The following is a 70,319-nucleotide window of genomic DNA, read 5'->3' as shown; positions in this document are numbered from 1 at the left end:
TTGCCAGGCAGACGGCGGGCTAACACTGAAGTGACAATGGAAGTGCAGCAGGGAGGCTGAGCAACAGAAAGGAGGGGGCGAGATGGAAAAATAAAGAGAGAAGAATCAAAGCCAACACAGAGGGGGGAGCAGAGGAGTCTGTCACTTTGTCTTAGGAGAAATTAAGAAGCCAGACAAATTATAAGTGTACTTTCATTTGGAAACATGATCAGACAGTCTGAGGTGGGTGCTCCTGGGTGGGGTGATCATGGCTGTAGGGGCCTGTGAGTGGCTGGCTCTGACCTGGCCTGGGAAGGGCCAGGACTTGCCAATATTTGCAGGTGGCAATGAAGTGCAAGACTGAGGGGACGTGAGGCGACTCGTTGGATCGCTTTGATTCTTCTGTTCAGAAAGAGAAGAACAGAGAAAGAAGGCTTACATTCTTTTATTTTTTTGAGACAGAGTCTCACTCCGTCACTAGGCATCAGGCTGCAGTGCAATGGCACGATCTCGGCTCACTGCAACCTCCGCCTCCCAGGTTCAAGCAATTCTCCTGCCTCAACCTCCTGAGTAGCTGGGACTACAGGCATGCGCCACCACGCCCAGCTAATTTTTGTATTTTTAGTAGAGATGGGGTTTCACCATGTTGGTCAGGATGGTCTCGATCTCTTGACCTCGTGATCCACCTGCCTCGGCCTCCCAAAGAAGGCTTACATTCTTAAGGGCCCTGGACCAATGTGGGTGTTCTCACTGAATTCTTGCCAGGGCCCTATGCAATAGGTACTGGTCTTATCCCTCTAGTTCAGATGAGAAAACTGAGGCCTGCAGCTTGCTCAAGATCACATGAGGAATAGGGAGGTCGGAAGCGAGAGTCCTCTCTCGCTTCCGACCTCCCTGCTCCCTGCCTGTTCAGCCTGCCTCCTGAAGCCACTGTATCACGGTGAATATACATCTCCCATGAGGGCTGGTGTGTGGTTTACAGCCACGGTGGCGGCGGGGGAGGTTCAGGGCCCACCTGGGGTTGGACGACATCGCTCTCCTTTGTCCTGACACCAAAAAGGAAACTGGTGTGGCCACGCTGAACATTTTGTCTTTGTTGGCATTTGGTTGCCTTTTTTCCCTCCTCCATTGGCAATGGTTCGATCAGGTTCTCAGCCAAAATAGCGCATTGCCCAAGCACAAACGTGACCCTTGGTGTATCGTGGGAGCACGTTGCACAGAGAACTCCAGCACACTCAAACACTGGCAGTGCCTCCTCGCCAGCCCTGGCAGACTTGAGGTTTGGATGAGCTTTAAGTTGATGAAGCCACTTAGCTCTGGGGTCATGATAAGAGTGGGGTCTAGAGAGACGGGAGTTCCTTCTACAAACATGCTCTTGAGTCTATCCCGAGTCCAGTAACCATGCTTGGCTACAGTGGCCTTGCAGGTTGAGGAAGGATTTACTGTCCTTCTAGAAATTTCTCTCTAATTTCAAATGTCATATCCAAATGAAGAAAGGAATACTTCCTTTGAAATTGATGCCATCCTCAGAGGCACCACACTGAGCTTGGGCCTCTTGCCCCCCAACCCCCCACCGCTCCATGCAGGGTCTCGCTTTGCTCTTCCTGTCTGCCCTACACCAAGACCTCAGGGGATTGCCTGAGGTCCGGGCACTTCCTGAACAGGTTTTCACTAAAAGTAAAAAAAAAAAAAAAAAAAAAAAAACAGCAAAACAAAGAAAGCTCCTAGCATGTCCAAGCCTAGCTAATGTTTCATGAGGACAATAGAAGGCATAATTTGTTTTCAAAGCATAATTTTATTATATCTTAATGCAAGAAAAGGTAAGATAAATTTCCTATTATTTAAAATTAACCATGTCATTTTTATAATACCATACTACGATAATAAGCATTTTACTGCAAGTGATGAATATGTAATTGCCTTTCTTATATATTAGGATATTATGATTTACCACCACAAATGTTGTTTTTCTTTTCTTAATTGATTTTTATATTTTCAATATTGAAAAACTTTTCAGCATCTTCTAAACTGGCTCATTCAGGCTTACACTATAGATGTTTTGCACCAAGCCTATAGTTCTGCCATCGTCTCTCTTTTCAGATGGTAAATTGCCCTGAAAGGTTTAGTGAATAAATGAATACATTAATTAGCAATGCCCAGAGAAGGGTCTCATTAAAACAGCATGTGTTTGGTAGTCTCGGCTGGCATTGGGTGGATGGGGCTGACTATCATCTGATGAAAGATGAACCTAAGCCTGCACTGTCTCCTTTCTGACTCATAGAGTTTTTACTGATATGGTTATGTAAACGAGCAGAGCATGAGGGAAATTATTGTTTAATTTCAAAAACACAAATGAATCACGAATACACAGTGTGCTCTTGCTTCACATGTTGATGTCTAAGGTGACTCACCGCGTGGTACTGCACTTGAAAGGAGATGGAGCTTGGAGCAAGTTTGCCTGCCCAAGGGAGGTTGACCTGGGTGCCAGGAGGATGCAAAGTGCTTCTTCCTGTGGGCAGAATTCACCTTCAGTGCCCTCCACCGAGACTAAAGGTGCAGAGACGCCCCGCAGGGTGCTGTGGTATTCAGGGAAGGACTGTGACATGGCCTGTCCAGGATTCTGCACTACGTGGGTAGCGTTCCCCTAACTCTGTGACAACCCCCCAATCTCCCACATGTCTCCAAAGGCAGCCCCTTGGCAGGTGGTGGTGAGGGTTCTGCCTCAGGCTGAGAACGTGTTCAGAAAGTAAGGTTCTGCCAAGTTCTAAAGATGCCATGTGCACAGGCAGCGAAGTGCCCATTTGTCTCTCTTGGATTAACTTGTAATCAATCTAATTTAGTGCTGTTTTTAAATCTGGCAAGACACATTTGTTTATGCTATTTTGTTTTCTAAATAAAGAATGACTTCAGAAAGAGGCTTGAGGGGGGTCTCAGGGAAACGGAGAGGTAAAGTGATGCATGCAAATAAAACCCAGAATCTTCTCAATGATGTGTTTAGAGGGTTAAACAAGGTGGAGTAGTGCACAGAGGCTGAGCCTTGGCCACGGTCTCCGGGGTGCGTTGGGGGAACACTCATGCCTGCCTGAGCTTTCCAAGTCCCAGAGTTACCACCTCCAGCTTTGCACATCCTGGGAGGAGATCGCTCTCAAAGGTAGGCTCATCTTAACCAAACTCAAGAAAGCAATGTCTAGAACAAGAAAACCGACATGCTGATGTGCTGAAACCAGAGCTGAGCTGGTTCCAAGAGCTTCTGGTCTCCAGGATCTGCATGGCCTTTGGAAACCAACGCTCAATCCCAGGGGCTCAAGGCCAGAGAATCAAGCAAACACGCTGGTTAGAGAAACTGAAATTACTCATTTATTCGACAAATATTATTCAACACCTACGCTGGTCTAGCGACTGTTCTCAGGGCTGGGAGCATAGTTGCGATCAAGACAGACAAGACCTTTTTCCACAATGGAGATTTGTTCTAGTTAGTCATGGATTCTGGGATTGAACCCCTAGACAAGTGAAGAAGGCAATGTCAAACAGTAACTGTCAGGAAGGAAACATAATGGGGGGTGTGTTGCAGGAGCTGGGAAATTTGGAGACCCGGATGACACAAAGGCCCCTCCATGCACAGGCCAGGAAGGGTGCTCCATGCAGAAACAGCAGGTGCGAAGGCCTTGAAGTGGGGATGAGGGTGGCTCAAAGATGCGATCTAGTTCAACTCCCAAAAGGGAAGCTGAGTGTGAAGCTCAAAGGAGACCTTGCAGCTCCCAAGGCCTGACCACAGTCTGAGACAGAGAAGAGAATCAGCAGATGGAGCAGGCTGATAAAGCAATGGACTGGAATGTTCAGTATTCCTCTGGTTGTTCTATGTGAGTTCCCACGGCTGTCTCACCCCTCAAAGCTGTTGGCACAGTGCCCAGCCTGTGAGCTGTACTTAGATACGTGTTAACACATGGTCATAGCAGTGCAGAGAGCAGAATGAAGTGGAGTAGACAGGCCTGCTATGGCTAAATGCTTTTGTTAGAATGCAAGCTCCTGTAGCCAGAGATGATCAGCTTTCTCCGTTCACCAAGATGGCCAGTGCAGGGCTTGCTTCTCAAGGAGAGTTAGATTTCATCTCCGACTTGAGACTTTTTTTTGTTAAAAAACAACACGTCACATGAAACTTTTTTCTTGACATGACAATACCTGGAGTAATTAGATACATAACAATGAAGGAGCTGCACTTTTCCGGGTGTATTTTGAGCAGTTTTCACCCACCATCAGTGCCTTTCAAATGTCACTTGTGGAGTGTTCTGTTTGTCGCGAAGCACAAAACTTTTTCTCTATTCTTTCCCAAAGTAGCTGAGAGCATTTTAAATCTCTGTGTTGAACTATGGCAAGTCACTCCAAAATTAAAGTGCTCAAAACCTTTATTTTGAGAAGCCCGAACGGTGTCCATCAAAGCAGCGCAGAGAACACTGTCTTCTCAGCATTCACCCAGCACATTCCTCTGGAAATGTCAGATATGCTCTCATTTAAATAATCTGACAGCTCACAAGAAGCCATCTGATGAGTATTGCATTCAATTGTTAAAAGTACAACAAAAAAGTCAAGAAGTTTTTCTTCCAAAGAATTTATCATTAAAAACTCACATGAGCTATTTTATATATGGTCTGTTACTAAATGCAATTATTTAATTTCTCTCTCTTTCACTTCCTCTCTTTCTCTGCAAGTGGAGGCTGTAAAGACCCATTTTAACATACAGGACACTTGGGATTTTCACCTGAAATGAAAAACCAATGCATTAAGACTGCTTAAGAAGGCTTCGCACCTTCAATACGTATGCAGGAATGTCTAAACACAGAAGTGCTGGACACATAGAGAAAAATACGTGTATTTTTAAAACATGCTTGACTCAAACCACCTGAGCATTTTATTTGCTACCATGAGGCAGCTCACTGAAAATCCAGCCTGCCCGGTTTTGTGCCTGCGCACGTCGCATTTGTTTGAAGAAGTACTCAGAGTGCGGAGGTGGGTGTGCACCTCCTCAAACTTGGGTCCTGGACGTTGTATTTGGCTGAACAGAAATGAACATGGGCCCCTGAAAGATTAGTTCGTTGCCACCCATCTTGTTCCCAGGGTGTTCCAGACCTGGGGGGACAAATGCTGGGCTTTTTGTGGTTTGCAGTGTGTCTCAGGTTGAATGGATGCTTTAGGTCGAGGGGATGGATACTCAGGGGCAAGAGCGAGTCAGGGGCTCCCTTACAGCTGTTCCTGTACCTGTCATTCAGTCAGCTCTTCAGCCTCGACTAGGTCTTTCTCTCCTATCACTCTCTATCTTCGGTTAAAATGTGGAGACCTGACTTGAGTGAGTGGCCCACTCTCACGCTCGGGCCAGCCCTCTCCATCACAAGTGGGTTGCAGCTACCCCGTGCTTCTGGGGAACGAGGTGGGGAGGGAAGCAATTAAGAAATTGCTTTGCTGACACAGCCCCTTGCACAGGGCACCTTGTCTCTGAAGGAACAGCTGTCCTCTGTTGGGGAATATCGGGTCCAGCCAGCCTGAATTGCTGTGCACATTGGTGATGTGGCCGGAGCCTCAGAATCCACCGGGGAGGGGGTGTACCAGCTGTCACGTTTCCTCTTGGCAGGCTTAAATTAATTTCTTCAAATGTTCCTGTTAGTTAACAGTGATTGATAGAGTGAAGATATTATTAATAAAAATTAGGTACCCAGCTAGGGAATGGACTTTTGTTCATGCCTCAGCACTCAGCAAAGGGCAAATGAAAAAAGGTGTTTTCAGCAGCTTGGGATGGGAATGAGTGGGGCCAGGTGGAAAACGAGTGCGGTCATTCATCAAGGCTGTCAGGACGAGTCTCTCACCAGCAGTGTTTACCAATATTTACCATCAGCTTCCAAGTTCTGCTAATGGGAGCTCATTCGACTGTGACTCAGAGGACTTGGAAAACGATTTGTGTGACTTAGCGTTCCTGTTTTATTGAATTCGCATAAGTCTTGCGACTCTTGATGCTGACACTTATGAGAATGCACGGTGGGACTTCCAGAAAAGTTAACAATGCGGTTCAAGAAAATGCCTCCATGGGGGTGGGGGTGGGGGCTCTGAGTAAGTCCAGGTGGCACGTGCCCTGGGGAGGGGAAGAAGTGAGGGGCATGGCAGCCTCAGGAGTGAAAAATGAGCTGCTTATTCCACACACATAATAACATAAATCTGATTCAAGGAAATGAGAGAGAAGGAGAGTCGACATGGAAGCATACGGAAAAAGTTAAATAAAAACCCGAGCTGCTCTCACCGTGACTCCATGTTTAGAGATTTATTGGAGAGTGGGTGTGTTTACTGCCCATACAGCACACAGCTTCGTCATTCATAGCCTTGTGCAGCTCAGCTCCCATGGGTGTGGAGTTGGTCTTCCCTGCTGGGCCTGGGCGGCAGGCATTTGCTGAGCACCTGCTATGTGCCAGGTGTGGTTTGGGGCAATGGGGATGCTAAGAGGAATGAGAACACAGACTCCTAGGAGTTGGTGACTCTGCTTGGATGATCTTGTCCCCTCCATTCTTAGCACTCCATAAAAGCCAATTGTCAAATATATAAAAAAATTTGCACCCCAAAAGAACTGTGGTTTTTATTTCCCCCTTCTAGAATTTGGGAGTGTCTGCTCAGATGTGCCTGGTACTATGTTAAGTGTGTTTATTTGGGTTCCCAAATCTAATCCTTGTAAGTAACTAACCTATGAAACAGGTACGATAATCATCCTCATTTTGCAGATGAGGAAACTGAGGAAGCATAGAGAGGGTAGGCCTTGGCCTTGGGCTACAGGATCACGATTTAAAAGGAAAGGCCTGCCTCCAGAACCCACACTGTTGGCCTCTACAGGACATTGCCTCCCCAAACCACCCCATGGGCCCTACAGATGAAAAATATCTAGCCAATCTGTCCTTCTTCAAAAAAAATTTCTTTTAAATGTAGAAATGGGGTCTCGCTCTGTTGCCCAGGCTAGTCTTGAACTCCTAGACTCAAGCTACCGTCCCAGTTCAGCCTATCAGAGTGTTGGCATTACAGACTGCACTTGGCCCAGTCCTTACTTTTGATGTTATCACTGGCCAAGTGGGATCGACTGCTCAGTGAGGTTGATTAGACTGCATAGAAGTTATTGTCTAAAGGCCCAGGGACCCCATTGCCTTCCAACATATGAGCACTTGACTCTGGTACTTATAGAGAGAGCCCCAAAGGTTTGGCATCTGAGGTCAACCCCTGCAACAGATAGCCATGTCCTCACCCTGCTGGCCCTGCCAGTCAGCTCCCGACCAGCAAGGGATTTGGAAAGAGGCCTCTTGCATAATCACTTCCTTGGGCCAAGACAGGTAAAGAAAACTTGTATAAAATTTTCTGGGCCAGCATTTGGCAGAAAATTGGAGGATGGAATCCCATCGAATTGAAAGTTTAAGAATTACAGATCTTACCATATATGAGAACGTGCAGGTGCCCCGACCCCTGCTTCCCAGGTTTCTGTTTGAAACACCAACGTGCTGAGGAGTCCTCTCTCTCTCTCTGTGTTGGCTTGCAATTCTGTTATCCCATAGCAGATTTTTCATCTGCTTAACGATTTTGCGTTTTAAAAATTCAAAACACTGAAATGAACATTTGTTTCCCCATTATCTTGCTAGGTTGCTACTTCAAAGCAATGTAGGCTAGTTTTGGGAGGGAGACTTCTTAGCTGGCACCTTTTTTCATCAGTCTCTGTGGTCGTTTTTCAGACAAATTGTGCTTTCTGTGTGCAGCAGGATGGACTTTACTTCTGCACCAGGCTATAAGAACAGCAGTCCTGGGGGTGCTTAATTTCCACTATATTTCAGCTTGGAAATAGTTCAGGTTTCTATAACTAAGATAGAGGTCCCTGACCCTGATAAGACATGCTGAGGCCAGACCCCAGCCCTGGGTGGTGTGTCCCGCAAGTCTTGACAAGTGTGAATTCTGCCCTCCTTGGTAGGGGAGCTGAAAGGGTGACTCAGATTTACTGAGTTTTTGGAATTGTCCCCAGCATGGATCAGAAAAGACATTTTTGTTCTGCATCACGCTATTACAGGCAAGCGGAACGATTTGCATAGTTACCAGGGAGCTCCGGGGAAGGGTAGTGTTCAGTTCTCAAGCAATTATCTTTATTTCCAATAGAGTTAACTGCTCCGCAAAGTGTATCCATTTTCTCACTGCAAAGTAAGCGCATTGGATTGTTTTTGCGGTAACTATGCAATTAGTTCTTTTGGCTCATGCCTTGCCTGGTGCTGCTGTCTTTTCTCTGTGAGTGTGTTTGAAACAGTATTCAGTGGTAAATTTGTTCTCACTCAGAAAATGGACTTGCTTGCTCTGTAATGCCTGAAATTAAGGGCACTGTGGATCCCCAGGGCCGTCTTGTTTTAGGGAGGAGGAAACTGACATCAGAGTCTAGTGAGCTGCCCCGGGGACACCTCGTTCCAGGCAGCGTCCTGATGGAGCCATCTGCGTGTGTGCTAGATCTCCTGTTGGTCCTTCAAGAGTCTAACACAGATGGCACACACATTTTTTTTCCCATTTATTTATTTTATTGCATTTTAGGTTTTGGGGTACATGTGAAGAACATGCAAAATTGTTGCATAGGTACACACGTGTCAGTGTGATTTGCTGCCTTCCTCCCCATCACCTACATCTGGCATTTCTCCCCTTGCTATCTCTCCCCAGCTCCCCACCCCCCACCGTCCCTCCCCTATTTCCCCCAACTGACCCCAGTGTGTAGCGCTCCCCTCCCTGTGTCCATGTGTTCTCATTGTTCAACACTGCCTGTGAGTGAGAACATGCGGTGTTTGATCTTCTGCTCTTCTGTCAGTTTGCTGAGAATGATGGTTTCCAGGTTCATCCATGTCCCTACAAAGGACCCAAACTCATCGTTTTTGATGGCTGCATAATATTCCATGGTATATATGTGCCACATTTTCCCTATCCAGTCTATCGTCGATGGGCATTTGGGTTGGTTCCAGGTCTTTGCTATTGTAAACGGCACACACATTTTAAAAGGCCACATGTAGCCACCTAGTGCCCTCAGCACTAAAAGTCATATGCAAATAAAGCTTAGGAAAAAATAGGAATTGGGAAATATTTTTTATTTATTTATTTATTTTTGAGAACAATTTTCACTCTTGATGCCCAGGCTGGAGTGCACTGGTGCCACCTGGGCTCACTACAACCTCCGCCTCCCAGGTTCAAGCGATTCTCCCGCCTCAGCCTTCTGAGTAGCTGGGATTACAGGCACCCACCACCATGCCTGGCTAATTTTTTTGTATTTTTAATAGAGACCAGGTTTTACCATGTTTGCCAGGCTGGTTGTGAACTCCTGACCTCAGCGGTGATCCACCCATCTCAGCCTCCCAAAGTGCTGGGATTACAGGCGTGAGCCACTGAACCGGGTCAGAATGGGGAAAGATTTTAATAAAAATCTGGGTATGCTCGATGATATGCAAACTGAAGGAGAGAACTAAGGCCAGCCTACAGAAAATGGGGGCAAGCCTGAGTTTTACATTGCGTTTCGTCTTTTCCTCATTAGCCATCCCTTTCCACCTAAGGCAGCTGTGCACTTAAACGACCTGGGAGGTATCTCCAGCAGCCCGTTTTCACATGCACATGCTGCACGGGAACAAAGACCTCCTGAGCTTCCAACAAGAGGGGCAGCTGGGCAGACACGGGGTCGCCAGTCATCCAGCGCAGGTGAGAGGGGAGTAAGGCAGACACCAAACCCACCGTGGGCTTCAGGATCTAGGGCAGGGAACGTGTACAGTGTGATAAAGGGACAGGACTTCTTCACTGGCAATGACCTTAGAGCCCATCTCATCCACGTCTGTACCATGCAGATGAGAAGACCGAGGCGTGGACAAGTTTCTGGGGGAGCTGGGGCCGGAGCTAACCCAGGTCTCCTGAGTCTTGTTCTGTGTTAACTGACTATGGGATCTCATCTTCTCTAGGATGCTTTTAGCTGCAAACAACAAGGCCACCCAACTCCAAACAGCTCAAATGGCAAGGGATGCTTCTGTCTCACGTTCTAAGGAGGCTGGAGAAGACTAGTGCCAGACACAGGAGAGCAGCTCCAGATTCTGCTTGTCCTGACTTTGAGGGTGATTTCTTATTATTGCCCTGAGCTGCAGCCTTCATATAAGCAAATGGTCAGCGTCACAGAGAAGTGGCATTGCTCTCTGAAGGGCAAGATCCTTCCTGGGATGGAGGTGGTGTGTGATGTTGGGGTCTGGCAGGTGCATGGTTTCTCACGGCTGGGGCGCCATTAGGCCTCCCCATAAACTTGACAGAGAAAGTGCCAGAGAAAATAAACCAGCTTTTACAGAGTCATTTTGCCATGGGTCAGTGGTGACGGAAACAGGACGTACCTACCCCTCCCAAAGGTTCTAATGCCTGGCTTCTGGGCACATCTTTGCAGCGAGAATCATGCTTTAATAACACCCACCAGGCAGAGTTGTGTAAGTCCAGATTCCTTTTTATTTCCTTATTGTGGGAAAGAAATACATGAACAAAACAAGAATACAATACAAAGAGTTTTGAGGATATGAATTTCTCTTATCCTCAAAGACTCTTTCCCCAGAAGTGGTTTCTGCCGGGTATATTTAGCCCAGAGATCCCTGTCTTACAACAGGACAAGGCCGTGTAGTGAAGCGGGAAGGTTCTTATGTTGAAGGCTGGGCAGGTGGTGATGGGTGTGTGTTAGGGACCTGCCTATACCCTAAGTGGGTTTTAGATACCATCCCCCCAACACTTGTTCCCACATCTTCAAAATAAAAGACTGGATGATATAATCCTTTTTTAAAAAATTAAGGTGAAATTCACACAACATAAAATTCGCCATTTTCAGATGCATAATTTAGTGGCATTTATGCATTCACAATGTGCTGTAATCAGCCCCTCTGTCTAGATCCAAAACATTTCGTCATCCCCAGAGGAGACCACCTTACCCACTGAGCTGGAGTAATGTCATCTTTTAAGGACCTTTTCAATTATATGATTATGGCGTCAGAATAGGCACTTGACTCATTCAACTATGTAAAGATACCCTCCAGACTGCAAAGACATTGAGATAACCCCACAAATGTGAAACTTCTAAATATTTGTCCCTAACAAACACAATTGAGGTGGGGTGGATGACCTGAATCGCCCTGGTGGCTGACTCTGTGGCTGATCATTACAGGGCTGGCTGGGTTTTCCTGCTGTCAGAAACTTCATGATGGGGCCAGTCAGGTGCCCAGTGAGTAGCATCCCTGGCAACGGAGACCCAGGCGGATTTGCGCAAATACCTTTCAGCCCAGGACATGGGATTTACACTGTGTGTTTCTTGTCACCTTCAGGAAAACCACTGTCCCTTTTTCTCTTTGCCAGATAAGAGTCAGGCTTTCCTACGAATTCAGTTTCCTGAACCAAGGGGCATTTTTGTGGTCATCGCTTGGATGTCCCTGTCACTGTCATCGGTGGCTGGGGTGAAGTGGGGAGGTGATGGCTGTACACTTGAGAGCCTTAGCTTAGGAAAATGTTATAGTTGCTGTCTCTGGGTCTCAACTTTTCAGCACAACTTGGTTGTGCTGTGTGGAATTTCAACATGTTACAGCTGTAAAATTCCGTGTACTACAAACAAACATCCAATATGGAAGCCGGAAATGTACCACAGGTGGAACTGGAGATGCCATGAGCGAGGAGGGCTCACAGCCCGTCTCCCACAGCCTTTCTCTCTCCTCCGTGAGGGAGAATCCCACAAAGCCCAGTTGGGAAAACATGGACCTTGACTTTACATGACCTCCAAGCACTGCTGTTGAGAGTCTTTGGAATTTCTATTCTTTCCTTGACCTCTGGGTCAAGGAAAGCCATTACCTACCCAGGTAATGGCTTTGCTTTCTACTGCTCACCTGGAACACAGATATTCCCCACACCCACCTCCCTTGGCCACCCCTGCTGCATCTTAGCTGTCCCTGTCCACGTTTTCTGCTGTCTTGCATGGTATTCTACAGGCTCTTCAAAGTCTAGTTCACCCACTTTTCCAGAACCCTTAATGGTAGCCTGGTAGGAGAAATTAGGTTACAGTCCCTCACAGGTGCAAAATGATACCTAAGAGGTCGTCCTGCCAACAGCCACTTCTTCCTTAACACATACTTGGTAGGCCAAGCACGGTGGCAGGCACACCCTGGCCTGGAGGACCCAGAGGACCGGTATTTGGAACTCCCTTGCATCCTTAGGTTGGCCATGACTGTCTGGGCCCCTCCTGCAGAGGCCATGTGAGAGCACCTCAAGGAAGGTTCTCACTAACTGCAGAGCTCTGAGCCAATGTCTGCTGTCGGTATTGCTCATGATTTAGACAGCAAACGGTAGCCCTGGCTCTCCCACCAGAGCTGTCCATGTGGTGCGTGGTCATGCACAACTTCTTTCATTGGACCATCATGTGGGTCTGATGATAAAACAAATATTCCAGCATCAGGGTTGGGGGGGGTTCCCCAACTCCATCTTATGTCTTTGAGGAAATTGTTTCTTATGCAGGACAGCTCCATAACTTGTGGGATCACGTGCAAAATAAAAATGTGGTGCCCCTTATCCAAAAAGGACAAAAACCCACGTCCCTCTCTTCCATGATCTATCTGTTGTGGCATTTTGCCTTGGCTGTTTGATGTTGCACTCCCTCGAGCAGGGGGATACTCCTGGGAACCAGGACAAACCCTCATGAGCGCAGAACCTTGACCTGACCTTCCTGCGCTTGTGCCCAGACCCTTGTCAGGGTGAAGGGCAGCAGTGGTCACTGAGCAGGAAGGGACAGGGGAGTGGACAGCTGAGGCTCCATCCCAAGGAAGCAGAAAGGCTGAGGGAGGCAGAACTGCAGAAGAGCCACACCACACGCCCCATCATCCCTTCAAATATAGACGCAACACACATTTAGAATCACTACGAATTTCAACACAGTAACCACAGAGCATGAAACCCCAAGAGAAGGGCCCCCTTCTAAGAGTGAGACATGCTCATGAGTCTATGAAGTGGACCCTGGAATCAGTACACAGTAGGTGCTCAGCACGTGCATGATGACTAGGCTCTGGGGGTATAGAGAAGGAAAGGGCTCTCAGTTTGAGGACATATCTGTCAATAGTAGCTGCCCATTCACTGTTGAAGGAATTTGAGTATGATTCCTTTCTCGATCCTCAGTTTCCTCACCTACAAAATGGGAACGACAATAAAGGTACATACATCAGAGAAAACTGTGGAATGCATCCCATTTCTGGCATGCAGAGAACGCCCGGTATTATCAAGATTCTTATTCCCAGTGCTGGAGACATAGCAGCCATTTAATAAACGCCTGAGCTGAGGCTTCTTAGAGAATATGAGATTTCAGCAAATTGGATGCAAAACTTCTCTTTACCTTTTAAAATCCGTCTGATTATCTTGTATCAGGATACAGCTTGTGTGGGGAAAGCGATCGCAATCCCCGAGCAACAACAAAGCATGGAGTGGCCCCAGGAAGGCTCGGGGAGGAAGGAAGGCGTGGGGAGGAAGGAGGGCGCGGGGAGGAAGGAGGGCGCGGGGAGGAAGGAGGGCGCTGGGAGGAAGGAGGGCGCGGGGAGGAGGTCCCTTTTAGTGTGAAACTTTTTTAGTGTCTGATCTTTCTTTCTCCTCCTTTCCCCAGAGCAGTTTTGCATCTGGGCTCAACTTTTTATATGTTTTTCCAAAGAAGAGCAGCCTTGGACCTAAGAAAATCTGAGCCTAAGGAGCCCCCCAAAACCTAGGAGGTCTCCAAGGCGTCTGCCCCAGAAACAACTAACGAAACTCACAGGCAGTGTGAGTCACCTCCACGCCCCACCCACCGAGTACACACTGCAAAGTCCACTCGGGGGGTTCACTGGGGGTCCTCAGAGATCCCACCAGCAGGGTGGCTGTTCAAATGCTTCTTTAGGACCCTGTTGAAACCAACAGAGAGTACTTAGTTCTGAGGCTTACTTACAAATAAGCTGATGGTCAGATGGGGAAGACCCATACCTCCGGCCAGCCCCTTGAAACTGTAGTCAATGAGGCCCCGTTGGGGCAGGGAGTCTCTAAGGACAGGGAAAGATGGGGGCCCTAGGTCATCATCCACCAAAGCCTAAGGCAACTGCACCCAGACTTTTGCCTGTGTATCCTCAAAACCCTCTACTTTATCATGTTTTTCTTCCAGAGAACTCTGTCCTTTGAGGCAAGTGTGTAACCCAATGTTTGCTTTTTAACATTTTGACAAGGGACAGTTGCAGGGCAATCATACGGTCCTTCCACCCCATAAATGTGAGTAATGAAAGGATCAGATGAAGGTTGGTGGTAACGCACTGACATGATGTTTTAATTGAGCTAGTGTTTCTCTCCCAGAAGACTCAGAACATCAGCACCTTGAATGGATGGGTAGCATTTCAAACTCCAAATACGTTCTGTTTTCTCATTTTTGTTTTCAATCTACATGCTCTTCCAGGGACTCAAACCTGTTACAGTTTTATCAGCAAAATGGGACTTTCTGCCAATTTGGTGGGATGAGCCTCACTGGGAGTGATGAGTGTGTCACGGAGCTGTGGTTGTGAGTCGGAATGGCTAATTCACTGATGTCAATCAGATGCCAAGGAAGTGCCGTCAGCTACTGAGCGTCATGTGACTGCTAGGTTTAGACACAACACAAACTTACGTATGGATGACAGCACCGCTAATAATGAATGCCAGTGACCTAAAGGGAAAATAACTTCAAATGAAACAAAAAGCACCTCATGTTATATTTACCCTGAAAGACCCAACTGGTTGAATAAAATCTGAATAAAGGAAGCATAGCAATGGGTGGATAATTTTGGTGGAACTTGGTGATGTGTACATGCACAACACAGTGAGACTGAAGCCCCCGTGGGGGGGTCCTCTAAGTGAGTTTGGTTGGAAGCTGCCATTCACAGTGCCTTGCATTTGCCAAGGCGGCTCCTCCTAAGCCCAGGCCTGGGAGTTTCTCAGGGATCATCCCACACCCCATTGGAGAGATGGGCCAAGTCTCTACCTGACCTCATCTTAGGTAGGGAGGTTCCCATGGAAGTGTGGGCTGGCTGTGGGGAGTCGAGGCACAGCCTTTTTCTTTTGACTTTTTTTTTTTTTTTTTTTTTTTTTTGAGAAGGGGGTTTCCCCTTTTTCCCCGGCTGGGGTGCAATGGCACGATCTCGGCTCACCGCAACCTCCGCCTCCTGGGTTCAGGCAATTCTCCTGCCTCAGCCTCCTGAGTCGCTGGGATTACAGGCACACACCACCATGCCCAGCTAATTTTTTTGTAATTTTAGTAGAGACGGGGTTTCACCATGTTGACCAGGATGGTCTCGATCTCCTGACCTCGTGATCCACCCGCCTCGGCCTCCCAAAGTGCCGGGATTACAGGCTTGAGCCACCGCGCCCGGCTCTTTTGACTTTTTACCCCATTTTCTCTAAACTCCAGCAAGCAGCTTCCATAGTTCATTAAATTGGACTCAAGGTCTGATGGCTTGCAAAGCAAATTCTTTATAACTGTTATAAAGGTTTCATTGCTTAAGCATATAATCTAGTAAAATTGCCAAGCCCCCTCCACTCCCAAAACTGTAAGACTTGCCAGGGAAGTGAACAGTGTCTAGTGGACTCCAGGAGTAACTGCACTCAGTCCAGAACTCCCTGGAGGACACAGGGAAGGTTCCGGAAAGGTGGTGGTACCTCACTGGGGTGGGGGGGGGGGGACGTGGTGCTCCAGGGCCCAACCTGCTTATGTTCAGATCCTCACTCTGCCACTCACAAGCCAGCTGGGAGTAGCTACACAATCTCTGCCTCAGTTTCCCCATCTGTACAGGGGTTGTTTATAGCAATGATGCCAAGCTCTTAGAACAGTGCTCGGCATGTGCGCATTCCGTGCCTACTCTGTGACAAGCACTGTAGATAGAAAAATAAACAAAACAGGGAGAAATCCCTGCCCTCGTGGGGTTTACATCTGGGGCGGTGGGGGCACACAGCAGAGACGCAATGCAGTGATGAGCCCCCGATAGCTTAGGTGTTTCCAATCGTTGCCAATAAGCCACATATACACCCAAGTCAGGGTGCATCCTTCCCATGAACTTTGACTGTGAACTTTCACTGTGGGGCGACTTCGTATAGCTATGGTGTTTTGCCAACCAGCAGCTCTTGGCACACAAAATGTGCTGCCAGTCACCCTTGAAGTCCAGTAGATGCCCTGACCAGCCTTGTCCTTGACTCCACCTGCCTACTAAGAAAAGGGTGGTATGTTTTGCATCAGCAGTAAAATGGGTCAAAGTTTAGTCCATTGGAAGTTGTATCAAAACTCACTATGGTTGGTTGAGGGCCCAAGGTCTGCCAGCATTCATTAACAACTATCTGTTCAATGATTATCTCTCTGGGGTGTGTTGCAGTGAGTTGGCTCAAAGCATAACTGACCCTGGCCATGATCCAGAGACCTGCTCCCTGACATCAGTGGCGAGCCTCCCTGGGTGTAGCCAAGGGGCAGGGCTGGTCTTATCCATAGTATTTAAAGCTGGAAGGTTCTGCCACCAAGCACCGCCTTCCCACGGGGAACACAAACCTGCTGGCGGGAAGAACCCGGAAAGAAACCTGTGGATCTCCCTTCGAGATTGTCCAAAGAGAAGAAAGGTAAGTAGATCTTTGCATTTACATTTCTAAAAATTCCAAAGATGAGCTAATTTATTTCCTGAGAGTAATAACTATCTGGCAATGACCAGCCCCGGCGAAAGGCCGTCGAGTGTGTCTGAAGTGTCTGTTGCTTTTGTCCAGGACGCCTGTGTTTTCTATTTCAGGTGACTTTGACATTGGCGCCCCTTAGCAGCACTCTGCAGAAATGCCTCCTCAGCTGCAAAACGGCCTGGACATCGCGGCCAAAGTTGTCCAGGGCACCCTGGACAGCCTGCCCCAGGCGGTGAGGGAATTTATCGAGAACAACGCTGAGCTGTGTCAGCCTGATCGCATCCACATCTGCGATGGCTCCGAGGAGGAGAATGCGCAGCTTCTGCGCTACATGGAGGAGCAGGGCACCCTCAGGCAGCTGAAGAAGTACGACAACTGGTAAGCTTGGCCCCGGCCGCCTGCCCAGCCCCCCGCAGGCAGGGCTCCCCTGCGTCTCCTGGGAGTTGGTGGAGAAAGGTGAATGAAGGCCTCTTGGGAGTTTCCGGCTCTTGAAATGTGAAGGCAGGCAATGGTCAGAACCATACAGACTTGAATTTTGTGACATTGGTAGAGCAGCCCAGGCCTTAAATGAGGTGGTGTGCACAGAAGCTCCACCAACTAGATTCCTGATAAAAACAAAAGACAGCCCCTCTCCTACAGACCAGCTGCTAGTTGAGTTCATGTCCACCTGGCCATGTCTTAGCTGGTCTGTGTGTTCACATTGATGCACCGTTGTCAGCCCGCTCAGCACCCTGCTATGCATGGAAAACAGCGGTACTGAAGGGGATGGTCCGTTGCCAGTGGTGCTGGGCTGAAAGGAAGCCTGTGATTTTTGCAGCTGGTTAGCTCTCACTGACCCCAGGGATGTGGCCAGGATCGAAAGCAAGACGGTTATCATCACCCAAGAGCAAAGAGACACAGTGCCCATCCCCAAAACTGGCCTCAGCCAACTCGGTCGCTGGATGTCAGAGGAGGATTTTGAAAAAGCATTCAATGCCAGATTCCCAGGGTGCATGAAAGGTGAGTGGAACATTTATTTGATTGGGCAAAATAGCAGAGAACCTTTTCTTATTTCCTCTATCCTAATGGTAATTCAAACAGCAACGGAAGCTCCCACCACCTCAGATGTCTTTGAGTTCCATACATGAAATTGGCAATGTATTGAAAATGCACATCCCTGTTCTGCTTTTACAGACTGTCTTATATGAACATGAAAACTATTTCCATGCACGTGGGTTTAAAACAGCTTGGTGGGACCCAATTGCACATTTATGAAAACTCTTTAATTTCAACAGGCTGTTCACTTTCCAGTGGCCTCTTCTAACCCAGGGGGGCTGGTGACCAGCAGGGCGTGGTGGCGTTGGTGGGAGACCCAGCAAATGGGTCTACGTGGGAAAAGAATGCTGGTTGTGTTTGTAGTCCAAAGTCATTTGTCACCAGTTCCCACCCACGCACCCTGTAGGTCGCACCATGTACGTCATCCCATTCAGCATGGGGCCGCTGGGCTCGCCTCTGTCAAAGATCGGTATTGAGCTGACGGATTCACCCTACGTGGTGGCCAGCATGCGGATCATGACGCGGATGGGCACGCCTGTCCTGGAAGCACTGGGCGATGGGGAGTTTGTTAAATGCCTCCATTCTGTGGGGTGCCCTCTGCCTTTAAAAAGTAAGTGTATTATTTCAGAATCGAAAGTCAAAATAAAAGAGAAAGCTGAACCCCCCCCCCCAGCCGCGGGTGCCTCGGGGACCCCCAAGCAGGGCCCTGGCGCACTGATGTGGGAGGGGTCCTTGTTCACAGAGCCTTTGGTCAATAACTGGGCCTGCAACCCGGAGCTGACGCTCATCGCGCACCTGCCCGATCGCAGAGAGATCATCTCCTTCGGAAGTGGGTACGGCGGGAACTCGCTGCTCGGGAAGAAGTGCTTTGCTCTCAGGATGGCCAGCCGGCTAGCCAAAGAGGAAGGCTGGCTGGCAGAGCACATGCTGGTGAGTCTGCAGGAAGCCCTGATGTGCACATGAGAGGCTTGGGAGGTGGGCAGGGGGGTGGGAGGGTGGCAGAAACAAATAGCATCACAGTTCCTGTCCAGCAGGACCCAGCACACCTCTCTGAGCATGCAGGTTCCCGGACAGATCGGGAAACCCCACCAGTAAAGACCACTGCACCTGCATAAGTCACTTTTGAAGGGCCCCAAGCACCAGGGGACTATAGAGATCCTTTGGGCTTCATGATTTTGGAAATGTTTGTTTGCACTGATACCTGAAGAAATAGATCTTGAGGACCTACATTCCCACCTGTGAGCTGAAGTACCAACCTCAGGGAGAAGCAAACAAAGATCTTAATAAAGAATCTTGTCCCCAACAGATCCTGGGTATAACCAACCCGGAGGGCAAGAAGAAATACCTGGCAGCTGCATTTCCCAGCGCCTGCGGGAAGACCAACCTGGCCATGATGAACCCCAGCCTCCCCGGGTGGAAGGTTGAGTGCGTGGGGGACGACATTGCGTGGATGAAGTTTGACGCGCAAGGTGAGTCAGTTGGACTCAAGTGAATTGTTGGCCTTCAAAACATGCCACAGTCTCCTCAATCCAGTGTTTGGATTTTTAAATTCTGTTAGTTCAGAGCTGGCAAAGCCTTAGTATTCTGTATTCTGTAAGAATTCTTCAATTTAATATTCAATCTGGATTGAAATAGGGCCATATGTTGCTGTTTGTTTACATACATAAATTTGTTTAGATGGTATTGGTGGAAAATTGTGGAGGAAGCAAGAGTTGTAAATGTCTCAAAGTTGCATATGATGCTAAGATGAAAAGAGATAAATGTATATTCTAGGGAGGGAAAAAAAGATCTGAGAAGCTGGCATAGAAATTAGTCCGGCAGGATTGAAGAGTGTTTGCCGTTCACCACTGCTTCTCTGGTTTGAAACTCTCCAGGTAATTTAAGGGCTATCAACCCAGAAAATGGCTTTTTTGGTGTCGCTCCTGGGACCTCTGTGAAGACCAACCCCAATGCCATCAAGACCATCCAGAAGAACACCATCTTCACTAATGTGGCTGAGACCAGCGACGGGGGCGTTTACTGGGAAGGTATTGATGAGCAGCTAGCTCCAGGCGTCACCATCACTTCCTGGAAGAATAAGGAGTGGAACCCAAAGGATGGTGAGTCCCCGCCAGAGGCCTCGGTGTGCTGGGCCAGCGGGGATCGCCTGTTTGAGCCAGGCACTCATGGGACTTTCTCTGTCTTATAGGGGAACCTTGTGCCCACCCTAACTCGAGGTTCTGCACCCCTGCCAGCCAGTGCCCCATCATTGATGCTGCCTGGGAGTCTCCGGAAGGCGTTCCCATTGAAGGCATCATCTTTGGAGGCCGCAGACCTGCTGGTGAGGCTCTCCTTCATTTAAGCTGGGAACACGGATGTGCTGGGTACAGAAGGGCATCTGTGAAATCTTTCTTTTTCCATGACCTTGTCAGAGGGTGCTCAGGGGCTTCCTTTCTTGAGCTTCCTTTCCAAAAAGCCAGAATAATTGGCAAGCTCAAATGCAGAACCAACCCTTCTGGTCACCTAGAACCTTTCTGAATCCTTGATCTACTGTAGCTTGATCAAATTTTACTTTTGACTTTGTGGCCTCAGTCCTGTAACTTTGACTTAGCAGTTTTCTGCACTTTAGCTTGGTGAATGCAAAACTAGCTCTATTCCGATGTTGTTGTCTTGCTGTGTCTTTCCATGTTGTGAAATAACACCGCTGCTTGTGGAGGCTGAATATCAAAGCCTCTAGGGAACTTTTCTATTTTTTTCTTGCTAAAGGTGTCCCTCTAGTCTATGAAGCTCTCAGCTGGCAGCATGGAGTCTTTGTGGGGGCAGCCATGAGATCAGAGGCCACAGCAGCTGCAGAGCATAAAGGTAAATTGAAGTCCTAATTTGAAACCACAGATTACAGGTAGTGGGATTAGAGCTCTCTTCATCACTCTTATATCTCTCTCCTTCTCTGTGACTGTATGTGGGGAGAGAGAGAGAGAGAGAGAGAGAAAGAGAGAGAGAGGAGAACAAAGCATGCTGGTGTCAAGAATAAATGGGGTCCGTCCGTCTTGCCTAGGAGAGCATCATTTACCAATGGACCCTCCCTCTCTGTTTTACAGGCAAAATCATCATGCACGACCCCTTTGCCATGCGGCCCTTCTTTGGCTATAACTTTGGTAAATATCTGGCCCACTGGCTTAGCATGGCCCAGCACCCAGCAGCCAAGCTGCCCAAGATCTTCCATGTCAACTGGTTCCGGAAGGACAAGGAAGGCAAATTCCTCTGGCCAGGCTTTGGAGAGAACGCCAGGGTGCTGGAGTGGATGTTCAACCGAGTGGACGGGAAAGCCGGCGCCAAGCTCACGCCCATAGGCTACATCCCCAAGGAGGACGCCCTGAACCTGAAAGGCCTGGGGCACGTCAACACGATGGAGCTCTTCAGCATCTCCAAGGAGTTCTGGGAGAAGGAGGTGGAAGACATCGAGAAGTATCTGGAGGAGCAAGTCAACGCGGATCTCCCCTGTGAAATCGAGAGAGAGATTCTAGCCTTGAAGCAAAGAATAAGCCAGATGTAATCAGAACCTGAGCACTTTACCTTTAAAATCATCCCCTTTCCCATCTACAAAGTGCAGTAGGAGCAAGAGAGGGCAAGTTTGTGAAATTGACACCACCATAATAATCATCACCACACCATGAGCAGATCTGAAAGGCACACTTTGATTTTTTTCAGGGATAAGAACCACAGAACACAGGCTAGTCGCTAATGAAATTGGGAAGGGAAATCTTAGCACACCTCCAGAAATTCTCATCCAATGCATAGTTTGTTGAAATTGAAGGTTACCCAGGAATTTTATCTTTTTAGTGTTTTTTCACCTTAGCTATGTGGATTAGCGAGAATGCACACCAAAAAAAAAAATACTTGAGCTGTGTACATATATGAGAGTTTGTATGTGTGTGCACATGTGTCTGTGTGGTATATTTGTGTATGTGTATTTGTATGTACTGTTATCGAAAATATATTTAATAACTTTGGAAAAATCTTGGGCAAGATGACATACTAGTTTTGCTTGAAAGAAATGTTGCTTTGTTATTAATATGTGTGTTTAAATTATTTTTATACACCGTTGTTCCTTACCTTTACATAATTGCAATATTTCCCCCTTACTACTTCTTGGGAAAAAATTACAAAATAAAGTTTTATAGAAAAGATGGATTTGCTTTGCTTGGGTTTTCTTACCTGAGTTACCAAGAAGAGAGAACTCTGATTAAATATCTTGTGATCTAAATCCTACCTCCTCTCCAAGAAGTGGGGACATTCAGAATCACACGGGTCCCAGGGGGAAGGAAGCAGCGGACGGGGAGTATGAGGTAGGGGATCGTGGTTAGGGTTTTCTGAATTCGCTGAAGTCACTAGTTGGCATCCTTTAACAATTCTACAAACCCTTAGGTGGTGAGGCTTCTGAGCCTGGACTGGGGAGGTTTAATGCTTTTTGACAATTTGGGTCTGGAGGGGTTCCACAAAAATTACACCGTGGACAGTTTTCTCAACTGTCATCCCTGTGGGAGAGAAAGGGAAGACAAGAGTTCTTGAGAAGGAAAAGCCAGCAGGATCTGGGCCGAGCAAGCATTAATTGAGCGCCTTCTGTATCCTGGGCATCAATGCCAACACCATGGGCTACCCAAGAAGAGAGGCGGGTGGTTCGGCCCCTAGCTCTGCCTTGAGCTCTCACCTGCTCCCCTCTGCTCCCAGTGCTTATTGGGTATTCCAGAACAGTCCAAACAAACCATAAACTTTATATCACAGATTCATTCTGTATAAACACCATTATTTTCAAGTCACAGTTTCCTTCCTGGGCCTAGGCTGTGACATTGGCTTCATCCTCCCACACCCCAGTGGGCAGGCTTGCTTTCATGCCACGCTCCGCCCCTCCAGTCTCCTCACCTGGAAAACATGCATCTTTTCCTCACTTCCTTTGCTCCTTACAATGGCTCCACATGGAAGGTAAAGCCGAGATCACCCCAATTTTACAGGTGAGGAAACGGAGGCCAGGAGCATCCATCGGGGCTGAGAAATTGCCAGGATTTCCTTCCCCTTTAAGGAGCTGAGAGTCTTACCTGGCTCCAGACACACTGGCTTGTTCTAATATCAAAACCACTGATGGGGAAAAACCACTTACTGAATTAAATGCTATCTGCTGTACTCGTTTAAATCAGCAGCATTCAAACGTGTTTCTCCTTTTCACCGCAGAACATGTTCCTGACATGCACTTGACTCAGAGTCCCTCGTCTAAAGGATACAGAGCCCAAGGCAGTCCACCCGAGGCTGGGGAGGCAGTCCAGAGTGCAGGCCACCTGGCCTCCATTTCCCTACCCCTTGGGGGCCTTTGGGCAGCTCCTCGGACTCCTGAGAGGGGCCACCAGGATACAGTTTGTTAAAATGCGCGTCTTGCCCACTGTCCCATTATGGGCCATCAGTAGTCTCTACTCCCTTGGCAGGCAAAGAAACTGGCCCTCTCCGAATTCCTTCCCCTCCTGCACAGCATCACCCACCTGCCAAGCAGCCTCATGTCGGACCATTTTCCAGCAGCCACTGCAAGCCTGGGGGACAACCTAGGGGAGGTGACTTATGTACACAGCATAAGAGTTTTCAGGGGACAAAAAGGACTCAACACGTGTCATTGGCTCCTGACTCAGTTTCCCCAAACCATGCCTCCTGAGTGCGCCATCTGTCTCCAAATTCTGGTTTCTGTGCTGGGACCCCTGTCTATAATAAACAGGACACTGTGACCTTATTCTTCAATGTTCTCTTGTTGTGCCTTCAGATGATGCAGGGTATATAAGCTAAGGCCATTTGCAGGAAGCTCACAGAGGATGAGTGGCTCATTTCATCATTGAAAATACGGTTGGAGTGAGATGGAAAGACCAGTCTCCTGATTCCTGACCTGCCGCCAGACCACGTGACTCCAAAACCAACAGTGGGACTGACGTCCTCTATTGGAACCCAGTGTAAGAGCTGCCCCCTGACCTCCAGGAAGCTGTGTTGGAGTCTGGGTTAAAGGCCAGAAAACAATAGTTACACAACAAATATTGAAGCAGGACAACAAACCTGCCCTCACTCCCAGTCGAGGCATTTAGGGGGCGCTGGCAGGTAGGCAGGTGGGGTGGGGTGGCTGGGTGGGGCTGGGAACACTTGGGAGTCAGGAGTTACAGGGTTCTCTCCCTTCTCTTCTTCTCCCCTGGGGCCCACCCTAGCCTCGAGCCCCCTGGGCTGCACACTCGGCCCTCTGGGTGCCAACAGCATGCACCTTCCGGAGTGCACGGTTTGGCTTTAAGAACCTACCGAGCTCTCTTGACCTGCAGCCCTTCCAGAGGGCATCAAGCCAGTGCACCAGCCTCTGCTTTGCCCTCTCCGTCAGCAGTTGCTGCAACAGCCCCAGTGAGTTCATCTTTGGGAAAGAGTTGGCTGCCTGCTTCCTACCTTCTGTCCTTTTTCCTTCCCTGGGGGCAGCAAACACTGGTAACCTGGAACATATCACAGCTCTGCTGCTGGCCAGCGGGGCCTTCTAGCTCCTCTGTGCCACTGGGGTAATAATGCCTCTGGTGGACCCCGATAAGGGTGAAATAAACTAGCCCAGCACAGTGCTGAATCTGCAGTCGGAGGGTCTGTGTGTGAGTCACAGCCCTGCATCTCCCTGGAAGTGTGCCCTTAGGCAACTGCCCGAAACACTGAGCCTCAGTTTCCTCAACTGTAAAATGGGCCAGATGACTACTGTCTCCAGGGGGTTGTTGAGAAGCTCCAATGAGGTGATGCCAGCCAGGGACTTGGCACACAGTGGGGCCTGGCAGGGGCCGATTGTTCTGGTTTTCCCTTCACTCCACCTTTTCAGGGTTGGAGCCACATCAGGTATGGGAGTTTGCTCCCTCCCACGACAGCTGTCCCACCGATGACCGGCTGTAGCTCAGGAGTGGAAATCTGCCCTCTGTAGAGCCTCCACAGCTCTTACTTCCACTGTGTATTTCAGAAAAAGGAGCTGGAGAGCAAAGCCCATCAGGAATATCAGAAGCATTTCTTCTCCTGTGTGGCGAGCCCATCCATGTAGGGAGTCACCTTCACCCTCTGAGCTCCAGAACAAAGCTCAGAGGTTTTTCTGATGCTCAGAGGTTTTTCAAACATTTTAGTAACAGGCTCAGTTTGGTCCAGGAGAAGTTCTACCTTTAAGAAATGTGTCGTAAGGGGAAAATCATGAAAGTCTGCACAGATTGAGTTGCAAGGATGCTCACCATGGAGTCGTTTACCACGGCCAAAAATTAAGAACCAACCTAAATGCCCAACAATGGAAATTGTAGTCACTTCGAGAACAGACAACCAGGCAGCCATTTAAAATGATTCTGTAAAAGATAGGATATTGACAGGCAATATTTGCTACTGCTTCCTCTGCAAAGGTAGATAATGAAAGTGTATCGAGTATTTGTACATCTGTGCTTAGAAAAAAAACTGTTAAGAATACCATGGTAACAGTAGCAGCTGGGTCCTAGGTTGGATGGTTGGGGACTGCACCAGCCTCATTCCTGTTTTCACCATGTCATTCAGGCTACACGAACTGCCTAGAACTTTGCTGCAAAAAAGGGAGCTTGGCAGAGGCAGGGGGTGCCCCCAAATTGAGAAAACCCTGAATGAACTGACTTTACCCCAATGATCTAAGATCAAGTTTCTTCCAGGGGATGAAATGGGGGCTTGAGACAGAGAAGAATTTCAGATGGGGTGTCAAGCAGGTGATTTGTTTCTGCTTTCCTGAAGTTTTGCTGGAGTTTTTCTGCTCTTCCTCACACAGGAAGCTCAGCACAGCGGGGGCCCCCTTGAGAGGGGTTCAAAACACAGGCGCTTGTGAGGGCCCCGCTCCCAGGACCCCTGGGCAGATTACAGGAAGAGTGGCCGGCGCCGGATGGGTGCAGGTCACATTGTTACGGAACCGTTTCCACGCACCATGTTCTCTCCACCATCTGGGCCCTCTCTTAGCTCCAGAACAAAACTCAGAGGTTTTTCTGATGCCGCAGAGCTGGGATTTGGGGCTGCCGCAGAGGCGCAGCGGACGTCATTGGGCCCACAGTAGCACTGTAGCGGGACCAAGAATACATTTGCCTTGTTGACACCTGCTTGCGTCTTTGCATTGAACTCTTATTCCTGGGGGCGCTGGGCCCACGCAGCCTGGGCCACCTCAGAGCCTGTCGGCGGAGCCCCCTGGTAATGTGATATGTAAATGTGCGAATGTTCACCAGCCTGAATGGCAGAACTCCTCTCCAGGCGAGGCAATTTGCAGCAAAATATGCTGTAAATATTTGTTCAGCCCGGGAAAATGACTCTAATTGCATAATTAAACTCGTTGTTGATGCTGCTTCCTGGACATAACCACGGCAGAGGAGGCCCCAGGGTCCAGCTGCCCCTCAGAGCTCGCTAGAGCACTGACTGTTTGCAGAGGCTTTTCCTGTCTCTTCACAGGGAGAACGAAGAAAGGAACTTGGGGAGAGGTTGCCTATGGAGACAGAGGGTGCTGAAAGGTCCCAGAATCAGAGGATCACCTGCGTGGGGCCTCACAGATCCTCTCAGAGGAGTGAGGCTGCCTTCCAAATGTCCAATGCACATTCCACCTTCCATGGACGGCTGGTAACTTGAGCCAACGACTCATTTGCTCAAGTGGAGAAATATTAGTAGATTGAAAGAAATTTGCTTAAAAAGACTTTTGATCCCAAGGGGATCCCAAAGCAGCGTTCCTTGCTAAGGTAACTACGGAAACACAATGCTAAGGGAAAGAGGCTGCCACACCAGACAACTGTGTCGCACGAGTCCATTGATACGAAATGTCTGGAGCAGGGACGCCTGTAGGGACAGAGAGTAGATGAGGGTTGCTGGGGGTCAGGGGAGGAGGCAATGGGAAGGGACAGCTGACCCCTGACAGTTGCAGGCTGTTTTGGGGGTGACGAAAATATTCCAGAGTTAGACTGTACTAGAGTTTCTGAAATCCTGTGAATATATAAGAAACCATTGAAGTGTGCATTTGAAATGGGCAAGTTTTATGATATGTAAATTATAGCTCCATAAAGTTGTAAGTAAAAGAATAAATATAACTAAAACGAAATATACCAAAGGCTCTGCATTAGAGGCCTGCATTCACCTTGTTGAAGAGGGAGCTGAGGAAGGAAGAGGTATGTGCCCCCACTGAGACCCTCTCCTTTGAATCTGGAGAATTTAACAAATGGAAAAGGGATGGACTTTCTCGTTATGGATGTGATGTCATTTAATGCCAGGCCAGTGATCCTCCTGAAAGTACCACGAGCACCGTAAAAGTCATGTCAGCAGCAACTGGATGAGACACTGAGGCCACGGGGGCAAAGAACCCCTCCCCTCCCAGCCCTGCCGGCCTGTCAGAAAACCCACACCAACTGCTCAGGGAAATGCAGGGAGGGTTTGGCTCGTGTCCCTGCATAGGGGAGGGTCTAGGCACAGGGCAGGGGCCCTGCACCCAGAGGCTCCAATATGGCGGGAAGGTCCCATTCCTTGTGCCCTCTCCCTAGCAGCAGGAATCTCTGGAATGGAAGTATTCATTACAGCCACTAAGCTTGTGGTGTGGCCTGCGGAGAGTTCCTTCCTCTCTGAGCCTAGCTCCCCAGCTGTACACTGAGCACTCTGCCTTGGTCCCTGGAAGCCTTCTCTTCCGTGAGGTTGGAGTCACACGGTTCTTTGGTGGGACCTTTAGAACTGGGATTTAGTGAGCCCAGGTCCACGCGTGGGGACAGTGACGAGGCAATGGGTGTGGCTGACTTCAGGAAGTCATGATGGGAACGATTCCACCCCAAGGAGTTCATTGTAGCGTAGCAGCAGGCCTGAAAACTGGGGACACCTCCCACTCCCCTGTTTGCCCCACTTGATGACACCATTTATCCCCTCCTACTGCTGAGTTTTTCCAGTCCCGAGACCTGGGAAAGGGCAGTGGGGAACAGGAGGTGTAGACTCAGAGGTGTACCCCGAGGGCCACTCCATTCAGGCCCAAAGCCTGTCTCGTCCGCAGGCCACAAAGGTCAGCTGGAATCCCCTGATCTGCAGCTGGAATCCCCCGATCTGCAGCTGGAATCCCCCGATCTGCAGCTGCTTGTTGTGTCTTCAGGGGCATGTGGGAACTTTTTAGCACAGACCTCAAGATATGATCTGTCTTGATGAGAAGCCCCTGGCTTCGAGGGAGATGAGAGGGGACCCGTTCTATGGCCCAGAGGGCAGCATGAGGACCCTCCTCCCAGGGAAGCCAGCATCTGGAAGACCAGCTGCCATGCCAGCTGCCAACTCTTGGAGGATTCAAGGCTACTTTTCAGGGATGGGCAAAGACAGCTCCCTGCACTCAGAGGAAGCTGGAAGAGCTTGTGAAATTCTTTGCTAAGGCCAAGGCTCCCAAATCTAGGTGAGCGGACACACCAGCCTGGGCTGCCCAAGACTGGCCCTGGGAGACTGGTCTAGCCCAGTCAGAGCCTTCTGGGCTGAGCACAGCTCCTGGGGTTGGCATTAGCCCGCTGCTCCCGACCTCCTCTGGTTAATAGAACACTCTGCCCACAGAGGTGAACTCAGGTCTGGCCTCTATGGGTGCAGAGGCTGTGGCTGTCTGTTTGAAGCCTCAGCAAGGGCTCATCACCATTAAGGACAGAGACAAGGGAGCTGGGGGGGCTGGTGACTCACTCAGTAGCTGCTCCCCTGTTATGTAAAGTGGAGCTCAGAGCCATTAGCCGATAGGAGATGAAATTTACATTTTGAATTAACTCGGATCATCAGAATGCTTCTTCTCGACCCAGGGAAATTAAACATCAAGTTGGAGGGAACTGTGGGCAGGAGGGGTGGGGGCTCAGCCAAGCATGCCGGATTGGGTTTTTCTTTTTATTTTTTTCAACAGGCTGCAAGCAAAGGGGACAGGAGGACGCTGCCGCAAAGTCAGCCTTAAAGAGAGAGGGAGAGAGAAAGTTGAAGTTACTCTTTTCCTCTTTTATCCTTGGGCAGAAGCACAATGAATCAGCATGGCAGAATTAAATTCTGATCTGTCCGATTTCCCCCATCTCACCCTCTCCTAATAATGGTTATTTATTGAACACATATTATGTGCCCAACACTTAGCTAAACACTTTACAGCTAAGGCAGAAGTGAATTTGTCTTTGGTGGGTCTTTTAGATGCAGCGTTTGGGAACCTGAATCCCTAAAACCACCTGTGATAACAATGCACAGTGAAACCTGCTGCTCCGTCCTGGGGCCATGTGGATGGCATCCCTGCTCTCAGAGCCCAGATAACAGACCACACAGCTGTTCTGATTCAAGCCTTGCAGGCTGGGATGGGGACGCAGGAAGAAAGGTGAAGGTGTTTCCATCTTCCTTCAGCCTTGGAGTTTTTCTGTGATCGGCTCCTAGTGAGAGTTTCCCTCCTGGAAAGGGACTGGATCCAGATGTCCTCTAACTTGGTATAGAACAGACTGTCTGTGTCACTTAACTCCCCAGCAACTTAGGCTGTGGGAACTGGGGTTCTCTGTCTCCTGGGTCTTCCTGGCTTCGTGGACAAACTGACTCCCAGGAACTGGTTATATATAACTCAACTTTCTGTGGGTCCACTTGATGCAACCTCATGCCCTCCGTGTCCTGTCCTGAGATGTGTCAAAAGTGAGTGAACCTCCTTGTACCATGGGTATTGGTTCTATCAGCGAAGTACTGTTCCCTGAGGCCCCTCTGACACGGGGGTTACAGTCACTGTGTAAGTGTGGAGAACAACTGCTGATTCAAGTCTGCTGGTAAAAGCAGGGTCAACTTTTCCTGTTGCTGAGCATGAGAGAACGTGCTCTGAGGAGTGACATTTGTGTGCTGTCCCCAGCTGGCTGATGCTTCCCTAGAATGGCAAGTCTTCAAGATCAATCTGTCACTTTCCAATGAATAGTTATCGAACATCCTCCAACTGCCTGGCACGTAGAGTCAGCCCAAGTGCTTAGATGAGCTGATCAGGACTGTCTTTCTTAATGAATTGGTCCCACAGGAGGCCCTGTCCTTTTCCCAGGGTCACTGAAAAACTTCAAGCCTCAAAGTATAAGGAGTAATATTTTCTCTGAGTAAGGAGAATCTAGGTTAGTATTCTGCCCTGTTCAGAAGTGCCTGATGGTCAGTCTCCTGTCCCATCCCCTCAGACTTTGCAATGCTGCCTGGGCAGTGGCAGTGGCAGTGAGGGAAGGTGCATTTGCATTCCCCTCCCTTCCTTCCTTCCCTCCTTCCTTCCTTCCTTTCATCTATTCATCCATCCTTCTATCAGTCCATCCAACCATTCTTCTACACATTGATCCATCCATGCATCCATCCAACCAACCATCTATCCACCCATTTGCCTGCCCATCCATCCATCCTTCCATCCATCCATTCATCCCTCCATCCTTCTGTTCATGTGATTCATCCATCCATCCATGTTTCTGTCCACTGATCCATCCATCCATCCATCCATCCATCCATCCATCCATCCATCCTTCTATTCATTGTTCCAGCCCTTTAGCCTTCATTTAATTATCCATTCTCATGTTCTCCAACTATCTATGCCTCTCGATGCTTGTCATCCATCTGTACATCCATCTAATGGTCGATCAACCTCCACTAAGTTGCTCATCTGATCTCCATCCAGCCCATTGATCATTAACCCTGCATCCACCCTCAGCTCATCCTTTCACCTCATCACTGAGGACACAGCTCCCCATCTGTGAGAGCCAGAGTTTGAATTAGTCCTACCCGGGTTTTCCACGTGCCTTCAGGATACAGATAACTTCACCTAGACATAACAGAAAAGCCGTGTGCCCTGAGAGGTGCAGACAGGTTGTTTCAAAGTTTCAGAGGAAGGAGAAGGAGCACCAGGAAAAGCTCCTCAGAGGAAGCAGTGTTTGAGTAGTGTTGTAAAATAACATCATATTTGGAAAGTCAAGATAAAACTGGGAGTGTAGGCATTCCAGTGGATTATGGGATATGAGTGAGGATTGGGCCAATGGAGGTAGAGTGGTTGGAGAATGAACAGAGGGTGAGTAGAGAGGCACCTGCTTTGTAGATGGCTGGAGGTTGAAGGGATGGATGAGTGGTTTGGTGGGATTAAAGGGTGTGAAAGCGGGAAGAGAAGAAAGGTAGCGTGGCCCCCTCCCATGCTAGGGCACATTATGAAAAGCCAGGCCATGTAACTGAGCAGGGGTTGATTTTGTTAGACAGGGAGGTAGAGAAGCTTGTTGGTGATGAGTGAGCTCCCAGGGAGAGTTGCCTTGTCCAAGAACTGCGTCTGGTATTGCATGCCATCTGCATTGGGGGTGGTGACCAGTGCTGTTCTTCTTAACCTGGGGACATGGGGGCCAGAGATGCCGTGGAGTACAGGCCCCAACCCCCTGGCTGTTCTGGAGTCTGCCGTCAATCAAGTGCTCGTGGCTAAAACTCCAGCCAACAAGGAACTTGAACGACACAAGTCTAGAAAGCAGGCTGTTGTCAAGAGTTTGACTGATGGTTCAGAGCTCAGAAAAGTTCTCCCCATGGCCATTTCATAAAGGCCATTTTGGAACAAAGGGACAGAGGAGACCAAACACCTTCCCAGGGTCTCGCCTCTGGCAGGGGAGACGTCGAGGTCTTTGGTGGTTTCAGATGTAAGTGCTACCTTGCTGTTAAGCTAAAATTTCCAGTATCTGAAAAGTTCCAAGCTAATTTTCAGGGAGGAAATTAGATGAGAAGTGGCTGGTAAAACATGGAGAATCTTATGTTAAAAAACTTGGGTTGCCAAGGAAACTCTCCAATACTGCCTTGCCACCATGTTATAAATTAAGCCCCTAACTGAAGGTAATTAAAGTAATTGGTGGCGCCGCTGCAGAGAGAACGTGGCAAGGCAGCTAAAGGGAAGGAGCCCCCAACTTTTACGGCACACAACCCCCTTAGCTCTGGGGAAGCTGCATCTGTTACTGCATGTGGGGGTCCTGAAGGCACCTTTGGAGGAGACGGCAGGCCGGCAAATAGCTGTAAGCCATGCTCAGTGAAAGGCCAAGGAAAGGAAATCTGAAATGTCACTCTGCTGCCCTGTTAGTTTCGAATAGGTGAAGGCTCCATGAGTCAGTTAACGAGCAGATTGCGAAGGCTGCAGTGTTCTGGCCCCCTGCGGCCAGGTGAACGTACGTGGTATCAGGAGAGAGCCCGAGCAATTGTTTTCTGTCACCTTTGGGAAGGAGGCAATTTAGCATTTCGTTTGTGGTCCCAGCCATCCAGCAATCCATCTGTTCATTCATCTATCTCTCCATCTGTTCATTCATCTAACTGTCCATCTGAACATCTATCCACCCACCAAGCCAGCCATCCACCCATGTATTTGTTTATCCACTCATCCATCCATCTGTTGACCTGTTCATCCATCTACCCACTCTCCCCATATACACAGCTGGATGGATGGGCATATCAATGAATGGAAGGATGGGTGGGTGGATGGATGAATAATGGGAGGGGTGAATGAGCGGATGGCAATAGACAGGTGGATACTGGATGAGTACCTGGCTACTATCCATCTGTCCACCTACCTCCACGTTCCTATCTGAGCATCCACCCACCTACGCATCCATCTATTCATCATCTATTCTCTTTCCGACTATCTATCAGTTCATCCCCTACCCATCCATGAAGAACGTAAACATTTCCTAAGCACCCATAATTAGAGTGACAACATCTTCCACTCACTGAGAGATAAGGTATGTCAAGACCTTTCCAGGCATAATCTCTTTAGATCCTTCCCTCAACAATGTGACTTGGGTTATTATTCCCATTCCAGAAATGAGGCAGCAGAGAGTTTCTTACAGCTAGCAGAGGGGAGAGCTTGGATTTTAACTCTTGTCTACACCATGGGTGCAGATTCCTAGGGTGGGGGCAGTAGGTTTTATCATCATCGATCTCTTCATGTTTGGTCCTGGAGAACAAGCTGTGAGGGAGCGTGGGGACAGAGAGCTTGGCTGAAGCACTGGGAAAGAGACCTGTGTCTCAGGCTCCAGTGGCCAGGGGCTCTCAGTGACCCAAGTCCAGCTACCCTGGATCTGACCTCCTGCTGTAGCACACCCTTCTGCTCATATGTAGGCCTTTCCCCTTCCCACGGGGTAAACACTGCCAGCGTGGTCAGGTTGCTGGTGCCAAGGTGAAAAGTCCATGGATCAGAAACCGGGCCCCCCTGGGAAGTGCTGTTCCCAGAAGCTGAGGCCTTTCCTCCAGTAAGCTTTGGCCTCCTTCCTTCTGGCTTTGAGTCCCCATGCAGGGAGTCCAGGTTCACATCAGAGGGGTGGGGAGGGGGAGGGGTGTGCAGCTGAGCACCCCATGGCCCAGCTGTGCTGGGGCTTCAGGTGCTTCCTCATAGTCAATTCAGTCAACATCCCAACTGTGGGCAGGTCTTAGTCTTCTCATTTTGCTGAGGAGACTGAGGTTCATAGTGGCAGGGTAACTCTCCCCAGATCATACAGTGAGTTTCAGGGAGAGAAGTCTCATCTTGAACCCTGATATCAGCATGCAGCAGGCAGAGCCAGACTGTCCTGGGCCTCGGGGTGAGTGAGTGGGCTCCACTGTCAGCCAGTCACTTCTGAGCTGTGTGACCCTGAGTGAGTCACTTAACCTCTCTGTGCTTCAACACCCACTTCCTACTTACAGAGTTGAGAGGACTCAGAGAAGGGGTGTACGTCAAGTGCTTTGATACTCTCGGCACTCAGCAAATGTGGGCTTCCTGCAATAATCATCTCCTGTGTGTACTGCAGTTCTGCAGGGAAAAGTTTGTTGGGCAAAGGAGTGCCACTGGTTCTGGCGGAAGTGCTGCAGCCGCACACCGCAGGAGGCTGAGGGGCCGGGAGGGACAGGGATCGATCTGCTGTCATTCAGCCCCGGGAAGGGCACCCCGAGGTCTGGCAGCTCTTCCACCGCTGCTGCAAACTGCAGTCCCGGGAGAGGCTGCCCCCTTTCAGAGGGACAGGTGGGAGCCGGTCCCTGGGGAGGGGGTTCCACTCCACATGTCCCTCACAACCCTTTTCACAGGCAAAACCCAGGACAGGTATTAAGACTGTTTGTCATCCATCTGATGAACATGTGTTGAGTGAACCCCTGAGGATCAGGAGCTGTCTTGTCCTTACCTCCCTTGACTCTGGCGCCCAGCATGATGCCTGATGACACCCATTGGAGTTGACCCCCCCAAGGGCTCCTGTGTACCAGTGGAGAAGGTATTTCAACAGGCTGACTCTCCAAACCTGGACTGCTTTCTAAGGCAGCCATCACCCCAGTGCCCTGCTCACCAGTCTTAGGGGGCCAAGATAGCCAAGGTCACTGGAATCCTAAGCGACACAAATCCTAAGGGATTTGAACTTGTGTGTCTGAGCCCAGGGGCGCCACCTCCAGTGCTCTCTCCATCTGCTGACCCCCAACTGTTTGCAGATGTTACCAGTGTCTAACGGTTGGGCACAGGCTTGCACAGCCTGGGGGTATCTGCTGAGTGTCGTGTCCACGGCAGGGGCTGGGGGACTCACGGGAAAGCCAGGCGCAGTGCCAGGAGTGCTGCTAGGGTTTTTTTCCAGGAGGACCTGCCCAGGACCTGGCTCTGGAAACACTTCGGAGCTGCTTCCCAAGCCCAGAGCTAAAGCCTGCCCCATCTGCTCCTTCCTGGAGGAAAATCAGAATATTTACTCCTGCTGGACTTCACCCCAGGTGCCAGGGGCTGTGCTGAGCCCCCTCCCATGGGCTCCCCTGAAAGCCCCCGGGGGAAATGATGTCTTCATTCCCACGCTGTTAATGAGAAAACCACAGGGAATTAGCTGTGAGCACGACCATCTTTGTTGTCCCTTCCAACACCTCCAAGTCAGATAATAATAACAACAGTGGCAGGCATCCCACGTTCATACAAGCTGGCAGTCTGTCCTGCCTCAGCCCCCCGGCCCAGATAAGCAGAGGGAGGTGGTGCTGCACCCTGCTTCTCTACAGATGGGGAAACTGAGGCTCAGGGCTGGGAGGAGGCAGATCTGAAGGCTCCTGGGTTTCTCTTCCTTCCACAGACAGACTGAGAGAGTCACCCAAGGTCATCAGAGCCGCCGCGGTGGCAAGGCAACAATGTTCTGACTTCTGGTCAGGTCCTCCTTCCATCACGACGCTCCGACTTGTGAGGGGAGGCAGGCGTGGGGGCCGCCGGGGGCCTCTTTAATTCATGAGTTACTGGCAGAAGCACAATCTCCAGGGAAGATTGATGACCGGCTGCCCGTATTGGTGGGCGGATTCATAAAGCTGTCGGCAGCGGGCCGTAAATCAGATGAATATTCAAGATTCCGCCTCGGGAGCAATTCCCCGGCTCCGACAGTAACAAGATGGATGTGGGTAGGCAGGCAGGCGCGGTGGCCTCAGAAGCCCTCGGCCACGGAATGAGGCACCACAGTTGCTCAGAACTTCTGCATCTGCCTGGGAAAGCTGGGCAGCTCAGAAGGGGAGGAGAGCAGATCAAGGACCCCAGACCCAAACGCGGACCCTACGTGAAGGATTATGTTTTATTGAGGCATCATTTACTTACAGTGAAATGCACAGGTCTTAAGTGGAACGTGGAAGTTTGGACACTTGTGTATAATCACCACCCAGATCAAGGTCTAGAACACACCATCATCACCCCAGAAAGTTCCCTCGTGCTCTTCCCTGCTAAGCCCCACATCCAGAGCCCCATGCAGCCGCTGCTCTCCTTTCTCTCATTGGAGCATGCGGACTTCCGTGAAGGATGTGGACTCATCTGTGTGTTTCCCTCAGTTTCCTCTGCATGGCTGAGCTGGGAGCAGCTCCCTGTCCTGCTCTGCTGTGCCGATCCCCATGGCAAGGGTCTGCCACCATGGTACGGGCCATTCCTCTCTTCATGGCCACCTGGGCTTTTCCACTTTTGCCTGTTCTGAGCAAGGCTGCTGTGGATTCCTGCATGGGTTTTTCTGGGTGCTTTCTCTTGGGTAGACACCTGTGAGTGGAAGGCCTCGGTCCCACAGCAGACATAGGTTTACCATCTTAAGGAACTTCCAGACAGATTTCCAAGTGACTGTGCCTCTTTGCATTCCCGCCAGCAGTGGACGGGAGTTCTGGTGCTTCGTCCTCATCCTTGCCGGTCGTGTTTATGACACCTGTTCAGGTGAATGCAGTGGCATCTTACTGGGAGACCCCCCGCCAATCCTTTGCTCAATTCACCAAGTCTCCAATGGTCCTGGGACACAGCCTTTGCTGTCCTCTCATGAGCCCTTGGGGAAGACAGCTTATCTTTGTGGCTGAGTTCAGGAGCCGAGTCCCCAGGATCTGCCCCCGCTCCACCACCAGGCTGCTGCATGTTCCCGGGGCTGCCGAGGCTGGGACTCAGAACTGCCTTTTTCAGAACCCTCCCATGGCTTCCCACTGCTCGCAGGATGCAATGCACACTCCTCCTGGTGGTCACGAGGTCCAGTGTCATCTGAACCTGGCAACCTCTCGGCCGCCATCCCAGGCCACCATCCTACCTGCTAATCATGCTCTGGTCTACTGCCTGGGGTCAGGTCCCACCCAGGACTTTTGTCCTGGCTGCTTCTTCTGCCTGGACCCCGTTCTCCAGTCCTTTCTGTTGGTAGCTGTGTCCAGGTAGAAGGAATGGCCACTGCCTCTGACAGTATGAGCTTCCTGTGGGCGAGGAGCTGGCCACAGTCACCAGGGTTCCCATTGCGAACCTCATCCTCCAGACCAGGAAACTGAGGCTCAGCAAGGTCACTGGAACTGCCCAGGGTCATGCCACTGGTCAGGGGCAGAGAGGAGACCTGGCTTTATCTCAAGCCTGTAGAATCATACTCTCCTACTGAGTGGCCTGACATCTTACCTGGGAAGGAAGCTCTGGTCTGGCTTTGGGCAGAGACTAGAAGATATGAAATGCCAGACTCCCTCGGGATTCACACTCCCTCAGTAGGACAAAGTGCCTCTTCCTCTTCTGGAGAACGTTTCCCCATTTTCCAGCGCTACATGAACTTCTTCCCTAAGTCAGGGTCATATTGCTTCACTGTCATTAACCCCCACCACAGACAAGTGTTCCGTGGGATCGGGCGGCTTTAGAAGTCAACAGAGGAGAGATATGGCCAGCACCGCTGAGTTCCCCCTAGTATCTGGAGTCCCTGTCCATCCTGGTACAAGAGCAGCCCACAGGACTCATCAACATCCCAGAGGTCAAAGCCTCTGCAGGTGGGACAGCCTAGAGCAAATCTTGCCCCATGAACTGTAGTCCCCTTGTATGCTGTTCCATCCGGAGCAGACATGGTGCCCCCCACCCAGCCAGGTGGCCCTGCCTTCTCTCCCCAGAGCCAAGAGCACTGATAGCCCCAGTTGTTGAAGAAAGGGACCTGCCCCAGGGTCTGCTCTCTGCAGGTCCCGCCAGCAGCCCTGATTTCTATGTACAAATATTGCTGTCTTCCGTCAACCCCTCAAATCAACTCCCCAAAAAACAGTCACCTCAAATTCTCCCTGTTGAAGTAAAAGTTTCTTTCCCTAGACTTCTAAAGTCCGAGAGAGAAGCTTAGCAACACAGGCACGTCTCCTGGGCAGAGGCGTGCGTCATGGAAAACTTGGAGGCTGGTGATTGGGCCGTCTCTGCTGCAGAGTCAAGTCCCCGAACGCCTGAAAAACAACATAATGTATTCCTGTCTGCAGCTCTGAGCAAAAGCTCATTTTGTGTCTTGTGTTTCCATTTCCTGAGGATTAATAAGTGTGGAGGGGGACTCAGGCTTCACGCCGAATATTTATTTAGTCAATATACACATCAATTTAGCAAATTAGAGATTGCAAGCCATTTCTAAGCAATGCTGTAAAAATAACAGCTGTACTTTAAACTTGTAATGGATTTTGGTTTGGGAGGTGGGTGGTGGCTACTACGTGCCTGGCACTTGATAAACACAAAGAAGTTTAGCTCTCCTTAAACTGCAGTGGATGTCTGAGTCATTGCAGATGTTTGTTTAAAAAGCAGACGTCTAGATCCTATTGCCCAGGGCACAGGCTGGGGGTGCTGGGATGGGGGCTCGGGAACACAGTGGGGAGTGGGCTTCCGGTGAGTGGCCTCAGTCTACCTCCTGGCTATGGAGGGCGGGGTTTCTTGCCCTGGCACTGCTGCTATGAGGGGCTGCATGCTTGTCTAGTGTGGGGCTGCTTTGTGCACTGTAGAATGGTCAGCTTCACTCTGTCTCTGTCCACTAGATGTCAGCAGCAGCAGTCCCCTCCCCAGCTGTGACAACCAGCAATGTCTCTAGACACTGGCACATGTCCCCTGGTGGGCAAAATCTCCTCTGGCTGAGACATACTGGTGCAGCGCAGGGTTCTCATGCTCTCTGAGCCTCATTTCTTCATGGAGACACTCATTCTCGTGAGCAAGACGTCTACCCCACCACCCAGTGAGAGCACAGCTGCTGCTCACATTGCAGAGCTGAGAAACTGTGGCTCAGAGAGGCACAGTGACTTGCCCAGGGGTACACAGCTCACCCCGCGGCTGAGCTGGGGTATGTAGGCATTCCAGGTCCTTGGAATGCTCAGCGGCCCCTTCTCATCCCTTGAGCCTCTGTCCCAATGTCACCTCCTCAGGAGGGCCCTCCCTGTCTCCCCGCATGAGGGTAGGTTCTCGCCACCGTTCTTCTGTTGTTCTTTCTTACCCCTCCACCATGTCCCCCACAGGACTTGGCGTAGTAAGCGTCGTGGCTGCACATGTGTATTGATTTGTCCTCTTTACTGGCCCCCACTGGCATGTGGGCCCCTCAAGGCGGGGGGCTCCTGAGCGTGCTCCTGGCTATCACCTCAGGCCCAGGCGTAGGGCAGAAGAATCACAGAGCAATCAAATGGCTCATTGGAGAGGTTCCCAGGGCAAGGCTGCCGGCTGCACCACACCATTCATTCCCCCCAATTTTCTTCACTAACAAGGCCCCTGGTTTTTAGCTCCTGATCATATGCAAGTATGACCAAGTGCTGGCCAGTAAGATGTAAGTAGAAGTCTCACGTGAGGTCTTTCAAGAAGTGTCCTTACAGGAGGAAGCAAGCCCCTTCTTATCCCTTTCTCTTTCCTGATGACTGAAGGTGGGACATGATGGCTGGAGCACAAGTAGCTGCCTTGGATAATGAGGTAGAAGCCCTGTGTTGAGGATGGAGGGCCAACATGGTAGAAGGGACTTGGTGACTTCTAGGAGTTGCCTAGAGCTGGGCTTCTGTTACGTGAGGGTAAAGTCATCTTCCGTTTGATTTAAGCCATGCTGCTCCTGGATCTCTACTCCATGCAACACACTGAACCCTAGCCAGTCCTCTGGACTCTGAGATTGCCCAGGATGGAAAAGGGAGCAGATGTTGCCCAGCTGTTCTCAAATAAGTGGGTCCCACGGGGTTCTGCAATTATTATAGAAGGAGCTTGCACTTGCACTATTGAGGTTAACCTGCCTAACTCCCAAGGTCAGGGAATCATTTGTACCCCAGTGCTGAGGATCAGAGGGATGTGAGGGGAAGGAATGAGCTGGGATTCAAGCCCTGTGGTGCCAGATCCTGGACCAGTGTTCCTTAGATGACACTGCTGCCTTTGACTGTCTGTTAGCACTTCCATCCCTCCATCCGTCCATTCATCCATCCATCCATCCATCCACCCACCCATCCATCTATCCATCTATCCATCCATCCACCCACCTATCCATCCATCCATCCATTTCTTCATTCACTCAAGGAGTGTGCACAGTATGCTTGCTAAATGTTGGGGACAGGGCAGTAAACACTACAGTTTCTGGAATCCTGGAGTGAAAAAAACTAGTAGGTGGAGACAGACCTTGAGCCACCAGAGAGAGACACAGACATGGAGATTAGAAAGTGCTAGGCAGGGAGTCAATGGGAAGATGGACTTGAAAGTGACTGGTAGGGTGGCTGCAGAGAGAAGAGATGGGAAAGTATACTCTGATGGGGAGGTGAGGTTGAGAAGTGAGGAAGTGGGGACTGAGGGCTGTGAGAGCTGGGAATGGTGCCCCAGGCAGAGGGAACAGCCAGTGCAAAGGCTCTTGGCAGGGGATGGCCCAGACAGGTCAAGGGATGAGGAGGCTGGAATGGGAGAGGCCAGTCTTGAAGGATTTTCATGTGGGTCCTGGTCAGGGAATCATAGGAAGAGCTGGTAGTACACAGGCTCTTACCCGGTGCTTTGCATGTTGTAGCTGATATTTGCGGTACCTACTTGTGTGCCCTCACCATTCACCCAGTGGTGACCAGCAGCAAACACCTGTGACTTCCTGGGCTCAGAGACTTTCTCAGACCACTGCAGCTGCTCTTCCCATGAAATGGGCAGGCTGTTCACATGCTCCTTGTCTAGAAGCATCCTGCAACCAATGTCTGCCTAGGTGGGTGAGTAAACACCTCAGCTCATTCACCTCCCGGCTGGAATAAGCTTGATCTCGGGGTTATTGGTGGTGCTCACTTCACTGGCTCCCAAAGTTCCCAAGAAGAGTTGAGCCCACAGGGACAACCTACCTTGCTAACGTGCCCTGGGTTGGTGCCTCCTTCCCCTGTCCTGGCTCACTTTCTCCTTTCCTCTGCTAGGGCTTCCTGGGATCGCTCATGTCCTTGTCTCCCAGTGTGCCCCTGGACAACCCAACCTGAGACACAGAATTAGCTCATTTAGTCCTCACGGTCCTCCCAGAAAGGAGGCATTATCATTGTTCCCATTGCGCAGAGAAGAAAATCAAGCCAAGGCCCAGAGATGTTAAGTCGTTTGCTCCAGGACACACAGGAAATGGCAGAGCTGGAACTTGAACTCCATGGTGGCTCCAAGTCCGTGTGTTGACCACCCTGCCTGCAGCGTTGTTTATATTTGGTCCTGACTTTGATTTGAAGTAGGCAGGGGCTCCGTGCAGACCAGCTGTGGTTCTTCCCCACTGACAGCAGCAGCACCTGGGAAGCACCGCCTGCGCTCGATTCTGTGGGTCTGTGGGTGGGTCCAGGAGGTTCTGGTGCATGCTCAGGTTTGAGAACCATTGGTGTAGGCAAGTGGTGTAGCCGTGGCGTGCAGGAGAGGACTGGGAGGCAGCAGAGGGGTTTCCATCCCAGGGAGGAGGTGCTTCAGGGGAGAGAATGGGGTGCGGGGGTGGAAAGAGGTCAGATTCAGGCCTCATCTAGACTTGGAGATGGATGGGTTGTGGGAGGAAGGTAAGAAAAACAAGAGAATCGAGATGGTTGGCACTGCCAGCAGGTGGACCTCAGCCCCATCACCAGGGGGGACACTGGGGAAGCTTGCTGGGCAGACCTGGAGGGTCCGTGTGAAAATGAGGGGTGGCATGCTTCCAAGGGGGCTTCCACCTTGCCGCTGCTGCTATGTCCCCTCCCCAACACTGCATTTTCCAGAAGCAAGGCTCTTTCTGGGGACCTGACTCTCTCTGAGGACAAGCTTGGCTGAGCAGCCTTGGGAGGAGTGGGGTGGGGCAGGAGCCGGGGCCACTGGGTGGTTGGGGGGCGGGTGGCCCATGCTACAAAGTCCAGCCCTGTGGCCTGTGAAGGGAGCAACAACTGTGGTACCCGGGGAACATCTGTTCCTGGAAGGGGTGATCAGGCAGGGGCTGACTCCCCTTACACCCCAGCTGTGATGTCCTGACTCCAAACATCCAAAGCGCAAGGAAAAAAAAAAAAAGCTAGCTGCGTTTCACAGTTGCATTTCAAAGCTTTCAGACAATGGTTGCCACCCAAAGATGGAAGCCCCCAAGGCAGACCCCACCCTGGCTTCACAAAGAGGGCTTTGGCTGGGACGCCAGCAGGGTCCCTGTGAATGTCCATGTTGGAGAACAGAGTTATCCTAATACCACCAACTGATTTTAAAAGTAGGTGATGATTTTAAAATAGCATTTTAAATACTTTCATCATGTGATTGTGTGCAGAATTCATACGCCCAGGAAAGCAACCTCCATTACAACACAAGCACGCATGGGCAGGGCTAGCGTGGTGGGTAAAGGGGAACGTTGAGGACTTTCAGAAATACAGAATTAAGTGGAGAGCTCTAGAATGGAAAGGATCTGAAGAGATGGGATACTAGGCAGGAGGGCTGCCACGGAGAAAGGAAGGGCGTGGGAATGACCATGTCGGGCCATCAGCGGGCATGGTAACCCTCTGAGCTCAGTAGAAGACACCTGTGGATGGACCTGGTAAAGAAGCAGGTCCAACTGGAAAGGCAGGTACAGATTCACTGAGCACAGGAGCGGGGTTTCACAGGGCTGGCAGGTAGAGAAGTAAAACAGACACTTGTCTCCGGAAGGGGCTAAAATCTTTGGTTTTATTTAATCTGATCCAACACATATTAATTGTGCACCCACCACATGTAGGCACAATTGTATCCATGAAGATACAGTGGTGAACCAGACAGACATGATCCTCTCCACAAAGCACACACTCTCAGGGTGACAGCTAACGGAGTATCGCATGATGTTGTGGTGGTGTGGCCTGATGGGGTGAGGGACCTACCAAGGTCACACAGAGCTAGGTCGGAGTCCCAGACCCTGACTGCCAGCCCAGTGCCTTTCAGCCTGTCTTTGAGGAGGGACTCCTGGGAATACACTGCGGGTACACCAGGTGGCCCCAGTGTCCTCTTTGGCAGATTCAGCAGAGGGGAGTGAACTCTACCCTGTGGATTCTTCTGGAAAGAAAAGAGATGTTTTCTTGCTGCTGGTGGAACTTTAACCATAAGAAACCTACTTTTCTCCCATCTTTCTCCATGTATAAAGGGGTCTCTCAATTTGGGGCTGAATCTCAGACTGAAGGGAGGGTGCCCCACAGGCAGGCTGCCCCTTGGGCATCCTAAGCATATATTCTGGATTCACAGGAGGCATGGGATGCAAGGGTGAAGAAGGCAGCTGTCAGAATGTTCAGCCTTCTTTTTGGACTGGGCAATTCTGCTCAGCCCAAACTTGCTCAGCCAAACCAAAGCCCTTTGGGGCATTGGGGCATGGCTGCACCTCCTTAGAAGACGTCTTAGCTGGTGTCTGCTGCTGTCCTGGCACATCTTCAGGAAAGAGGTTTCATCTCCTGCTCCAGTAATTTATTCTGGAATTTCTTGCAGCCACAAACACACTGTCTGTGAGAGAGGCTCTGATAAATGTGAATTTCTCCGTCTTATCACACTCCCACAGATGTCTGAGCAATGAAGCAGCTGGGGCCAGGGAGCATCTAGACTCACTTCTTAATTGGTCTCTCACTTAATCCTAGGCCTTCAGCACTTTCTCGCCTGGGTGTCCCTCCTTCATGCTATGCACAAATACAGAGACACAGATTCCTACAATTTAGGACCAGAAGGGATCGCTAAAAAATAACCAACATGTTTTGGGTGCTACGAGCCAGGGACTGTGTTAAATGCTCAGCCAGGATGAGCTGATTTGAGTTCCACTGTCAGACTGCTGCCTTAGGGAGCTGCCCCATCCAGCCTCCCAGAACACGCCTCCTCAGAGCCATAGACAGGGAGACAACCCCCACCACTCTGCAGGAGCCCCCTGATTTGTCCCAAACAGCTCTGGTCTTTTAAGGAGGCTTTTGAGGTTCATGTTGCCCAATATTAATCAGGAGGGAAGAGGAAGCAGGATGAAAAAGGGGCACCCACTCCCGTGGGCTTGGACTCTCAGGCTGGCCCTGCAGACCCCACTGTGTCCTGGGGAGGCCAGTGGCGGGAGTTTCAGCCAAGCACAGTCCTCACTGTCGTCAGGGTGGTGACGGAGCCACCCATACTGCACCTCCAGCCCTTGTAAGTTCTGCCCGTGCCCTCTTCCCTGCAGCCGTGGGAGGTAGGGGCCACCTCCCATGCCCACAGCTGGTTCGTGGGGCCACGGTGGGAATTAAGTGAGTAACACATGCAGAGGGCTTAGCATGGGGCCCTGTGCCCGGTGAGCTGCCACAGGTGCGAGCCTCTCATCAGTCCCATTTTGCAGATGGGGAAACTGAAGCCAGAGAGGATAAATGGCCAGGCTGGGGTTTATGACTGGGGCTCCTGAGCCCTGATCCCATGCTCCTTGTGGAGTTGAACACTGGCTGCAGCCCACAGGTATCCAGGGAATCAGGGCACCAGTAAGAATGTTGAAAAGGAGGCTGTGCTCTCCGAGACAGCAGTGTTTTCCCAGCATGCTCCATTAGGGAGGGGCTGTCAGTGTTCTCACTGTGTGGATGGGGAGAACAGACCTTTGCCTGAGGCCACACAGGAAGGCAGGAATCGAATTCAGGTGTCTCAAACAGCAGAGCATGAGTACTTAACAACCACACACTACTGCCCCTACTGCTTCCTCCTCACAGGCAGAAAGGCAGGATCCCCCTGAGGCAGCCTCCCAAAGGCTACACTGTTTCTGCTGACACCCACATGACACACCTGAAGGTGGCCACGGTTGAGGCTGTTGGTGGCTGGAGGGCATCATGGGGAGCGTCAGGTCCGGCAGTTGCACTGCCCAGGCTAGAGTCCTGCACAGCCACCTGGCACCTGTGTAATCCCGGCCCGTGTCTGCCACTCTGAGCCTCTCAGAGTCGGATAATCAAAGGGGAGCACCATAGCACAGCTGGGACTGAACGCAGCCAGCGTGGCCCTCAGCCCAGCCCAGCTTCTGCTGCCCACTGCCACCGGGTCAGTCGTGTAAGGCTCTAGCGCCGCTGGGCACTCAGGCTCCTCGCAGGCCTCACTCCTGCTGTGGGCCTTGGCCACCCCTGCGGCCCACCCTCTGTGCTTTGGGCTGTGTTCTGACCAGGGACCCAGGCCCTGGTGTGGTGTCCAGGGCAGAGGTACCAAGTTGGAGGGAGTGGCCCTCTGTGAGCCCCTGACCCACTGGGCTCTGGGCCTGCAAGTAGCCCCCTCCCCCAGGAATGACCCCAGATTTAAACACACCAGTCCCCCTGCCCGCAGTGAGCGTTACCCAGCACTGGGGATTTTGCTGTCCTGCGCAGTGGGGATGTCCACCCCATGTCCCCTTCGACATCCCATCCACCTCCCTCTCAGGCGGCTTTGCAAGGTCTTGTTTCTCTTGACCAAAGTCCTGAGCAGAGGGGATGGGCTCAGCTGGGTGGGGCTCCTTCCAGCTAACCCACAGCCAGAGTCTCTGAGAGCTGGAAGTTTCCAGCAAGAGATCCAGCCCGAGCCGGCTCCGTTAATCATTCCCGGTGGACTCCACACTCTGACTGGATGAAATTTTCAGGCCACAGGAGGGCCCAGGCCAGCATGAGGACTGGCACGAACATTCCAGTGGGGGTGTTCTGGTGACCTGCCCAGGGAGGGGTCGGGGGCAGCGGTGGGGAGAGTGAGCGCCCACCCTGTGGCTGGACGTAGCCAAGGGGGGCCCTGCCAGGGGTGCTGGAGGAGCACTCCCCCGGGCTTGGCCCACACCCTCCTCCCCATGCTCCTTCCACAGCCAGAGGGGCGGGATGGGATAAGACCAGAAATGGGGCTGGGAAACCAAAGCCGGGCAGCTGCAGGGACGGCCCCCGCCCCCCGCGGCCCATCCAGCGGGCTTCTATGTGTTCCTAGACTCCCATGCGCACGTGCAGAGTGGAGTATGCCGGATACAAACATGAACAGGAACAGGAAAAGGGAAGCATGGTCACAGGTGCATGGGGTCCAAAAGGCAAGGCTCATGCTTATGGGGGGTTCGCTGCACGCCAGGCAGCCTGCTGAGGGCCCAGCACCCGCCTATCTAATGCTCCCCCGATGTAAGCAGTGAGGATTGTCACTGTGTCCACTTCTCAGGGGGACACTGAGGCTCTGTCGGGTTAGACCCTTGTCCCGGCCCCATAGTAGGAAATGGCAGAGCGGGCTGGACCTGGGCATCTGGATATCATCGAGCCAGGTGTGGGACAGGCCTGGGTGGAGAGGGGCGAGGCGCACGTGTCCCCTCAGACGCCCATTCCAACAGCCAGTTCCCCATGTTGTGGTGCGGTTGGAAACTCTCAGACCCTGGGATCACAGACCCCAAGGAGAGGACCGAGACCTACTGCCACCAGCGGGAGTGGAGGGGACATCACTGGCGGGGAGCCCAGGCGGTGGGTGCAGTGTGACCCCACGAGGACCCGGTGGGAACAAGTCGGGCGGGCAGCAGCGCCCTGACTCTTCTCTGCCTTTCCCTCTGTTTTGCTCTGTCCTCTCTCACAGGGACAACCACAGCCTGTGTCGCTCCAGGCCCACATCTGTCTAACACATCTGTCTCCAACCGAGACTGAGTGGCAGCTGAGCCCGAGACGGCTCTTCTGTGGGGCCGGGCGGTTCTCCTAGGAGAGCGGCCTAGGCTTCCGGGAAGAGGGCACCTGAGGGAGGCCGGGGCCGAGGGCACGGGCGTGTGCAGGAGCAGGAAGGGAGCTCCACCAGAGGGAACAGCATTATGGAGGGCTCAGAGGCAGGGGCTATGCCAGGTGCACCTGGAACGGGCCATATGGGTACATCTCGGGTGCTGAGCTCGGGCTGGGGAGCAAGAGGAGGAGAAGGCAGGGGTGGAGGGCCGAGTCTGGCTGAGGGCTGAGTTCAAGAGTTCAGTGTCCTGATCTGGGGGCAATAGGGAGCCACTGAAGGTTAGGGCCAGGGGGTGACAGGACTGGAGTTGCAGCTCCCAAGGTTCCTGGATGCTGAGTGGAGAATGGATGGAGGGGGTGAGAGGGACGTGGGAGGCTAGTGGGGAGATTTCTTCCATATCCAGGAGGGATGGCGGCATGGCTGGAGGTGGTTTTGGAAGTGGGGAGAATGGGTGGGTGGAGGATTCTAAAAGTGGGTTTTGACGGGAGCCTCCCTAAGGAGGCTTCACCAGAAGCAGAGAAGCTCTGCCTAGGTCCCAAGGGAAGACGTGGGGAGCAGGGCTTGGGGACCATACCCTGCTGTTGGGGCACTGGGAGGAGGCCTGCCACACTTCTCATTGCTCTGAGGGCTCCTGCTCCCTCTTTAGTGAAACAGGCTCTTCCCATCTCACCAAGGAATGGCCGGGAGCCCTCAGAGCAATGAGATGGGCAAGGAGAACACGGGAACTGCTCCGGGCCTCGCCCATTCCCCACTCGGGGAGGACAAGCTGGCAGGAGAAGGGGTTTGTCAGCGTAGAGGACCCCCTGGGTGTGCAGGCTGGGATTGCGGTGCGAGGGTTGGGTGGGGGAGGAAAGGCGGTGTTGTCTAAACCCTGTCGGCAGAGGAGGTGGGAAGGGGCTTGTCACTCCCAGCCCCATCCTGTAGCCCTTAATCTCAGGCAGAAAGTCTCTGGACGATCTATGTCACCTCCAGCCCCAGCCTTAGATGTTCCCTGTCCGAAACCGGAATCAGTCAGAAAACTCAATGCTTAATCCGGTGACTTCAAGAGGAACATCGGCCACCACCTCAGAACCTGGATCCTGAGCTGGGTTTTCATAAATACACCGGCTTGGAGTGAAGTCCTTGTCCAAAGTCCCCCACTGGTCAGTGGGACTGAAGCCCCAGCTGACGTCCAGATACCGTGCACAGCTCTGCATGGTGCACGTGGCAGCTGAGGAAGCGGGCTCAGAGGCCGAGGGGCTTACAGGGCGCCTCGATCTTTCTGGGCCCAACTGTGGCCCCCAGAGAATCTGAGATGTATCCTGGCTGCCATGGGTCCGGACCAGGGATCACAGTGGGCCGGAGGGATGAGAACAGCCTGGCTGGTCACAGGGGCCAGAGAAAGGAAGGGAAGAGATGGCACCCAGCCAGGGGCCTCCAGCTGAGGGCACAGAGGGGAGAGGACACTGGACACTGGGGAGCCCACGGTGTAGTGGGAAAAACAATGGGTCCCCCATGACCAAAGCGGAAACCGAGGCTTGGAGGGTCGCTCGGAAAGCTGGCGACAGAAAAGGGATGTGAACCCAGGCGAGCCCGCTGCCGCCACTGCCTCTTTGAGTGGGAACCTGCCTCTCCGGGGGCTTGCTCTCCACGCCAGGCTGACTTTTTCTTGTCCAATAAACACTCACTTGCTGTGTGTCAGGCCTGGCCAAGCGCGCCAGGGGTCAACTCCCCAAAACCCCCACAGTAACCCTGCGAGGTCACTGCTGATGGGAAACAAGGCACAGGGTGGGGACACTTGCCTAGAGCCACGCAGCCAGGGAGGGGGCTTGGCTTTCGAGACAGCTCCAGGGCAGAGCGCATGCCCTCAGAACAAGGAGGACCAGGAGGCCTTGATTTACCCTTCAGCCCCGGGTCCCACTAAAGGCCAAGGTCAGGAACTGCCCCTTCTCTGTCCTTACTCTTACCCCAGGACCTGGACCAAGCTAGAGGTAAATCCCCAAGGCTGCCAGCCACAGCCTGTATGGGGGCTTCTGGGGAGGGGCTGCCGAGCCCCTGGTCACACCGGCTTCCCCACCCAGTGCCTGTGGGGCGGGGCCCTGGAGCTGTGATTTGTATACAGCCCCTCTGCAGATGTCACCCACCACTCTAGCTGGGGCCTGAGGGCCGCCGGTACAGGCCTGGCCCCCGGAACGGTGCTGCTCATTTGGGAAGACACAAGTGTCTCAGCAGAATACAAGGGTCCTGTAGGATATGGGATAAGTTTGCAGGACACAGAGAGAAACACCGACTCAGGGAGAGGCCCGGGAGGGCTGCGGGGTGGAGGTGGAGGTTAGGCGGCAATGGGCTGAGTTAAGAGGAGGAAGGCACTGCCCAAGCAGAGGCCCGGAGGCTGCAGAGGGCACTCCTGGCTGTGTGATTAGATCGGGAGCAAACAAGGAAGAAGGTGTAAGAGAAGGAAGCTGCGTGGGTCGGGCCGGATCTTGAAAGGCCCCCAGGGACATGTTAATGTGTCAGGTTTCCAGATCCACCGAGCATCAGAGCCACCACCGGAGTTCACTCACTCAGGAAGCACCTATTGAGTGCGACTGGGCAGACGTTGTTCCTGGCCCTGGGAGCCCGTGGGAAACTGAGGGATGAGACCCCCATGCTGCTGGAGCCGGGAGTGTCGTCAGGGGACTGACTGTAATTAAAGAAAACAGGAAATTAAAAAAAGGACGAGTTCATGTCCTTTGCAGGGACATGGATGGAGCTGGAAACCATCATTCTCAGCAAACTGACACAAGAACAGAAAACCAAACACCACATGTTCTCACTCATAAGTGGGTGTTGACCAATAAGAACACATGGACACAGGGAGGGAACATCACACACCGGGGCCTATTGGGGAGTGGGGGTCCGGGGGAGGGAGAACAGGGGGTAGGGGACTAGGGGAGGGATAGCATTAGGAGAAATAGCTAATGTAGATGACGGGGTGATGGGTGCAGCAAACCACCATGGCACGTGTGTACCTATGTAACAAACCTGCACGTTCTGCACATGTATCCCAGAACTTACAGTATAATAACAATAATAAAAACTTCAAACATAAAAAAAAAAAGAAACCAGGAAATAAAATAAGGGCAGATCCTTCCGGGTGCTCAGAAGCAAATAGACAGGACACAGTAGAGCGCACCTGGTGTGGGAGACGTTTGAACTGAGTCCCCGAGATGAGCCAGAGGAGAGGTCTCAGAAATGGGCGGGAAGCGCAGAACAGATGGAGTGGACACAAAGCCACTGAAGGTGGCATTAAGGCCACGTACCTCCGGGCAGACGGGCACGCGCAGAGAGATCACCTGTGCTCCGCAGACACACCAACTGACTTGAGATCTGAGGGTCTACAGAGTTGCGGTGGGTGTAGGGGGTCTCAGAATCAGAAACTCTGACCCTGGATGGGACCTTGGGGACCAGCCCCTGCCCCAGGGGTCCTGAACCAAGTCGAGGCAGAGGGCTGCATCCAGGCCCCTGCACCCTCCTCCCCTGCAAATTTCAAGTGTGGGCTTAAAAAGTTTGCAAGAAAAAGATCAGGGGTGCCACCTGGTGGCTAGAGCTGTGGCCGTGGCCGCTTTAGTCCAGGCCGGGGTCCACGGTGGCCAGGGCTCAGAAGGCCGGTCCCTGTGGGTCACTTCTGATTTTGTAGATGTTTGTGGTTCCACAATTAATATGAGTACCTTGCAGATAAGTAGAAAACCCTGATCAAGCCGAGAGAAAGCAACCACCTGGAATTTCGCACCCAGAACAACCTTTCTTCACATGGGCATGGATTTCTTTCTAGACTTTTCTTCATGCATCCAGACATTTTCATACAGAAAGTGAATCATATGCCACAGAGAGTCTGTAAACTGTCGAGCTGTTTCCCACTCACCGCTAGATCTCGGATCTCCTTCGTGCCGATGAATATGATCTGAAAACATCATTCCTGCAGCTGTGCACGCCCTTTGGGTGTGGCCAGAAAGTGACTGAGGCTGGCTGAGCCCCTATCGGCTGGATTCTCTGGAACAAAGGGAGTTTTCCAGAGTTGCTTCATTTTGTTTTTCCCTCCCTTGGGGAAGATACGAAATTCAAAGCCCCCGTTTCTCTGGGGCAACATAGGTTTTGACAAATCCACATCTGGGAGCAAATTTCATGGTGCCAGGTTCCAAGCCCCACAGCCTCCCTGTGTCTGAAGCTGGGAGCACAGTGGCACTTGCTACGAACCCTGTGAACCGCCCCGGGCCCCTCATGGAGCCGGACGGTTTATGCTGCCCGATGCGCGCAGCAGAGCACACGCTTCGCAGGGCTGTTTTGTCTTCCACAGGTGGGCTTTGTAAAGCACTCTACACAGGGCCCAGCCTGTGGTCAGCCCTTGGTAACTGCTGGCTTTGTTATCATTCAAGGGACCAGAGGGTGTGGGACAAGAGCACTGCAGCCCCAGGCCTGCCTCCTTGGGGGTGATGGTGGGCCTGACTTACTGGGTGCTGAGTGAGATCACCCTTTGCTATTCATGAGGCTGTGGCTATGCCAGAAACCACAGGCACTGTGACAACACGGCTGCGTCCTCTGACACCCACTGACATTCCCTGCTCTGGGGGTCTCCACCGATGATCTCATGTAAACTCCTGTTATGCAGATGGGAAAACTGAGGCTCAGGGAGATTCAGTGACACTTACAACATCTCATACCTGGAAAGTGGCCAAGCCTTCTGGGTCCCAGGCCTGGCTGCCACTTGGGGATGTCTTGCTGGGGGACTCCTCCCTATGTCAGTGACTCCAGGACCTCTGGGCAGGGGACAGTCAGCAGCGTGTGGCGGTGGTGCTGTGTGTGTGGGATGGGAGGTATTGCCCTGTCTGGAGGCCTGGGCACACCCTGGGCACTGAGCTGTGTGTGTGTGTGCACGCGTGTGTGTGCGTGTATGCCTGTGTGCATGTGTGTGTGTGTGTGTGTGCGCGCGTATGCCTGTGAGCCTGTGTGCGTGTGTGTGCGTGCGTGTGTGCGCACGTGCCAGTGAGGGGCTGCTGAGGTTCAAGGTGGCGGGTCACTTGGACATGTCACAGCACAGAGGGTAAACCCGCTGTCCACCAGGCTTGGGCAGATATGGCTTCTGAATCCATCCTACCTGATTCAAACCAGGGGCTAGACCCAGAGTCAGAGAAGGAGGGGCCCGATGGAGAGGAGGGGGCAGCCCAGGATGGGGCGTGGTGAAGGTACATTACCCACAGCACTGATGCGGCTGCTCCAAGCCAGGCCTCTGCTCATTTCATCCTGAGCACAGACGATCGCCCCATTCTGCACATGTGGACACGAAGGCACGGGAGGGACTAGGTACTTGCCCAAGGTCACACAACTAGAAAATGGCTGGGCAAAACTTTGAGTCTGAGGTGGTCCAAGTTTGTGTCTTTGGCCCTACACTGTTGTGTAGACCTGGGAGGCATCCACCCACATGGTGAGCCAGAGAGGGGCATGTGGGGTGACCGTTGAGTTCAAATGAGCTCTCTCTTCGGGTCCTGCAAATGAGGCACCACCCCACCTCCCCACCTCCCAGACAGGAGGGTTGATGGTGCGGGTTTTCTTCCACACTTGGAGATTGTCTGTACTCATTCTGTGCCCTGGGTTTAATCCTAGAAGGCCATTCACCGGCTGTGTGACCGTGCGCAAGTAGCTTGACCTCTCTGTGCCTCAGTTTTTCTCCACGTGAAACGGGGTAAAGAGTCCTTTCTTCGTGGAGTGATGGGAGGATGAAGTGACTTAGTCCTGCGGGAGTCCGGGGAACATCGGCTCCCGCGGGGTCCGGGCTTCCATGCCACAGGTGGGCTTGCAGGGAGGGTCCTTGAAGTCATGTAGGAGCTGGACTGGGGACTTCAGCGGGGGCACCCAGGTTGCAGGGGTGTTCCCGATGATGGAAGAAAATCAGCCTCTGAAGGGTGCTGGGTTTGGGCCCCTTCTCCCAAAGTTGAGGCACTGGCGTCAGCTGGAAAGGAGGCCCCCACGGGAGGGCAGGGCAGGAACTTCACCTGGGGTGTGTGGACGGGCTTCGGGTCTTGTGCACCACCCCGGAGCCGTGGGGGAAACCTGTGTGTCTGGCTTTGTGGGGAAGGAGCAGGAGGGGGTCACACCGGATCCCCCGCCCGCCCGCTTGACCCCAGCTCAGGCCCCGAAGAAGTCTGCGAGCCCAGCCTGGTGAGTGGCAGCTGGCGGCGTGCGGCCAGCAGAGGGCGCTCTGCCCAAGGCTGTGAAAGGGCCCAGCGCCCGCCAGCCGGCTCCGCGCTCCGCTCCAGGCCGCCCCTGCCGCCGAGACCTGCGGAGGTCGCGGGGAGGGGGGAGCTTGCTCGGCCTTAAACCTCCGGGAGTCCGAGTGGGACCGCTGAGGTCACAACTAGGGCTGCAACCCACCCGTGCCCAACTGGAAGCCGACCCAGACATCTGGGAGTCACAGAGGAAGCTTTGACAATTTCCCAGCCCAGCCCCACCTGTACAGACGGCTGTCAATCAATCCCGGGGCCCAGGCTTCAGCCCCCCAGGGCTGGGAACCCCTGCGCAAGGGCTCCCTTCATCCTTAGCGTGAGCTCCCACCAGGCAGGGGCCATCGCTATTTCTCCCCATTTTACAGAGTAGAAAACTGAGGCTCAGAGGTGGAGGGACTTGCCTGAGATTACACTCAGGTTACGCACACCAGGGGCTGTGATGCCATGCCCCGTTATTTCTTTTTCCATTTATTCTTTCATATTCGTGATATTAACAGCAGCAGCAGCAGCAGCAGCGCCTGTGACAGACCTTCTCAGGCTGGGCCCTGCTGGCATCTGGGCTGGATGTCTTTGAGGGCCCTGCGCGTTGAAGAATGCTCAGCGGTGCTGGGTGCATGAAGATCCCTGGGATGATGCCCGTGTTTTAATCCCTGAACCTGGAACATGTCACCTCATATGGAGAAACAGACTTTGCAGGGGTGATTGAGTCAAGATCATGAAGTAGGGGGTCATCCTGCATTATCAGGGTGGTCTTGATGTCATCACAGGGGCCCATCTAAGAGGAAGGAGGAGGTGAGAGGGAAAGGCAGAGGCCCAGAGCAGCTAAGCCCGATGCTGGGGCCGGAGGGGAGTCACACAAATAGGGTGGGCCCAAGATTCACCTCCAGGATCTCCCAGCCACGCAGTTCACCCGCCATGCTGCAGGTGGAGCAAGGAGGACCAGGCCTGTCCAGAGCTCTGCAGCCAGGGGTTCCAGGCTCCCCCCAGCCCCTCTACTGACACTCCTGCCTTCAGGGCTTGGTCGGCATTGGCCCTTCTGGGCTGCTTCTGCAACAGCTGGGGGCACTCAGCTGACTGTGGCAAAGGCCACTGTGCCCCGGGGTTGGGCATGGGGGGCAGGTGAATCCCCTGTGGGGGAGCTGACCAGCCAGGGGCTGGGCGGTGAGAGCCAGGCCTCGGTGACATGTCCTAGGCAGCTTCTTCAGTAGCATGTTTAAGAGCACTGGCTTGCAAGCCTGTGGCTGGGTTTGGGTCCTATCTCTGTCCTTGGGCAGTAGTTTCCTCTCCCTGAGTGGGCTGCCTGAGGATCATACAGGGGTGGCTGCGTCCCGCGGAGCATCCACAGCTGTCCAAGGAACCCTTGTTTTACAGGGGCTCGTGCAGAAGGAGCGTTTTCATGGAATGTGAAATCCTGGTCCTGCCGGCCCTCCCCACAGAAGGTGGCATGGCTGCGTGGGTGGGTGCCATTCTGCTTTCATCCACGGAAGCTAGCAGCCTGGCAGACGAGAGTGTTCAGTCCTCCTCGATGTGTTGACCACCAGGACTGGAAAAAGCTGGTTTTCTTTTTTTATTTTTGTTTATTTGAGACGGAGTTTCGCTCTTGTTACCCAGGCCGGAGTGCAATGGCGCGATCTCGGCTCACCGAAACCTCCGCCTCCTGGGTTCAGGCAATTCTCCTGCCTCAGCCTCCTGAGTAGCTGGGATTACAGGCACACGCCACCATGCCCAGCTAATTTTTTGTAGTTTTAGTAGAGACAGGGTTTCACCGTGTTGACCAGGATGGTCTCGATCTCTTGATCTCGTGATCCACCCACCTCGGCCTCCCAAAGTGCTGGGATTACAGGCTTGAGCCACCGCGCCCGGCCTTTGAAAAAGCTGGTTTTCAATCTGGAATTTTGAATATGGGCCTCATATTCTGTGGGAAGCTAAGCAGAGAGATGAAGGAACACTGGGTCCTGAACCACATCGTTTGAGCTGCTGGATGAACCCTTACTTGAACTCCGCTAGTTTGCAAGAGTCAACAAACACGCTAAAAAAAAAGTACTGCTTTTGGTTTTGATTCATAAGTATCAATAAATATGCAATATCCAACTTACAATATTTAACAGATACCCAAACATACAGTCATTCCCCAGTATCCCCAGGGGATTGGTTCCAGGACTCCCTGTGGACACAGAATCCAAGGATGCTCAATTCCCTGATGTGAGATGATAAGGATTTGTATATAACCTGTGCACATCCTCCTGTATACTTAAAATCATATCTAGATTACTTACAATACCGAAGACAATGGAAATGCTATGTTAATAGTTGTTCCGCTGTATCATTTAGGGAATGATGACAAAAAAATGTTCATCCATGTTTAGTACAGAGGCAGTCATCTTGTTTTTCAGATGTTTTCAATCCTCAGAACCCACACATACATAACCGACTGTATTTTTAAAAATCTGATTGGTTTCATTTTTCCCACTTGAAACTTTATTCCCACATTCACCCAGTCTTCCATTCCAGGCCAGACCCAGTGGCTTCATAGTTTTTCTGTGCAGTATCAGGCTTCAGATTCTCACCACTCCCCATACAGGTTTTTGCTTTTTTATTTTTTTTCTGGGTCGGCATGCCTCCTTTTTTCAGGAGAGAGCACCCACCAGCCTCTTCCTGAGAAAGGGGTCATGGAAGGTAAGTGTATTAGTCTATTCTCACGCTGCCAATAAAGACATACCCAAGACTCAGTAATTTATAAAGAAAAGAGGTTCAATTGACTCACAGTTCAGGATGGCTGGGGTGGCCACAGGAAACTTACAATCATGGCAGAAGGGGAAGAAAACATGTCCTTCTTCACATGGCAGCAGCAAGGAGAAGTGCCGAGCAAAAGGGGGAAAAGTCTCTTAAAAAAACCATCAGATTTGTGAGAATTCACTTAGTATCATGAGAACAGCCGCATGGGGGGTGACCACTCCCATGATTCAATTACCTCCCACCAGGTCTTTCCCGTGACACATAGGGATGCTGGAACGACAATTCAAAACGAGATTTGGGTGGGGACACAGCCAAACCATATCAGGAAGATTTTGAGCTGTTTTATTGGATAATTTCCTTGTCAACCCATTCTCCTGGTGAGTCCTTTGCAGGGGTACAGCTACGCCAGGGTGGACGCATCTCCCTAAGGATTCTGAAGGCATTTTCTTCCACCCACCATGTTGCCATTGAGTCATCTTGTGCCATTTGAGTTCCAATATTTTCTTCTGGTTTGTGACCATTTTTATTTTGTCTGCAAAGGCTTTTAGAATCTTTTCTTTACATCCAGTTTTCTAAAATTGTATGATAACGGATAGGTTGGTTGGGGCTTTTGTATTCATTGTGTCAACTATTAGGAGGGACTTTCCGTCTAGAAAGTCATGGTCTTCCATTTTGGGACTTTTGTATTTTTAAGATAATCTATACCTCCCACTTTCCTCACACTTTCTACTTATGAGATATAGGGCTTACTTCACTTACCAAGTAATTTTTCCTTTTCCCTGTTATTTCCCATCTTACAAAAGAATCTTTACTATCTGGGAAGCTTTCTTTCGACTTTTTTTTTTCCCACCACCATACCTTTTTAACATTTTTTAGCTTTCATACTTCCAATGTCAAGGAGTGTGTCTTGGTTCTTCTAAACGTCCTTTATTGAGCAAATCACTCTTGCTTCCTGGTTGTGGTGGCCTTGCCTCCCTTGGAGGATGTTAGTGACTGAGCTTTGATGTTTTCTTCTGTTCACTGCATTTTCTCTACTTCCTCCTAATTCCTCTTGTATGTTTGCTTGCTTTTGCCTGACCTTCATTCTGAAAGCTTTCTTCAAATTTCTTGTGAAAACATCTTTTTAAATAAAGAAGCTCATTCAAGTAGAGTTTTCTGTGACTTATAGGCTACTAGTGACCCCTCAGCCCACCCCACCATGCACACTCCCAAAGTGAAAAACCCCCATGGCCATTAATTGCATCTTTCCCCCACAAACATTTTGTGAGAGGCAGAGAAGAAATTCTTGGTGTTGTACAAAGTAGAGACAGAGGCACAGAGAGGGTCACATGATGGGCCCTGACACTGGAAGGCTGGGTGGCACCTGGACCAGAACCCATCCTCTGGGCTGCACCTGTCCCTGGCATCTGCCATCTCCATGTAAGGTCACTGTTCATACCATTCATCCAGCCTGCAGCCAAGGAAGATGGGAAGAGCCTGGCACCCACTCCCTGTGGGAACCTTGGAAGAGCCTTTAATCCATGGAGTTCCTCAACCTCATGCTTGTCCTTCACATGAAGTGATGCTTTGTCTGTCTTCCTCTAAATAAGGGCTTTCTGTGTTTGAAGAATTCTGAAAATAAACACCCATATCTCATTTCCTGAAGTTGAAACTTGTTTTTTGCAGGTGCAACACTTCTTCTCTTTTCTGACTCCAGAGCCACCCTTTCTTGGGGAACACATCCCACATGGAGGACTTCACCTTCCCCTACTATGGGGGAGCACATTGGACCCCACAGTAATCAATCAGGGAACTGCATTCTCCCTGATTGGTTCGAGGATCAGCATATGACCCATGCACAGCCAATCTGAATCCTCCCTGCAACATACTCCCAGCAGCATTTGGTTTGAGGAAGACTTTTTCTCCCAGGGCTTCCACACTGGCACACCGTGAGCCTTGGGTGGCTGGGGCCTTCTGGAGAGAGGCTCATCAGAGAGATGGAGAGAAAGAAGCCTGAAAGGAAGGCTCGAGCCCCTGGATCCAGCCATTCCTGAACATGAGTGTCCCTCCATTCCCCAGTTGCATGAACGAAATGCATTCACCATTGTGTCTGAGCGTGTGGGAGCTGGGCTTCAGCCATTCAAAGCCAAAATGCCCCTCAGTCTCTCTGTAGACTCTTCTGCTCTAAGCGTCCAATTTTGGTTGCCTGGTAAAACCCCACAAGTGAGGAGTCCTGTCTGGGGTCGCCCCAAGAGGAGAAAAGCGGCTGGAAGGAGAACATAGAATTGCATTTGTGAGGAGCTTGGTGGTTTCAGAAAATCATTTCCAACTCCTGGAGCAAATTCATCCTCCCCACATCCAGCTCCAGGACTGCAAGCTCCATTTGGGCACACCATCGCCGAAGGGAGAGGTGGGTGGGCGGGCTAGCCAAAGCGCGGGCTGAGGGGTGGATGGACTTAATCATTCTCTGCTTTTAATGGTAGCTAGTTAATTTCCTTCCTGAGGAGACCAGCATTGACCTTCACCTCTGGCCCCCATTAACTGCTAGCAATGCTTTGTCAGCGTATTTATGACAAATTAATTACACAGGGAAGATCTTGCTGGGAAAATGAGTATTCCGGTTCAGGCTGGGGGTGGGAGCTGCATTTTGATTACCTATTGACAGGGGGCCTGGTTATCCACAGTTTGGGCAAATGTTGAGGCGTGCAACTGATTTGCAGCTCCATGCAGAAGGAAGACACCCCCAGAAAGTGAGCCAAACCCAGTTCTCATCCCCTCCTGCCTAGTGACTCATGTTTGCAAACTGGATACTCCATGAGAAAATACTTCGTGGATTCCAGATCAGCATGGTGGTTGAGCTAACTCAGCACTCCCGTCCATGGGACAAAACCCCCTATCCCCCAACGTGAATCCAATGGCCATACCGACCTTGCTGCGTAGATCTGCCCAGTCCTCTCTGTGGGCTGGCTTGTACAGCAGTGTCTGGTCCAAACCCTAAGCAACTGTGGTCTGGTCTCCACCTCCCTCCCCTGCCAGTCTCCCTCCACCCTTCTTTGTGCTAGGCTCTCTGGCAATACCCAAATCATGGTGGTTCTCTGAATAACTCAGCTGGTTCTGATCTTCATGGCTTTACCCAGCTGTGCCCCTGCCTAAAGCACCGTTCCCACCCTACCCAGCCTCTGTCTGCCTGGTCTTGAAAAATGTGCTCTTGAGAGTTTCCTCCTCCTCCAGGAAGCCCCCTGAACGCCTCCAGGCTGTGTCCAGGCCCCTGTTGCACACTCCCATGATTCCCTGTGACTGTTCCTGCTCTCAACTCCCTGCGCATGTGTGTCCCCCCACCTGGCTCACCGTGATCCTCTATCGAAGACAAGACTTTGTCTCCCACTCTCAGTAGCCCAAGGACCCAGCACGGGGGTTAACCTGCAAGATGTGGTCAGTGAAGGGCCTTGTCCAGCACATGTTGGACCCTGGAGGTATGAAAGTTGAAAGCCTGGGGCCCTGAGCCCACTAAGTTCCGCATGTGAAGCTGGGGAATGCAGCGAATTTCTGAGGTTCTAGCCTGTCCAGCATCCCTTTTCTGGTAGCTTTAGAAAACTGCTCATCCATCACCCTTAGACCATGTGACTGGGGGCAGCTGCTTCTCATCCTGGTTCCAGAGATAAGCCACGTGATACCAGTAGGCCAATCACTGCCTTCCATTGCTCTGGCCAATGACTGGTGGGGAATGGGCATACAATCAAAGTCATCTGTTGTGGCTTTTGCTATCAGGAAATTCATCCCTCTCCATTGGGCGGCTAAGCTAGTGGTGTGGGGACCTGGAGCTACCAGGGGCTGTCTTTGAAAACAGAGGAGCAGGGAGATGGAATGAGGCTGAGTTCTAAGACATCACCTGAGCTCCTGGATCCAGATATTCCTGAAGCAGGCTCTATGCCTGGACTTGTCTGTTAGAAGAGCCAGTGCATCCTCTTTTGTGTGGAAGCAGGTCCCAGCTTTCTGTCATTTACAACCAAATGGGTCTTGATGGACATAGAGGTAGATGAACAACAAGGCAATGCTGGGGCAGTGAGGTGTGGGTTTGATGTGGGGAGCAGAGAAGGGCTCAGGAGTGGATAGGAGGCACCCAGCTAGGCTGTGACCTCTGAAATCTCCCTGTAAGGTCACGCCTCAGGCTGAGTAGCAGTGACCTAAGGGAAGCAGGTAGGGGAGGTGAGGGGGCAGCTGCACTTTGGAAATGGAAATCCCAGTGGAGCCAGCTTTAGCACTAAGGGGATGTCTCAGTTCTTCTAATGGGTAAGTGCAGGATACGTCCTGCTTCAGGAATGACTGGATCCAGGAGCTCAAACAATGTCTTTCAACTCCACTTTAAGGGATGAAGTGTAAGTTCTATGTTCAGTCTAGGTTCTGACCAATATGTCACGACATCCACCCTAAAGTTCCTCCCAGTTCAGTTGGGCAAGGAGATATGAATTTGTTCAATAACTGTGTTTACCAAGGCCCCGTGACAAGCCAGCTCCTCCCCATTAAGGTGATATTACCCCAGGGGGCATCAGCTTTTGGGTGTCAGATCCAAAGGCCAGTGAAGGAGACACAGCAGAGTGTGAGAAATGCCCACCTGAGGACCGGGTGTGGCGTTGGAGCCGGGGAGGGGGGCAGTAGAGTGCCTGTGTGTGTGCACCTGCGTTTGTGCACCTGTGTGTGTGCACCTGTGTGTGTGTGCACCTGTGTGTGTACCTGCGTGTGTGCACCTGTGTGTGCACTTGTGTGTGTTTATATGTGCACATTGAAGGAAGGACACAGTCTTTGTTCCACAGTCACCCTGCCTGGCTGATCACCACCTTGCTCTATCCCTCTCCATCTTCCTCCCACCATGCCCCAACAAACCCCTCTGGTACCCACCCTGCCCTGTGGTTCAGGAAATGTTGCAGAGCCCATACCCCTTCTATGGGAACTTAGCCCCTCACGGGGTGGTCAGTTCTGGTAAATAATAAGCTGACTTAGTTTGGATGTGTCCCCACACAAATCTCATCTCGAATTGTAGCTCCTGTAATTCCCATGTGTTGTGGAAGGGACCCAGTAGGAGATGACTGAATCATGAAGGCGGTTTCCCGCTTACTGTTCTCATGGTATCGAATAAGTCTCATGAGATCTGATGGTTTTAGAAGGGAAACCTCTTTCGCTTGGCTCTCATTCTCTCTCTTGCCTGCTGCCATGTAAGATATGCCTTTCGCCTTTCACCATGACTGTGAGGCTTCCCCAGCTACATGTAGCTGTGATTAAATTTCTTTTTCCTTGTAAATCACCCAGTCTCGGGTAGGTCTTTATCAGCAGTGTGAAGATGGACTAATCCACAGGCACTCCCTACTGATCGGCCAGAAAAGGTCACATGACTCGTGGCTTGGCCAATGACTTCCATCAGGGCCTGGGACCCTGGGGTGGGGCTGGGAAAGAAATTGCTCTTTGGGAGTTCAGCTAAAAAATCCTGAGAGCTCAAAGGTGAGGAGAGAAGATTCTAGAAAGGTCCGATGATAAGGAAGTCAGGTGGCCATGATGGGCCTTGAGGAAGTCAGACCTTGAGTGAGAAGAGAGTTGGGGCAGTGTCTCAGTTGGCTCAGGCTGCCGTAATAAAATGCTTCACACTGAGTAATTTACAAACAACAAGAATTTATTGCTTACAGTTTTGGGGTCTAGGAAGGCCAAGATCAAGGTGCTGGCAGAGTCGGCGTCTGGTGAGGGCTTGGTCTCAGCTTTAATGATGGCGCTTTGTTGCTGCATCTTACATGGAGGACAGGCAAGCAGGACTAGCAGACCCCCTTAAGCCCTTTTGTGAGAGTGTGAATCCCATTCATCCTCCCGACTCCATCCTCTTTCAATAACTGTTTATATCAAGGCCCTGCTTCATGCCATTGCACTGGGATTGTGGTTGGTGGTTGTTGCTTCTGTTTTTGTTTTTGAGATGGAGTCTCACTCTGCAACCTCTGCTCCAAACTCAAATGATCCTCCCTCCTCAGCCTCCCGAGCAGTAGGACCACAGATGTGCACCCCCATGCCCAGCTAAGTTTTTGCATTTTTGGGAGAGATGGGTTTCATCATGTTGCCCAGGCTGGTCTTGAACGCCTGAGCTCAAGTAATCTGACCATCTCGGCCTCCCGAAGTGCCAGGATTACAGGTGTGAGCCACTGCACCTGGTTGGAATTATGTTTTGATATGAGTTTTGTTGGGGCTCAAACATTCAAACCACAGCAGGATGGAAGGTAACTCAAGGCAGGTGCCCTGGGCCCAGGAATGAGTGGAGAGAGTGGCCTGGGACAGTCTGGGGGTCTGAGCCCCACTCCCATCTACCAACCTCCTCTCGGCACACCAAGGGCTCCCCAAGGCAACTGTCTGCCACCTGCTTCGTCCCGAACCCATCCTCACGCCAGGTCCATCCCCAAAAACTGACTCATGCAGGTTATGTACCTGGAAGCAAGCAGATCAAACAAGATGCTTATGGAAAGCAGCAAGCAGCAGGCTAGGTTCGCTAGCCTGCACCCACCCCCAGCCTGTGTCCAAGCCCCATGTGAGGCTGCGCTCTCAATTCCGGCTCCCCATCAGCTCCCCGAGTGTGAGGCTTTATCTACGCAGTGGCTGCCGTCTGCAGCTTTGCGACGCCTCTTTCCAAGAGTCATAGCTTCCAGCTTGGGGCTGAGATTCGTGTGGCTGTGAGTGATGGGCTGACCAATGTCTCCAGGAAAGTGACTTCTGGATTGCGTGTCTGCGGGATGAGGACCTGGGGAAGAGAAGATGGAGGGTCAGCTTCACAGATACATGGCCTGGGCATTTGCACAGGGACCCGCTCTTGGAAGGATCCTGAGCTCAGCTTGAGGCTTCGTTGTTACTGTCTTTAGATTTGTACTGAGTCTTGAACAGGGAGCCCCACCTTTTCACTTTGCACTGGGTCTCCAGATCCCGTAGCCAGTCCTGTCCTAGTTTCACAGCAGTGAGATGAAGGAGCAGAAATAACACCGGAAAGCCGCATCCCAGGCTCTCCCAGGCCTCCCAGGGACCCCAAAAGACAGCTCTACATGCTCTGGCACTGGCAGCCTCTGATGAGCAATTTCCTCAAACAAAACAAGAAAAAACGAAAACATTCCAGGCCTTACACATCTCAGGATAAGGTCCCGCGCGCCACTGGAGGAGGAAGTGACAGGCAGACCTCATTTGATTGCACTGTACCTTGCTGTACTTTGCTTTATTACACTTCATAGATACCGCCTTTTTTTACGAGTTGAGGCTTCGTGGCACCCTGCGTGAGGCAAGTCTATCAGCGCCGTTTTCTCCAGCAGCATGCGCTCACTTCTAGTCTCTGAATCACATTTTGGCATTCCTCATAATATTTCACACGTTTTCATTTTATTATATGTGTTATGGTGATCTGTGATCGGTGATCTCTGATGTTGCTACTGTCATTGCTTTGCTTTGGGGTGCCACAAATATCTCCGGTAAGATGGAGAACTTAATCAATAAATGTGTGTGTTGTTCTGACCTGTCACTGATCAGCTGTCTCCTCTCTCTCTCTCTCTCCCTCTCCCTCCCTCCCTCCTCAGGCCTCCCTATTCCTTGAGACACAACAATATTGAAATCAGGAAAATTTGTAACCCGACAATGGGCCAGGTGTGGTGGCTCACGCCTGTAATCACAGTACTTTGGGAGGCTGAGGCAGGTGGATCACCTGAGGTCAGGAGTTCAAGACCAGCCTGACCAACACGAAGAAACCCCGTCTCTACTAAAAATACAAAATTAGCCAGGCATGGTGGCACATGCCTGTAATCCGAGCTACTCGGGAGACTGAGGCAAGAGCATCACTTGAGCCTGGGAAGAGTGGTTGCAGTAAACCAAGATCACACCATCGTACTCCAGCCTGGACAACAAGAGTGAAACTCCATTCTCAAAAAACAATCAATCGACCAACCAATGAATCAATCAACAACAACTGGAAGGAAGAGTTGCATGTCTCTCACTTTAAATCAAAAGCTAGAAATGATTAAGCTTAGTGAGGAAGGCATGTCAAAAGCTAAGAAAAGTCGAAAGCTAGGTCAAAAGTTAGCCAAATGGTGAATGCAAAGGAAAAGTTCTTGAAGGACATGAAAAGTGCTGCTTCAGAAGACACATGAGTGATGAGAAAGTGAACCAGCCTTATTGCTGGTATGCAGAAAGTTTTAGTGGTCTGGATAGAGGCTTGAGTCAGCCATAACAGTCTCTTAAGTCTAAGCCCAGTCTAGGGCAAGGCCCTTGCTCTATTAAATTCGAAAGGCTGAGAGAGGTGAGGAAGCTGCAGAAGAAAAGTTGGAAGTGATCAGAGGTTGGTTCATGAGGTTTAAGGAAAGAAGGCGTTCCCATAACATCAAAGTGCAAGGTGGGGCAGCAAGTGCTGATGGAGAAGCTGCAGCGGGTTATCCAGAAGCCCTAGCTAAGATCATTGATGAGGATGACTACATGACACAGCAGGTTCTCAACGGAGGCGAAGCAGCCTTTGTAGGGACATGGATGAACCTGGAAACCATCATTCTCAGCAAACTGACAGAAGAGCAGAAGATCAAACACCGCATGTTCTCACTCATAGGCGGGGGTTGAACAATGAGAACACATGTACACAGGGAGGGGAGCACTACACACTGGGGTCAGTTGGGGGGAAATAGGGGAGGGATGGTGGGGGGTGGGGAGCTGGGGAGAGATAGCAAGGGGAGAAATGCCAGATGTAGGTGATGGGGAGGAAGGCAGCAAATCACACTGCCACGTGTGTTCCTATGCAACAATTTTGCATGTTCTTCACATGTACCCCAAAACCTAAAATGCAATAAAACAAATAAATGGGGAAAAAAAAAGTTAAATGAAAAAGTAAAAAAAAAAAAAAAAAAGAAAAAAGGTGCCATCTAGAACTTTCCAAAGCACGAGAGAGAGGCGATGTCAATGCCTGACTTCAAAGCTTCAAAGGGGACAGGCTCCCTTGGGGATAATGTAGCTGGTGACTTTAAGCTGCAGCATACCCTCATTTACCATTTTGGAAATTCTAGAGCTCTTAAGAATGATGCTAAATCTACTCTGTGTTCTGTGAATGAAACAGCAAAGCTAGATGACAGCACATCTGTTTATAGCATGGTTTACTGAATATTTTAAGCCTAGCATTGAGACTTACTGCTCAGAAAAAAATATTCCTTTTAACATTTTACTGCTCATTGTCCATACCATAGGAGCTGGGCGTTCAGGATCCTGGGTTGAGGTCCAAAAAAAAATTTTTGTTTTTTACTTCTCATTGACAATGCACCTGTTCATCCAAGGGCTTTGATGGAGACGTACAAAAGAACTAATGCTGTTTTCATGACTGCGAGCACAGCGTCCATTCTGCAGCCTATGGATTAAGGAGTGACTTCAACGTTCACTTCTTCTTCTTCTTCAATACATGCATTTTCTAAGGGTATAAATGCTATACAGTGATTCCTCAGATGGATCTGTGCAGAGTAAATTGAAAATCTTCTGGAAAAAATCACCAGTCTAAATGCCCTTAAGAACATTTGTGATTCATGGGAGGAGGTCAAAATATCAACATTAATAGGAGTCTGGAAGAAGTTGATTCCAACTTTCATGAATGGCTTTGAGGTGTTCAAGGCTTCAGTGAAGGCAGCAACTGCAGGTCTGGTGGAAATGGCAGGAAAACTGGAATTAGGAGTGGAACAGGAAGACAGGTCTGAGCTGCCGCTGTCTCATGAGAGAACTTGAACAGATGAGTTGCTCCTTGTGGATGAGCAAAGAAAGTGGCTTCTTGAGGTGGAATCTATTCCTGCTGAAGATGCTGCGAACATTGTTGAAATGGCAACAAAGGATTTAGACTTATATAAACCTGGCTGTACAGCAGCAGCATGGCAGCAGAGGCTGGGTTCCAATTTTGAAAGAAGCTCCAGTGTGAGTAAAACACCGTGAAGCAGCGTCGCGTGCTACGGAGCAAGCTTTCAGGAAAGGAACAGTCGGCTGCTGCCGCAAACTTCATTGTTGCCTTATTCTGAGAAATTGCCACAGCTGCCTCAACCTTCAGCAAACGCCCCCCTGATCCGTCAACAGCCATCAACATCGAGGCAAGACCCTCCACCAGGGAAGAGATTAGACTTGCAGAAGGCTCAGATGATGGTTAGCATTTTTAGCAATAAAGTATTTTAAAATTCAGGCATGTACATCATTTTTTAGATATAATGTGATTGATTGCACACCTAATAGGCTACAGCATCAGGTGAATATAACTTATATATGCACTAGTAAATAAAAAATCTGCATGACTTGCTTTATTGGGGTGCTCTGGAATTCACCCATAATATCTCTGAGCTATGCCTGTAGCTGTTTCTTGGGGTTAAAGAGAGGTGGGCGGGTCAGGGCAAGGGACAAAGACACCATCAACTTCTCTGCTGGAACCTCAGGGAAGAATGTCAGGATGTTGCAGGACAAATGTGGGAGTGTGGCCATTTTTTAAAAACACAGTGTTCTTTCCAGAAAGAGGAGTCTTCACTGGTCTGGCTTGAGACCCATAGGGCTCTACGGACCTCCTGTGCTGTGGGGTTCTAAGCCGATGGCGGGTGGCAGGCTGGTTGGGGGATGGCGGGCCAGTGGCACACACCCTCCTGGGGGTCCCCAGTGGCCTTGCAGCTTTCTGAGACTCCCTTTGCTGCTGGAGGGGACTCCATGCTCCCAGGTGCTCATTGCTTCGGTCCTGATGAATGTGCTCCCGGCCCCCGCTCCACAGCTGTCACATGCACATAGGACTCCCAGGGGTCCTGGAGGGAGAGTCTGAAGACATGTGGGCCAGGGTCTCCTCAGTGTGCTGGGACAGCAAGGGCGCGCCTTGGGATGAGGAGACCCTCTGGACTTCCAGGACATGCGTGCCCTGAACATTTAGGCACTGTGGGTGGATGCTGGCCAGTCCTCCAGATTCAGCTAATCCATGTTTTCCAGCCACTGGTGGGATTGGGTGTGATCCCTTATTCCAAATTCCAAAAGGGTAGGAGCTGAAATCCTCCTAATTCTTTCTTTACATGGGAGGCAAAAATCTCATCCTGCACCCCTCCTGCTCAAGGCCCTCCATGGCTCCCAACTGCCTTAGTATTGACTGCTGTCCGGAGCTAGGCCCTGGCTCAGCTCCCCACGCTCAGGTCACCCTCAAACCCATGCGGGTCCCCACACCATCATGTCCTTACCTCCAGACCATTGTCCACACTGTTCTGCCCACCAGGTACCCCCATCCTGGCTGTCCTCCAGCTGCCCCGACCCCAGGCCCTGAGTTGGGATCCCCAGGCTCTGCCACCAGCCTCTGCAGCCCCCAAGGACAGAACTGTGGCTGGGCTGTGAACTGTGCTGATTTCCCCCTCTCCCCTCTTCCTGTGGGCAGTGGACCCCCTCCCCTGAGTCTCTGCTGGGCTGAGGCTGCCTTGACACGGGCAGCACTTCCCAGCCCCCCGTGGCTAAGTGCAGGCCCTCGGAACAGCACAGATGCGTAGGTGGGCTTGGTCACAGACGGCAGCCGGCTCTCTACCCTCTCGGCCCTCTCCTTGCTGGTGCCAAGTTCAACCCCACAGATGAAGACGGAGCCCCAGGGATGACTCAGCACTGAGGTAAAAGAAACCCCACCCTGCTCCCGTCACCCGAATATGAAGCCTGGGCTTCGAGCAGGCGGGGGCCACCATGTGAGGCATTTCCACTGCGGCAGGTCGGCCTGTGCCCTGATGCAAAGCCTCATTTGCGTGGCAACCCAGCACCTCTCCGGGGCCCCAAACAATCACGACAGCAATGATGAGACAGTAACACTCCTATCTCCAGAATGCGGGCCGGGCTGAGCCCCGGCTTCCTCACAGCCACTTAGGAGTCACTTCAGGCTATTCTTCCCACCCCACTTTACAGCTAAGGAGACAGATGATCTCGGGTGAAGTGACTTGGGTGGGTCTCTCCACTGAAGGGACGGAGCCTGGAAGCTCTGACTCCAGAGCTGCTGCTCTTTGCCATGGGCGGGCACTGCCTCCTGACTCCGGGAAATGAGAGATCAGCGAGTGATTGATGAGAATAAATGAATGAACGAATGGAATGTGGGGAGAAAGAGAGGACACGCAGGGGTCCACTCTGCCCTCCAGCTCACCTGCATCCTCTCCTGGCTCCCCGTCTCCAGGCCCTGCAGCTCCTCCTGGGTCAGCTGCCCCGGGGCTGACAGACATTTTGTTGCTGTTGCCGATGGTGGCGTCCTCAAGAAAGCACGATTTTATGTGGATTCTCTGGGCGGCGACTTCCTTGGGGTGAGTTCCTGGATTGGGCATTCTTTCTTCAAACAAAGCTTCTGGCCTGGCAGCAGTGGCAGAGACTGTGGGTGAAAGGGAGAGAGGTCAGGACCTGGAGCAGCTGGACAGCGGCCCCAGAGCCCTGACCCCAGGCTGGCTCACGCTCCTCCCCAGACCTCCCACCAGCGGCCCACATCACCCCAGGCGCACAGACTGCGCCTGGCCGCCCCCACTGCCACACCTCTGCACTGCTGTCGGGATGCTGGGACGTGTCTCTCTGCCAGCTGGTGGGTCTTCCCCGCTGATCCCGCCCGGCTGATCTGGACGTCAGTGTCTTCTGGGGTTCAGCTCCTCCCTCCTCTGCTGCCTGCTTCCCACTGCACTGGAACACTGGCCCCGACTTTTGGTGGAAATCTTATGGGGGCCCCCAGCCTTGCCCCAGCCCCTGCCATCTGACCTTGCTCTTTCCCACCCAGAAGAATCATCTACACTGCGTCTCGCCTCCTCCCACTTCCCAGACCCCTCTGCTCTCTCACTCCCAGAAACCATCCCCACGAGGTTACCACGACCCCTCTCACTGAACCCTACAGATGCTTCCCTGGCCTCGCTGGCCTGGCCGCTCTCTGGAAACTCCTCCCCCGGCCTCTGCATTCCTCCTCCCTCTCTGGCTTATCTGCTGGTTCCTCTCCCCCAGCCCATCTCTGCATTCCTAGTGTAGGGGAAGCCTCCGCCCGGGGACTTCTGGTCACTGCAGCCACAGCACCTAGTAGGGCTCCTGTCTTCCATCCTCCCTAGATGCCATTCCAGTCTCAAACCATCACTTCTGCCCCTGCTCCAGCTGGCCCAGCCTCTGCTTCTCTGGGGAGGTCACACCCATTTTATAGATAAGGAAACTGAGGTTTCCTTCCTGCAGTGGGTTGTAGGGGATGGGGACCCAGAGTGCTAGCTTTATGTTATTTATTTTTATTTTTTGAGACAGAGTCTCACTCTGTCACCCAGGCTGGAGTGCACTGGTGTAGACTCGGTTCACTGCAACATTCGCCTCCTGGGTTCAAGTGATTCTCCTGCCTCAACCTCCTGAGTAGCTGGGACTACAGGTGTACACCACCACACCGATTTCTTTTTTTTTTTTAAGTAGAGACAGGGTTTCACCATATTAGTCAGGCTTGTCTCGAACTGCTGACCTCAGGTGATCCACCCACCTCAGCCTCCCAAAGTGCTAGGATTGCAGGCGTGAGTCACCGTGCCCGGCCTAGAGTGCTAGCTTTAAAAGCCCCACCTGCTCTATTCTGGTTCAGCTGCCTGGTGACAAGGAATTTCCCGTCATGCCTCTCTCCCCACAAAGACTCTGGCTCCGGTTCCTTCTAGTGGGAACCAAGAGGTGGCAGGGATGTGTCTGGCCTCTAGATCCCCAGTTACCTGGGGGGCTGCCAGGGGGCCTGTGGGCAGGGCCCTCGGACAGAACGCCGCAAAGCCGCATCTCATTGCTGTGTCCCAGCTGCACTCGTCTGAGCATGGACCGCTCCATGTGGATGTCCTGGGGCCCCCAGGCATCAACCAGGGTCCCCTGAATTGAGGAATCACCTGGTGCCATTGGAGGGAGGTGGCAGGGACCCGTGGAACCTGGCAGGGGACAGCAGAACCGCCTCACTGGAGATTACTGCAGGCTTCTTACCTCCCCTCACCACCACACACGGTCCTGGCTTCTGAATTTTTCCTGGACACCATCAAACTGGGGCAAAGACTTCAGGCTCTGACTTAGAGAGCAGGAGGACCTGGCAGAACAGCTCATTCTGGGGCTCCCTGGGTTCTCAGGACTGGCGCTGGTGCCTGGGTGTTGCAAGGACTCACAAACCCAAACAGTGAGCTCCTCGCTGGTTCCCAGTCATTCTCCAGCCTTCATGTGGACAAAGTCCCCTTTGATGCTGACACCAAAGGCTCAGAGCCTCCTGCAGCATTTTAACTGCCAGGAATCACATGTATTTTTATGGTGATTTTCATGGTTTTAACCTAAAATAATACTGTTTTAAAAATAAACTTTTTAAAAGGCGCACTACTCAACAACGTTAATTAAATAATCAGACACCGGTATGGCCAGAAGTGGGAAGGTGGGGCTCAGAGGAGTAAAGCTGGAGAAACTATGATCTAGATTCTAGAACAAAGTTCCTCATTTCACAATTGGGGAGACTGAGGCTCACAGTGAGGAAAGATTCTCCCAACGTTATAGGGAGTGTCCTGACTTTGGGGCTGATGCTCTCGCTCACAGGTGACAAGGCCGGACTGATAGGTGGCTCTGTCCCCTCTTGCCACAGTGTCCGGCATGGGGTTAGTGTGCAGAGAGCAACATCGCATTTCATCCAAAGTAGGATGCCACGGGTGGGGAGATCCACCCCAGTTTCCAGCCTGTTCAAATGTGGGGAAAAGTAGCGTGTCTCAGAACAAATACCATTCTACAATAACCTCCCTGCGGCATTCTTCGGGGGGAGAGGTAATTGAGTTGTTTCTCATGGAGAAACATTGGACCCCATTGAAGGCATAAGGTCAAGTGCAACACAGAGAGACCCCATCTTAATTTTAAGATTTTATTAAAAAATAAAAATAAGAAACTGAGGTCGAAGGCATCAGAGTACAGGGAAATCAGGAGAACTTTGATCCAGGCGCCCTCATTCTCAGGATGGCCATAATGTGGACGCTCCCCTTTCCCCCTGAGGGCTGAATGCCCCACCCTTGGCCCCCACCTAGTGGACGAGGTAGCTCCCCTTGAGGTTGAGGTTCCCTCCCCGGGCCCTCTCGGGTGACTCACCGTCCTCCCTGGAGACTGCATGCCATGTCATGGTGTTCCCGTGTCCGATCTGGATGGCGTCTGAGCGTGCAATGGAAATCTGGCTGTTCGGTCCATTTTGGCAGATCACATTGATTGGATTGTGCTGGTAAATAATTGAAGTAGACTCTGCTGTTCCTCCAGAATCTTCTGCAAAACAATATTCAACTCTAAACCTTCGCTCCTCTCTATGGGTCAAGGGTTGCCAACACCAGTGGGCAGCACCAAATTCTCCTGGGAGCTTGTGAAAACACCCTAGGGTTCCAGGTCAGTAGGACCAA

At 51.4% G+C, this 70,319-nt stretch overlaps 2 protein-coding genes across 4 annotated transcripts in view; one reads left to right on the top strand and one right to left on the bottom strand.

Moving 5' to 3' along the window:
- Positions 1–16,545: 16,545 nt before the first annotated feature.
- Positions 16,546–21,895, top strand: PCK1 (phosphoenolpyruvate carboxykinase 1). The gene is made up of 10 exons (XM_032257206.1): positions 16,546–16,641; positions 16,806–17,070; positions 17,510–17,691; positions 18,134–18,337; positions 18,470–18,657; positions 19,034–19,196; positions 19,602–19,826; positions 19,916–20,047; positions 20,473–20,568; positions 20,805–21,895. Exons 2-10 carry the CDS (start codon positions 16,847–16,849, stop codon positions 21,257–21,259), a joined length of 1,869 nt encoding a protein of 622 aa, XP_032113097.1. The 5' UTR covers positions 16,546–16,641; positions 16,806–16,846; the 3' UTR covers positions 21,260–21,895.
- Positions 21,896–60,998: 39,103 nt separating this feature from the next.
- Positions 60,999–70,319, bottom strand: part of ZBP1 (Z-DNA binding protein 1) — a 15,994-nt gene continuing 6,673 nt past the window's right edge. Inside the window, exons 5-8 of one of the 3 annotated variants that reach the window (XM_032257203.1) lie at positions 70,021–70,188; positions 68,637–68,840; positions 67,082–67,300; positions 60,999–61,699 (exon numbers count right to left, since the gene is read on the bottom strand). In XM_032257203.1, coding sequence (XP_032113094.1) covers positions 61,521–61,699; positions 67,082–67,300; positions 68,637–68,840; positions 70,021–70,188 — 770 coding nt within the window. In that variant the 3' untranslated portion in view covers positions 60,999–61,520. The remainder of the gene's footprint in view (positions 61,700–67,081; positions 67,301–68,636; positions 68,841–70,020; positions 70,189–70,319) is intronic. The other 2 variants (XM_032257205.1, XM_032257204.1) reach the window with 2 other exon arrangements.

This window comes from Sapajus apella, unplaced genomic scaffold (genome assembly GCF_009761245.1).
Source record: "Sapajus apella isolate SASKATOON/1434 unplaced genomic scaffold, GSC_monkey_1.0 scaffold96, whole genome shotgun sequence".
NCBI classification, from domain to species: Eukaryota; Metazoa; Chordata; class Mammalia; order Primates; family Cebidae; genus Sapajus; species Sapajus apella.
The sequence above is the reverse complement of the archived record's forward strand: the minus strand, read 5'-3'. Positions and strand labels throughout refer to the sequence as shown.

Excerpts from the sequence above, each read along its gene's own strand:
- PCK1 (XM_032257206.1), top strand. The coding sequence starts at position 16,847 with ATGCCTCCTCAGCTGCAAAACGGCCTGGACATCGCGGCCAAAGTTGTC. Across the intron at positions 18,338-18,469 it reads GTGCCCTCTGCCTTTAAAAA|AGCCTTTGGTCAATAACTGG; the intron begins GTAAGTGTATTA and ends CCTTGTTCACAG. Across the intron at positions 19,197-19,601 it reads GATGAAGTTTGACGCGCAAG|GTAATTTAAGGGCTATCAAC; the intron begins GTGAGTCAGTTG and ends GAAACTCTCCAG.